The sequence below is a fragment of the Phaseolus vulgaris genome, chromosome 1 (assembly GCF_051622355.1).
Source record: "Phaseolus vulgaris cultivar YP4 chromosome 1, ASM5162235v1, whole genome shotgun sequence".
Classification (NCBI taxonomy): Eukaryota; Viridiplantae; Streptophyta; class Magnoliopsida; order Fabales; family Fabaceae; genus Phaseolus; species Phaseolus vulgaris.
The window spans coordinates 22,771,052-22,843,140 of NC_143498.1; the positions used below are offsets into that span (position 1 = coordinate 22,771,052).

Consider the following 72,089-nt stretch of genomic DNA (forward strand, 5'->3'; position numbering starts at 1 on the left):
ATTTAATACAACTCACTCAATCTAAAATAAAATAATAACCTACATGCATAAACAACATATAATAAACTATATGAATTGTATTAAGCAATATTCAAAATACATTAATTTATAAAATCTTATATAATTGGTGAGTAATTTCTCTTTGAACGTACCCTTTTGGGTGCTGCCTCAAGAGCAATTCTTGTCCTTGTTATGACTCCTAATTATCCTAATTAAGATCACCAACCCCAAATTCAGCCAGGTGCCTAGAAGTGTTGGAATTTTCTACTCGGAATGTGAGACCAAAGGTACCTGTATAAGTACCCAAAACAGTCAAGAATGTTGGTTTTCCAAAGAAGTCCTGATTCACAAAATGATTCAGATTAGTGCAAAAGTACAATAATCGCCTTACAACTATCCAGTAGCATTCTCTATAGGCAAAGACACGATAGAAGTGTTTTTGTTATAACCACAAAAACACTAATAGGAAAAGACACGATAGAAGTGTAGGCACTCTTACTGTTCCTTGTTTAGTTTACAACACATTCCTCAAAATATCTTCGTCTACGTTAAATCCCAAACAACATGCTGCAGAAAATATTTCTCAAGCTATGGAGTATTTGCAGAGAATACCAACAGAGAATTATACCTTGGAATTTTAAGTTGCTCTATTTGATCACTTGCTTCAATTGCTCTCCCCTGCCTCTGTGATAACTTGCTTCAATTGCTCTTTAGCTACCTAGTAAAAAGATGCGGATACACAAATAGAACCACATAACAAATCCTAAACATCAAACAAAGCATGAAACATTCAAAAAAAATCTACGAAGCAAGCACATCCAAAAAATCAATGAAGCCGATGGTCGGCATTGATAAGAGAACGCGCGAGTATTTAATTACCTTCAAATCGGGCCTCTTCACATCGGAGGCATAATTTGAACTTCTGAAGGCGATAGGGTTGGTCACTGACAGCTGATTGTGTTGAATCCTTGCAAGGAGGTGGCGATAGCGGACGCGAGAGTAGGGTTTCGTGACAATAAACGTGTGGAGGCAGAGAGCGCTAGGGTTCGTGTGGAGGTAGAGAACGCTAGGGTTTGTGAGGAGACAGAGAGCGCTAGGGTTTGTGTGGATGTAGAGAGTGCTAGGGTTCTCCACAGAGCGACGAGAATCTTCGTGTGGAGGCAGAGGGACGAGAGTGTTCCTGTGGAGGCCAAGGGACGAGAGTGTTCCTGTGGAGGCAGAGGGACGAGAGTGAAGAGCGTTAGGTTTTCGCAACTGAAATTCAAAAAAAAAAATTCTTAAGTTTTCAAAAAAAAATTCAATTTTCAATTTTTAAAATTCAATTCAATTAGTTTTCGTGAAAGTAAGTTTTTAAAAAAAAGGAATAAAGTAAGTTTTAAAAAAAATCTATTTTCAAGTGAAAGCAAGTTTTCAATTCTGAAGGAAAGTTGTGACAGTTAAAAATGACATAATTTAAAAGATAATTGTGACGGTTAATGAAATGACGTATTATACTGAAATTTGTGGCGGTTATTAATAACCGTCATATTAAAACTGCCACTTTTTACACAATTTTTTGTAGTGACTTTGTATTTTCATCAAACTCTTTCAAAAGATTGGAAACATCAAATCAAATCTTCAAGTTTAAAAATAATCCCCTATTTGATGGTGATAACCACTTTGGTGCCTTCGGAGGAAGCTCAAAACCTGAAACGAAAACTATAACACCTTTCCCCCCTTTTGCATTATCAAAAAATAGTTGGTGAAGATAAGGAATGAGTGTATTAAAATAGTCATTGATAGTAGAAAATTTTGTTAATGACAAAAAATGTTCATTGATAGTTCACAATACATAACATCAAACAATACATAAAAAACAAAACAAAGTAGTAGTGATAAAAGAAATATAATTAGAGAAGCATTACAAACAACCACACAATAAAATGAAAGTGAAATCCTATATTAAGAACAATGAACGAATAAATCATTTTTCTTAATCCTCTTCTTCATCTTCATATCTATAAGACATTTGCATCTCAACAAACTACTCATATAACTCTTCAACACTGTTGTCATGTTGATTAAACCTCTTTACACAATATATTTGATGCATCTCCTAGTTAGATGAGATACCATCTAATCTTTGTATAACCATACATTCTAATTGAAAAATTGGAGCCTCTATCCTTATGTGGGACATATGGTATAACATCTTCTTAAATTACCACATTTGTTGATGGATTAGTAAATGCACTAGGTTCTCAATATTTGTGTAGAACATGGAAGCTTTGATGATCCAAATTTGTGTTGAAGGGTTGATGCTTTGTTGTTTTGGTCGGGGCTTAGTTTTAGGGTGTTTAGAATTCTTGTAAAGATCATTCTTAGTCCTATGCACAAGCTAGATCAAACTGTTTTAAAAGAAAAAATATATTTTTTAACCGGTTGAAATCACGATATAATCGGTTGTTTTACACTTAGCTTATTTGAAGGTTTTCAAAACTATTTTTGACTTAGTTGACTAACTGTCATAAGTGAGATTGAAAAGAAGTTTTAACCACTACACCAGACAAATTCTTTTGTCATATTATGATTTTTATTATACTTATTATTATTATTATTAATATTAATATTATTCATAATAATACTATGATTAATATTATTAATATCATTTATATTATTCAAATTATTATGTGTATTCATATCTTTTAAATATCAAATATTATTAAGTAAAAATAAGATAGAAACATTTTTTCTCATCATGTATGAGTTTCAACCTACTATTTTAATAATTAAGTTGCAGTAAAAATTATATTAAAAAATATAAATTTATAACACAAGAAACATAACCAATTTTGATTTGTTGTTACTAACATAAAACTAAAAAAGAGAAATATAATAATGAAAAGAAAAAAGAAGAAAAATAAGATGAGAAACTCCGTAACAAACCTTAAGAAAATATTTATTTTCTAATTCCTTTCATCCTCTTCGCAAGAATATCATATTCAAAACGCATTCATACTCTCCGTAGATGCTCACATCAATAATGATGTCAAGATAACTCTGTACCTTAAAACAATTACGTCATCATTTTTGTGAATCACTAATTTTGATTTGTTGTTACTAACATAAAACTAAAAACAAAGAAATATAATAATGAAAAAAAATAATAAGATAAGAAACTCTGTAACAAACCTTAAGAAAATATTTATTTTTCAATCCCTTTCCTCTTCTCCAAAAGAATGTTCAGAATGCATTCATCCTCCTCATCGATGCCCACATCAACAATGATGTCAAGTTAACTTTGTACCTTAAAGAAATTATGTCATCATTCTTGTGAATCACTAATTTTGATTTGTTGTTACTAACATAAAACTAAAAAAAAGAAATATAATAATGAAAAGAAAAAAAAAATAAGATGAGAAACTTCATAACAAACCTTAAAAGAAAATATTTATTTTCTAACCCTTTTCCTCTCTCCGCAAGAATGTCATATTCATAATGCATTAATTCATCCTCCCCGTCGATGCCCACATCAACAATGGTGTCAAGATAACTATGTACCTATGCCATCTTAATGCTCTGTATTCTGCCTTCGGTGTACGAAAATGAAAATCAGAGTAAAAAAAAATAAAAATGATAAAAATGAGTAACATTATCAATTAAACAACCAAGAAAAGAAAACTCATTTATAGAGACTAACGTGGGATGCGTGCTCTTCTTCTTAATCTTATCTTGAAGAATGAATATTTTTATCTAATGGAAGTGATGAACAGAAGAGATAAAGTGAGAAAGAGGGAGGAAAGAAAAACGATAATAAAAATTCCAAATATAAATTCAAATTGAAAAGAAATTGTGAGTGAAAACTGAAGAAATAAAGATATATTTCCAAAAACTAAATTCAAAACTGTTTTACGTTCAAAAACTCCATTCTGATAACTGTTTTAATATTTACAAAATTAAAAAATAACTAAAAATAAAATTAACTTTTTTATATATATCAAAAACAGTTATGGAGGTATAGATATATATCAAAAACAGTTATGGGGGGAATCCCCATTATATATAGGTATAGATTATAAACATTATTAATATTATAAATATTATTAATTTTAATAGTATTATTAAATATTGTTAATATTATTAAGTATTATTAATATTAATAAAAATTATAATGTCAATATTATCATTAATATCAATATTATTATCATTACAATTATTAAAATTATTGTATGTAATACTTTATATACGAATACAATCCGTATGTAATTATCCCCGCTTCATACGCTTCATGCAGCACCTAATTTTATTTTTAGTTTTTTAATGAGCTGCAACACATATTTTTAGTTTGTTCATTGTTTTTAATTCCCGTCAAGAATTATACGAATCCAAATCCGTATGTAAAAATTCGTATGAAACGTGCACTTTACATATGGATTTGGATCCGTATGTAAAAATTGGTATGTAACACTTACTTTACATACGGATATGGATCTGTATGTAAAAATTCGTATGTAATGCTCACTTTACATACAAATTTGGATCTGTATGTAAAAATCGATATGTAACACTTACTTTACATACGGATCTAGATTCGTATATAAAAATCCGTTGTAATGCTTACTTTACATACGAACTTGGATATGTATGTAATGCTCATTTTACATACGAATCTAGATCCTATGTAATGTTCACTTTACATACGGATCTGGATCCGTATGTAAAAATCTGTATGTAATGCTCACTTTACATACGGATTTGGATCCGTATGTAACACTCACTTTACATACGGATCTAGATTCGTATGTAAAAATCTGTATGTAAATAGCAAATTTCTTGTAGTGCACTTGGTTAAGTTCGTGTCCAGTGGGAATCTTTTTTAGGTTTCTTACCATATTTTGCTTAAAACAAAAAACCATAAACAAAGTGTAATCCATAAAAATGTGCAATTCTAAAATCAACTTACATCAATATTAGTATATAATACCTTCATCCAATCAAGATAAATTTACCATTTAACTCAAGGAACTTTTGCACACCTTGATAGTCCAACATATTCTTAATTTCATCAAACCTTTCATTTGTAAGCCATTTGAAGTTGAATATTTTAGGAACATTTACCAATTTCCTACTATTGTGCTCGAGGAATTGAATTTTTTCAATTCTTCATCTCCATCAAACCAAATATATATATAACTATCTATAGGAGAAGGTGGGTTTGGTTGAGAGGTTTTTCCAAGAGGCCTTCCTCTAGAATCAACACTTTTGGTATGTTTTTTTGGGGTTACTAGAATAAGCCATGATTTTTGGATAAATGGAGAAAAAAAAGTTTACACACAAACAAATGATAAGAACCAACATATGTTCTTCCTCTTGCCCACCTAATGCGACTATTGGGATTATAGGTTTCTTGTACCACTAATTGGTGACTCCCTGATTTCATAGTACCAACTTAGAAAACAAATTGCCTCTAGCATTCTAATCTTTGGGTACATGTAATAGTTAAAACGAGAGGATTATTCAATGAGTCCCTTAAGGATAACCTTTGTGCTAGAATATATGGCTTGAAACAAGAGGGGTGAATTGTTTTCGTAAGATTTTCGTAAATATTGGTGTTAGATTGAAAACTTTGAACCAATTGATCAATCTGTTCAACTGGTTGTTATAAAAAGCTTACCAGGTATATAACCAAAAATTAAACCTATTGATTCGAGAAATCAATTGATTGTTTGACTCGCAAAAAACTAAAAAAAAATAGTTTATATCACAAATATCAGAGTAGGGAAGAGAGAGATCACACAAGAAAATTATACCGGTGCAGATGCAGTCCGTGGTGGACAGCGAGATCTTTGGTGCGGTAGTTAGGTGGAAAGGAGGTCCAAGAGGTGCTGGAGGCGTGCAGATGTCCTAACAGCACGTGGAGGTGTTGGCGGCGTGCGAAGGTGTTGCCGACGTGAAAGGTTGTTGACGTGAAGGGTAGTAGAGAAGCAACGAGGTGGCTCGAGTGAGACAACACGATGTCTACAATGATGATGAGGGGGGAGGGGAGGGGGGGGGGGGAGAGATCAGTGGTGCGAAGGAGAGGAGTGGAGCAGAGTGTCATGGAAGAAATGAGGCAACGGAGTGAATGGAGCGTTGTATGGAGAAGAAGAAGTGAGGGAAGGTGATACTTTAACACCCATGCCATGCAGTAAAACAAATTCACTTCACACCCCCAACAAATTATTATTTTAACCATATTTATTTAATTTTTAATTTAAAATATTATAATAATTATTATAATTATTTATCAAATGTATATTGTTTACTATTTGAATTTCAAAAGAAACTTTTTCATAAAATAAATGAGTTGAGGTGATATTTAAACATCGAGATTTTCCTAGCTAATTAATTAGTTTTGGGTTAATTAATTCTCCTATTATGTTCAATTAATTAGTTTTGGGTTAAATTCTCCTATTATGTTTCAGTCTTTTGAGTTCTTTGGTATTTAATTCCTAACCAATAATATAAAAAAAAAAATTATTTGTATATTTAAAGTATACATATGAACCCTAAAATGAAACAATAATTAATTTTCAAGGCCAATATGTATTCTTGTGAAGCAAAAGAACGGTGGATCAGCCACCATATCATCAGCAAATCACCACTTACAAGTAAAGTATCCTTATATTGAAATATACCGATCATCACTTATTACACCATTCGTATATATATAGTTAAACATATGTTGATGACCATATGAAGAGAAGAGATGGATCAGACTGAATTCAAGAACATGTAAAAGAGGGTCTCGAATTTTTGCATTTCCTTGGGAGGAAGAGCCACTATAATGTTTATCCCATCATCACCACCACCACCAAAGGGAGGAAACAACAGAATAATATCCTTCCGATGATGCACCACAGGGCAACAATACTTTGGCTTCCCCCACGGATACTCCACCTCTTCAAACCCTAATCTCCACCACGTAGACACCAAAACATCCCCACGTGGAAACCCATCATGCACCTCTCCACGGTCTATAATAGACCTCGCATACTCATCACTCATTCTCTCTGCCCCCTCCTTCACCATCTCCACCAACCTTGAGAACTCGCCCTTCTCCAACTCCTCGCACGTCGCCGCCGCATACGCCGTTAGCACCGCGTTACCAGCGAAGCCTTTCGGCAACGGAGGGATCAGTTTCGAACGTATGTCCACGGCGAAGAGTATGGTGGATGATCTATTAGGGTCATAGGGTGCTGATAGGGCCTTGCACCTCCATACATGGGCGGTGATAACGTTAAAGCCAGTGGCACGGGCATTGGTGCTTCCCTTTGCTTTCTCCTTCAGGCTCAGGATGTCTTCTGAGGTTAGTTTCAAAACCCTAAAGTCGAGTTCTTCATTGGAAGCATCAAAGACGGTGGACTCAATACCTGTGGGTAGGTAATCGAGCTGGATTAACTCGGGGTGCGGGAAGGTGACACGTGGCGGGGATCGTGCGGCCAAGAGGTGCCTGTCGTTGCAGGGTATGACTGCGAAGGGCTTATTAGCAGCCAGTGCGGCAAGGTTGTCCAAGAAGGTTTTGAAGCTAAGTCCGTCAAAGGCCATGTGGCTGGTTGAGAAGCCCATTGCAAAGCCACCACACTCGAAGGATGTCAGCTGTAAAGTTAAGGCAATATAATCTATTTATTATTTATTGTTTTAACGTTGTACTCATGCATCAAATTTAATGTTTAATGGTGATGTGATTATGATAATGTGATGCTTTACGCTTTATTTTTATTTTTTTTTATCGGCAATAAATAATAAATAAAATAAAATAGAACCACTTTAGGGATGGTTCAACCCTTATACATAAAACGCTAAACCAATTCCAGCTATCTTCTTCTAAAAACCAACCCAACACTTCTACCCCTTACTAAACCAAGCAAAAACCTCAAGAAACTAACCTCGTACACTCCAAAGGAGCCAAACACCAATCAGAATAAGAGAACGAAACTAACCGGGAATTTGTTGAGACCTAAGACCAAGCCTTGACCTGTGCCAATGCAAAGACCTCTTTCTCGTCTGCCACTCCATTATTAAAAATTATACGATTCCTGTGACTCCAAATCTCACTAATCACCCCTACCCAGATCGTGTTCCAAACAACCAGGCCCGTCTCCGAAGGTAAGCTCAATCTAAATTGATCAAAATTGCTCCTTGGATCAATATGAGTCACAAACAGGATTCCTAGCCACTTAAAACATAAACACCAAACTCGCCAAGCAAACGAACAACCAAAGAACAAATGGCTACTCGACTCCTCCTCCTTCCCGCACAACACACACCTCAAGCTTTCTAAAAGAACCCCTCTTCTACTAAGATTGACCCTGGTAGCAAGCTTGTTTTCCAACACCCTCCAAGCCAAAACCATTGCAGAAGGAATTGCCTTACTCCTCCACAACTTTCTAAGCTCCTGCGAGGAAACCGCCTCATTATCCTTCCTGAAAAGGTTGTAAGCTGAGCTAACCGTATATGACTGAGAACCCCCACCCTTCCAAACCCAACTATCAGTCTCTTCAAGAACAACCGCAACCCCAAGCAGGAGCTGACTCAATCGATCCGCCGCCGGCTTCTCCCATTCGAAAAAAGGCCTTCTCCAAACAAGTCCCCAAACCCATCTCCCATTAGACCAAGTCCCAAGTTCCGACAGTTTTGCATTTTTGTTAGAGCTAACTGAGAAAAGTCGTGGAAAAACATTCTTCAACGCCTCACCCATCAACCAACTATCCTTCCAGAAACAAATGTCCGTCCCATTCCCAACCTTCCACTCAAAACTATCTTCGAAACATCTCCCCCACCCCTTCGAATACCAAACTTCCTTAAAATCCTTCCACCAAAGAGAACAACTTTTACCATTACTTGCCTCTCCCAGATCTCTCCACCCACCGTACTTAGAAAAAATGATGTCCTTCCAAAGACCTACCTCAACCGAGCCCAACCTCCATATCCACTTTCCCAATAGAGCCAAATTAAACAATCTCAGATCTATTATTCCAAGCCCCCCAAACTCACGAGGTTTACAAACCAGGTTCCAGGAAGCCCAAGCGATCTTCCTCCCTTCTGCACCCCAGCCCCAAAGAAAATCCCTTTGTAACTTGATCAACTTCCTTGCCACCCCAGCAGGCAATCTGAACAAAGACATAAAAAATAACGGAATAAAAGAAAGCACAGACCTAATCAGACAAATCCTCCCAGCCATCGACAAACTTCTTCCCTTCCACCTGCTTAATCTAGCCTGCACTTTCTCAATCACCCCGTTCCAAAACGCACCGCGCTTGTGACTCCCTCCGACTGGCAGACCCAAGTAAATGAACGGAGGAACCATCGTATCGCAACAAAGAATCGCTGCAAATCTCCGATGTGTGACCTGATCCATCCCCGTCCCTCCAATCCTACTCTTCGCAAAATTAACCCTTAACCCAGAAGATAGCTCGAAACACTGCAGGATCGCCCTGATGTTGAAGACACTTTTGGTATTTGCTTCACAAAAGAACAAAGTGTCATCCGCATACTGTAACATATTTACCTTTACTTTATTCTTCCCAACCTCCAAACTATCAATCAACTTTTTTTCCTCTGCTACCCTTGTCACCCCAGCTAACCCCTCCGCCACAATAAGGAAGAGAAAAGGGGCAAGCGGGTCACCTTGACGAAGACCCTTTCTAGGAAAGAGCTCCCTAGTTGGGCTTCCGTTTACAAGGACTGACACCGAAGCTGACTCCAAGCATCCCTTAATCCAACGAATCCACCGAGCACAGAAACCCAACCTCCTTAGCATATAATATAAAAATTCCCATTTCATCGAATCGTATGCCTTCTCGTAGTCGACTTTAAAGAAGATACATTGTTTTCTCTTTCTCTTGTAATCCTCAAGAACCTCATTTGCAATAAGCACACTATCCAACAAACCTCTTCCTTCTATAAAAGCCGACTGTCTAATGTCAATGATTTTTCCAATCACCTTTTTCAGGCGCAAGGAGAGCGCCTTTGAGATGATCTTATACAGGCAACCTACTAATGAGATAGGTCTGAACTCCCCCAGCTGTTGAGGATTTTCAACTTTTGGAATCAAACAAAGAAACGATGCGTTTGATCCTCTTGGCCAACATCCAAAATCAGCAAAATCCTTTACTGCGTTCATCACATCCTTCTTCAAGATATCCCAACAAGATTTTATAAAACCAAAGTTAAACCCGTCGGGACCAGAACTTTTTGAACTATCGCACCCCCAAATCACATCTCTTACCTCTTCTTCCGAGAAAACGCTGACTAACATAGCGTTATCAGCTTCCGATATGGTATTGAACATGACATTATCCAAAGTGACCTGACAAACATCGTTCCGGGCAAACCTTTCTTCGAAGTACTTACTAACCTTATCCTTTACCTCCTCCTTATCATCACACCATTTATTATTGTCAAAAAAACCATGTAACTGGTTCCTTGCCCTCCTCCACTTAACCGCGGAATGAAAGAACTTTGTATTGTGATCCCCCTACTTTATCCAATTCTGCCTTGCTTTCTGGAATAAGATCGCCTCCTGTTTGGATTTGGACTCAGATAGTTGAGCAAAGAGAGACTTTCTTTCTTCCCTTTCTGACTCCATCAACCCGTCTTCGTCGTCACGAGAATCTAACTCGTCTAACCTTTTTTGGATTTCCTTACTAGCCTGATCCACATCTCCGAATACTTCCCTATTCCACACCTTGAGGTCTGCTTTTAACTTTTTCAGCTTCTCTTTAAACACAAAAATTCCCCCTCCTGTCACCTTGTAAGCAGACCAGCTCGAACTCACAAACTCCTTAAACCTACTATCCTTCAGCCAAACATTCAAAAACCTAAACGGCTTCGGACCCCAATCCACTGAAACTTCCTTCAGAATAACAACGCAATGGTCCGAGATTGATCTATTGAAGACAAATTGTTGGCTGTTTGGCCACAACTCCAACCACTCCTTGGATACCAGCACCCTGTCAATCCTGCTTTTCACCAAACCATTGGGTTTGAACCAAGTAAACTTCCTGCCCACCAGCGGAATATCAACCAACTCAGAGCTTTCAATGAAATCATTAAACCCCTTTATTTCTCTAGAGTAATCAGAGCACGACACCAAACTCTTCCTTTCCTCCTGCCTTCTTATACAATTAAAGTCTCCAATGATGCACCAAGCCTTCAATAGCTGACCCTGTCTGATACCACTGATCTCATTCCACATCTCCTTCTTTTCCCGAAAAGATCCTGAACAATAAATGTTCACAATGGTGACGTGGGTTCCAAAACCCCTCTTCCAAACCCCTTCTAACACTGAAAAGTTCCTACCATTCTTGAAACTGGACAGCTGAAAAACCTTATTGCTCCACATCGTAATCACCCCACCTGCGCTATTAACTGCTTTGTTTTCCACCCAATCCACTTCGTTGGTTCCCCAAATAAGATACACATTTTCTCTACTAAAATCCGAACACTTTGTCTCTTGTAAACATACCATGTCCACCTGCTCCCTACTAATCATATCCCTGACATAATTCTTTTTTACCGCCCCGCCTATCCCTCTGATATTCAGACTAAGAATCTTCATTAACAAACTTGCTCCTCTCTTTCCACATTCTCCTCGTAGTCACCCCGCCTTGGTTAGATAACGAATAAATACCATCTAAAACTATCTCTTCTCGATCAGCGAGCGAAAACCCAGCTTCTTTCCCTACTCCCCAGACACTTGCAACCAAATTCTTATCTGTCTTCACCCAAAAAATCCTGTTACAATTCTCAATTGCACTATCAGAAGTGAATAGCGAATTCGACGAGCTGCCTGTTTGGTGAACCAAAAACACTTGATCCACTGAGGACTGTCTTCCCACGACTTCTCCATCCAAACCCGACACCCTGCCCTCCATATCACCGTTGTTGCCCCCACCTTCCACTTCGTCTTCCAAACCCGCCCCTAAAACCTCTGATTGTCCTCCTGGAGAGGAGGCGCACCCACCGTCTCTCGGCTTTGACGTCTCTGATCTCCTTGCCTCCTCTGCATCATCTGGCTTTTCAGGGTCAGCCGAGCCACTATCAGTCAAACCTTGGACTACTGGAGACTTTGGGATGTCCATTACGACTAACGAACTCCCGACAACTCCATCTCTAATCACACTGGTCCCAGACTGTTCCAAATCGTGCAAAGAAGGTCTTATCCCTATCGAGTCAGCGACCGAGTCAGCGACCTTACTCACCAAACTCGTCTGTCTTGAAACAGTCCCAACTTCAACTTCTTCTTCTTCGTGACAGCCATTCTGGGCGCTCAAAATAATGTTGCACGGCTTCATAAGTGCACTTTGACACTTTAAATCCCCCACCACTCCTTTCACACTTAAAACTCCATTTTCCACGCACCTAATCATAGGGGAACACACCTTTAAAGAAGCGGGCCCACCATCATTAACTTCCTGCACTCCTACTTCTAGAAAAGGCTCTTGAGGTGGCGCTTGAAAAGACGCTCCTGCCCTCACAGAACCACTCAACGTGCACCTACTCACTCCTACACCACCATTACTCCTTGCCTTTTTATCTGCTGACTTGGACTCCTTGGAACTAGCCACCTCCACGTAGGAATCCACTTTCTCTTTCTTTGAAAAGCTAAGAGAACCGTGCCCACCCACTAAAGCCACTCTCTCTCTCAAGGAATTACCGTGCACATTCAATGGCCCTCTTAAATGATCTTGAACCCTTCCCTCACGCCCCTTACCAAGACAACCCGGGCCCACCTTGCCCTGCACCGTCTCTTCCATCACCATTCCTCCTTCCCCGACGGCGTCCACACCTCCATCTCCGGCCATCCCAAGCTCCGACCCCACTGAATCACACAAACTAGCCGCTACGCTTCCGTCATCAGAGCTAGCTTTGGTGTCTACCTCTGAAGCTCCGCCATTCCACTTGCCAAGACTCCGCTCCGGGACGCACAACTCTTCAACAAAGGCGACCTTACACAACCTGCCATTGATACACAACTCCTTCTCCATATTGACGGCTGATCTGCCCGTTGTTTTAACTCTAAACCGAGCAAACTCCACTGTTTCTCTTCTCTCAGTTGCTTCATCAACCTCCATCACCTCTCCCACCACGGCCCCTATTTTGGAAAAGCTGTGATTGCACCAGAGCTGTAACGGGATTCCACTGCATCGTATCCATGCAAAACGTTCTTTTAGTTTGAAAGAACCATCCCAGGGGGTAACCGCCGAGAACACTTCGTCGAACCATGACCTGTTGTCTGCTATGATCTTCTGCAGACTCCCTCCAACATCGCATGAAAGCAGAACGAACCTACCACCAAGATATCTTACTTTGACTTGGCTGAAACCTCCCAGCACAAAGCTCTCCTGAATCACTTGCATGCTTGGAAGCTCTTTCAGATTACCAACGTAGCTTCCTTCTAACCAATCATCATGTTCTACCTCCACTGTAACCTGAAAATCGACTTCACCCCCCAAAGAGCTACCCGCATTCTCGCCTGTTCCGAGCTTGCCTGCCCCCCCTGAGACAACTTGAGCGAACGAAACCTGCTCCGTTTGCTTCCCCTTCCCTAAACTGGACCCTTCATTCCTTTGCTTCCTTGGTCCATCCTTCCTCTGATATTTGGGAAGGTTCACCTGCATCTTCCAAGTGCCAATCCAGATTGCACTCAACTCTCTTTCCAGAGAAAGAACATCCTTCACACCCTGGAACCTTACGAAACCAAATTTCATGTTCCTTGCATTGAGCTTTCTTGAAACAAAGACATCCATAACCCTTCCCCACCTTTGAAAAACCTTCCAAAGATCTCTCTCCATGAAATGTTCGGGGAAGTTAGTAAAGAAAAACGAAGTGTCCGCCATTGACGAGAGATAACAAAACCGTAAGAGCCTTTACGTATCCGACCACCATGTTCCTCCGATTGCTCAGGATTTGGTCAACCCATCCACCCTAAAGGTTCCGGCTCTTCAACATACTTTACGCTTTACTTTTTCTTGTGCAATTATAGTTTATGTAATTTAATCTTTAATTTTTATTCATATACCTAAATAACAAGTATGGTTGAACATAATATAATTAATCTCTTCTCTTAATTACTTTTTAATTGTGAAATTTTTAAAATTTATTTATTTATTTACTGTGCTTAAAATTCAAAATATATGTAGTTACATGTAAAAATAAAAAAAATATTCCATAAGTAGTTTATTATGATAAATATTACTATATTTCTTATTTTATATAAAAAAAAATTAAAAGACATAAAAATGATAGAGAGAGTAGTTTATTTCTCAACTTCTTGATAAAAGGGTTCAGAAAAATCAGTGAAGAATGTTCGCTTACATGATTTTGGATAGCTAGAGAAATAATGAAAAATATTACAAAATATTATTAAAAATATTTCATGTGAGATTCATAGTACTAGTGACATCAATTCTCAAAATTATTCCTTTTTTAAAAGTATTTAGTTCCTCAAGCTTAAGAATGGATGTTAATACGACTTTTATATGCGTAAAATCAATCCTAAGAGTGTAAATTGTTTATACTTTGTGTAAGTGGTTATATATTTATCAAAATAAATATGATTTGATATTTCCCTCTGTTAACAATTCCAGAAAAAAACAAACAGAGAAGGAAGCAATTGTAATTTATTGCTATACATTTCTACTATTAAATTTGTTTTTCTCTGGTTGATTATAAACTGGTGGAAATTGTTAATAATATAACTTTTACTAAATTATAGGCAGCTAGTATGAGTTAATGATAATTAAGTAGAACGCATAAGAAGTGTATTTATTCAAATGATGTTGCATTTTGGGCAGCCCAGGCAAGATAAAGTGCAGCTGATGCAACATATTGAACAACCAGATGCAATAAATTGGAGTTACCAAACGCAGATTTGCAAAAATGGAAGCATTTTACCTGTAGTGTGCATAGTGGAAGATCGGTTGGTTTAAGGAAATCCTCAGTCTTGTGAACCAAATGTGCAAAAGCTGGATTGGGATAAGCGAGATCTCCAATCTCAGTTAACATGTGGTGAGTGGAAGCCACCACAAACACAGCACCCTTTGCGTTGCAATCTATCTCTAATCGTTTTGTTTCGGGGTTCAGACTCAATCTTCCGGCTAAGAAGTCATAGCACACAAGAGCATCCTCTAGGGCCTTCTTCAACTTCTGAGCCACCTTTTGGGGTGAAAAATCTTTGTTTGCTGAGAAGAAGTGAACCGTGTCCACGTCAAAGTTCACTACCTTGTCGATGTTTGATAGGAACAAGGTCTTCTTCTCCGTTTCTTTGGATGGGAAAATCGTTGAAGTTTCGTGGATGGTCACCTTCAGATCTTGAACAAGTGATGGAGATTCTATGCAAGAGGTTCCCATGTTTGACAAACTCAACTAAAGTGTGTAATGTTATGTTATACACTGCGTGTGTTATGCTTTTTGGCCTTCACCTATATATATACACTGGATATCATCTTTGCGGAAGCATGCAACATGCACACCATGCACCATGTACCATAACGTGCTTTTATGAGCTTTAAATTCACCGGAGGTTCAGATTGTCACACGATGTCACGCAGAAATTAAGGCACAAAATCAATGGATTCAGTAGCTTGTTTGGAATTTGTTGGTACGTACAAAGGCAAAAAGTAGAAGCAGAAAAGGTGGGTAAGTTTAAAAGAAACTAGAATAGAATAAAAATTAAAGTTACTAAATTGAAAAGAATTAAAACAAAATAATTCTTTTAAAAAAAATTATTATTATTATTCATTTTATTATTAATAGACTATTCTTCTTCTTCTTATTATTATTATTATTATTATATTATTAAGCAGTACATTGCCAAAACATAAAATTTTGAAGACAGTCTCATCATAATATTACGAGAAGAGTTTTTATTCGAAAATCATTATTATATTATGGTCTATTTAAAATCAATGTCCATTCTTTTTCTATGTAGTGAAACATAATTAGTTATGAATCTGAACCATCTTTTAATATTTGTTTACACTTTTAAATAGACCATGTCTAAGATTTTGGCCATGTCTAATTTTAAATAGACCATCATGTCCTTAACAGGGGTTGGGAGATGATAGGAGCTACTGATAAACTCTCCTGGCCTTAAACAGGGGTTGTATTTTTTATTTTTTATTTTTCTTCTGTTGGTGTATATTTGTTTGGTTAGGTACTCTGGTAATGGCTACAGGTCTGAAGACTTCATATCAGATTGGAGTTTCGGGTGTCCTATTCAAAGTATGAGAAGTTAAGCAGGTTTCCTAGCCGTATTCACTGTGTTTTGGATGAGCAGCTGCGTGGTTGGTGTGCAGTAGCTACAGGGGATTGTTAAGTGTCGAGCCTGCTGTGGAGAACGGGTGCTACTCAACACCGTCAGCTTAGCGTATCTTTTACTGGCGTGGAAAGTCTGGTGGTTTTGTAGAGTGCTGATATGATGGTGTGCTATGGAGGTTTTCGTGGAATTTTTTAGGGGTTAAGTTTGTTTTCTGTCTTAGGTAGTGGGTAAGGATCTTTTGTGATGTTTTTATCCGTTGGGGTAAATGGGTAAACCTTAAGTGTTTAGGTTGGCTCTTTTATGTCCAGCAGAACCTTATTAGCTTATGCGTAGAAGGGTTTTTTTTATATGGGTTGGAATACTTCCTGGAGTGTCTTTTTTAAATTTTATTAATTTGTTGCGGATAAAAAAAATGTCTAAGATTTTCTAAGACCGTCGCCTCTAAAATCACTAACTATGTCTAAGATTTTCTATCTAAGATTTTCTATCTAAGATTTTCTATGTAATGAAACATAATTAATTACGAATCTCATCCATCTTTTAATATTTGTTTACACTTTTTTCTATTGTTTTTCGCAGGGAAATTGTATAAAAAATATGTGTAAGATAAATATAAAAATTGATATTGTACATGCAAAAATTCTTAATTTTAACATGCGTTTGTTAACAGAAGTTAGAATAACTTCCAGTAAGACACTTACGTATTGTACTGGGTATTTTTCTAATCCCTGATAAGTGTTGACAGGTTTTTAATAAATCATAGTAAAGTTTTTATTTTTTAAGAAACTTCGGCACGTAAGACTGTTTTTCCTAAAAATATTTATAGACACTTCATCACGTTCAAGGTAGGATTTCGTTTTAGAGGAAAATCTTTGTTGCTCACGTAAGGAGTTTTCCCTCTAAATCATTTCCAACTCGTCTAATCTCTTCACTTCTCAACTCATATTCTCTTTACTTGTATCCTATTTGCTATTTATTTCAAAATTGATTTTCACTTTCTCCATTTCTCATATCTTATATTACTTTTGTGGTTAACTCTAAATGTGTTCTTTATTTTTGTGAACAAATTATTCTAAAGTGGTGTATTTTCATTTCAGAATTGTGGTGTGTTTTTGTTCTGGGAACTACAGTGAAATTTTTGGATTCGATGACTCAAATCTTTGTCATTCGTCTCTCATTTTTCTCTCGTCTATTTATGAATCTTTTAAGTGCTTTCTTTGAAATACATATATATGATCGTCCAACAAATGAAAATAAAGATACTTGATTTTTTTTACTGTAAATTTACGTATGTTAATTTTCATTGGATCTTATTCACTTTTTATTTTATTTCTTAGAACTCGACAAATTATCTAATGGATCAATTTTATCTGTAAATTTTTAAGAATTTTATGTGGTGACATGGGGTTTAGAAGTTAAGAGTTATATTGTTTAAACAAGAAATGTTATAGTTAGATTTCGAAAGAAAATGAAGGTTTTTTATTTCCAATAAATGTTTTTAATTTGACAATTTTTTTAAGGCTCAAAGATGATAAATTAGTATAAACTTAATATGTAAACAATGAAAACTAAAGCTCATTCCCCTCTCTTTCTTTCTCTTTTCATTTGAGTAACTTTATATTTATGTTTTCCTTTTATTTTTTGATGATTTGTTCCTTATAGTTTAGGATAACAATGTATCATCTTCTTTTATGTTGTTATATTTCATTATTACTCAGTTTGTGATTTTAGAGGCGTCTAGTAAACACTTAGACATTGTTTTTGGAATGGTCATTTATGGAACTAGCTGGTCAGAATTTCCATAGAAGTAGAAGGGACCTAGAAATCTTCAAATACTTTTGAGACTACATCCATATGTGTACTTAGAAACAGTAAGTTTATTTTATAAAATTATGAATAATGGTGTGATGCCAAACAAAATCGTGGATTTACATATTATATCACTATTAGATTCCTTTAATTTTGTTTACTTGTGTTTTTAGTACTTTTATTGGTTTATTGTTTTCCGATAAGAGTATCATATAACTAATGTTGTGAAAATTGTGAGTATAATTGCATACTCGTTCGATTAAACAATTTTAGAGAAGAAAGCAAGGAGATTCGCATGGGAGATTGTGAATCGTGCGGATTAGAACGAGTACGCGTGTCGCTTGCTAGATCAAAGGATCGTTCAGTCATCACTGATGGCAGAGAACATATCCCTAGGACAATGACCAGAAGAATCTAGGAAAAGTGAGACTCGGCAGAGACTAACAAAGACTCTCTCTTACATGACCTAGTTGTACAAATTAGAATAGAATTTCTGATGGAGATCCATCTCAGACAAAGCCAGCCACCACAACTTAAGACTAAGAGTAGAGATAGTAGAATATATTTTTTTCAAGCCTTGTATAAAATGTAAAAAGTAGAAATAGGAAATTTCCTTTCTGACCCTGTATTTTGGGTCAAGAGTAGAATAGAAATCAAACTCTAAACCTAAGGATGAGAGGAAGTGAACAACAACCTCTACAAATCCTAACTTCCCATGCAAGCTAGGGTTAGTAGATGAGAAAGGCAACTCCTACAAACCCTAAACCTAACTTGCCATGCAAACCAAGGTTAGGGAAGTTACCCTTCATGAAAACAGCTAGAGTTCTTATTGATATTAATAAGGGAAAGCTGAAAGTCAGAGCTCAAAATGATGAAGTAACTTTTAATATTTTTGGTTTGAAAATTTCCAATACAGGGGAAGATTGCTTACAAAAAGATACAACAAGCCTTTCCTGAAACTAAAGAGCAATTAGACCTCTCAATTTTATTTGAGAAATTTATACATCATCACATTTCAAACGACGAGGACAAGAAGAATAAACTTGTTCCAGAAGTTATAGAAAAGCAACACACCCTAATACATCAGGGACAAAAGAGGAAGACAAAGCCCAACAAAAGGTAACTATAGTGAAGGATGAATTTAGACCAAGGCAACCAATAATGCTTAGAAGTGCTAAAATAAAATTTCAACCTAGAGGGTTGAAAAAAAGGGTCAAGATTATGGGTTATTAAAGAAATTAGGACAGATGAAACTATTGAACTTGAAAGTCCATATTCTAGAAGAACTAAAGTTGTCACCAGGAAATTGTTGCAACAAAGTGGTCGTCCACCTTAGAGAAGTAGGCATGAAGCTATATGATGTTAAACAAGTGCTTTCTGGGAGGCAACCCAATTTTTCTTGCCAGTTGACCCGCTCGCCGGTTGACTCTAGTGACAAGCTCTGGCTCCGTCTATCTCTGCTGGAATCTGCTATTCCTTTTGTTGTGTTGGAACACGGCTCCGTTGAGATCTCAAGTCCCTTTTATATTTTTACCTCTTGTAATAACTTTCTATCACGAGAATATAATCTCAAGAAAAAACATACTCAACAGAGAAATATTCCGCTCAAAGGCACACCCTCAAGGTGTCGCAACAAAACGTAATCTTCCCTTCCTGGAGTGCATAAAATCGTAACAGAATAACCACCAGGGTACCAACTCATGTACCAACATCAGGGGTTCAATTTATTTAAGTAGCCACCCTCAGGCTGGTGATACGTTATCTTTTGAACATATGCAACCTAACCTCCACGTGCCCTAGCACACATGGGCTTAGGTTTTAAAGGAAACGTTTACTTAAGCTAGACCCCTTGTGTACTAAGTACACCCCAAGGTCCAAAACTACCATTCGCTAACCGCCTATGCCTTATGCACAAGGAGTTATATGAAAAAGGAACCAACACATACATCTAGGGCCCAATCTCATGGCCCACCAACTTAGCCCAAAAGCCGAGCTTACTTGCCTACGATAAATACTGAGGTCCGACCTCCGAGCGCTGAGCTATGAGCGCTTTGGTCCAGTACACAAGCCCCCCAGGCTCGAGCTGAGCTTGCTTCAGCGAAGAGGCTATTTGCTCGCCCTTGGTGGCTTACGTGTCTTGTGAGTAGTGGCGCGTGTGGCGCGATGCACGAAGCATTTCTGAGTGGACATCTCACCATACTCCATCGTGAGCGTACACATGGCCCTCATCAACGACTGAAAAGCATTGTAGCTTACCTTTCCCAACACTGTGCCTTTTAACGTTTGAAAAACTTCAACATTTGGCACTGTTTCATTTCTCCTTCACAAAGCTTTCACGCCTCTCTTAAACTTTCTTCACCTCCTTCCTCAACCTGGGAAACCTCCTCGCCTCGACTTACTCCCTGAACACAGGTACCTCTTCCTACCCAAATCATCATTATTTGTTAGACATTATTGTGATCATATCACCTGTGTTGGGACTGTTCCGTATTCACCCTTTTTTAGGTTACACTTACTGCCATTTTCTGCTAGTTTCGTTGTTTTACTTGAATTTGAAATGTGCGTTTGCTTTCTTTGCCTGAATGTGTGCTTGCTTTTGCTTGTTGTTTTCTGTTCTAGATATTCTATTACGACGGATTACCGAAACATGTACTCCTGGGCTCCTGCAAACCCTCTAGAGGAAACCTCTTTATATACTACATGTGACCAAATAGTAGCCCTTAGGAAAGAAAAATGTCAGCTTAAATATCATTTTGGTAGGGAGAGCAATATAGACTTTAGAATAATCCCTTGTAGAGAGGACGAGCCCATCTAATGCGATGAGTCCTCGGACCTTGATGGTCCATTATGCTATTTTTACACCATGTCTTCAAAAGAGTTCTCCTTTGTTTACCCTTGTTCAATTTTGAAAAAGAGCTCCTCACTGAAATCAATGTCGCCCCAGTCCAGCTACATTCAAATAATTGGGCATTTGTTCGGGCTTTTTCCATCCTCTGCACCCATTTCGACAATCTTCCATCTGTAGAGGTCTTTTTATATTTCTTTGAGGCCAAACGCTTGGGCCGCCAATTGTGGGTTTCCTTCAACGGGGTGGTTGGGAGAGCATTGCTTTCATTCTTCCAGCAATCATATAATGGGTTATAAAGACAAGTTTTTGAAAATTCGTTGCAACAAGAGGGACCCAACTCTTCTTGATAGGTTCCCTTTGTACTGGATCCAGAACCCCAACTTCCAAGGTGCTCGATGCCTGAAGGACATGCCACACCGGGATTAAGAAGTGTGCCTCTTCTTCTCCAGCTTGAAGGTGGTTTTTGATACAACCACCCTTATAAGTAAAGAGTTATCCCTAGTGGGACTAAAAGCTTACATAGGTATCCTTCGTTCTCTTGCTCTTACAGATGTTAACTTGTGTATTTTCTTGCTGATCTACCTCTATTTCTCTTGCAGACAACATGTTGGGTAGACTAAAAAAAAGGACTTGGCAGCCAGGGCCAAGAAGATGAAGGAAGTTGCCCAAGCTCGCCCTGTTGAGGACCTGAAGCTTAAAGTCATTGCTAAGGCCACCCCTGCTCCTACTGATGATGAGGAGACCTACTCCGGGCCGGTCTTCAAAAGGAGGCGCAAGGCTTCCACCAAGCCCTCTGAGCATTTTGTCTATTGTTTTTGCATTTTTCAAAATGAGTGATCATTTACATGTATCAAGTGTACAAGGGAGTAATAGAAAACAAAAAGATGCCTATAGGTGGAGAGAGGAAAATAGAATTTTGAGAAAAGATAAAGATAGAAAATGGGATAAGATAAAAGAAATGTTTGGCAAAATGGTTCTCAACCAAAATAAGGACAAAAGGTTTGAAGAAGAAAGACCTATTCATAGAAGAAAGATTTATAACTCCCATTATCAAAGAAAGGAAGGGGTGTGTTTTGAGCCTAGAAGTTTATATTATTCTACATAGCCTGAAGTATACATTGCCTACTTTGATGGAAAAAAAATGTTGAAGAATATTTAGAATGGGAGACAAAGTTTGATCAAACTTTTAAGAAATACAAAGTGGATGAACATACTAAATTTTTCTTGGCTACCCTATGTTTTCAAGAATATGCTAGGTCTTGGTGGCAACAAAGGCAACTTGATGTTAGAATTGGTACAACATCAAATGTATAGTATTGGAGTGATTTAAAGGCATGTATGAGAAGAATATTTGTTCCATCTTCATATGATAGAAAAAGAAAGCTTAAAGAAGAAATGAAAAAGCTTGTTAAAATAGGAAGAAAATTTGTAGACAGAGAAAAAAAATATGCTAGAGGAGAAAAATAGTTTAAAGAAAAATTACAAGTTATTGTTAGAAAGAAAGAAGAGAAAGAAAAAAAGAGAAAGAGAGGAGAAAGAAAGGAAAGTTAGAGAGGAGAAAGAAAAAAGAGAAAGAATGATGACAGAAAAGGAAAGTACAAAAAAGTCTTTTTCTGGAGCTGAACCAGATATAGAAATAAACTCTTCCTGCACAGAAAAGACATATGCAGGTTTGATTGATAAGGAAGAAGAAGAGGAAACCAACAAAGAAGAAGAGTCTTTTATGACACCCCTGCAAGCATAGCTGAGAAAGAATCCTTAAAGGGGGATTGCAATACTTTGAACTCTTCTTTTCAATTATATAATGCTAATTTTCTTCACAAAAATCTCAAAACCAACACTTTGTGATGTTGTTGCCTAGCTTGGGCAATAAACAACACAAAGTGAACAAAAATATTTTTGAAAAAGGCTTTATGTTTTTCTTTCAAACATTTTATAAAAATAAAAGGCCTTATTTTTGTTTTATTTTATTTTATTTTCTTTTAATAAAGAAAATGATCTCATATTTGTTTTATGTCTATTGTAGATTGACATTTGATCCAGGAGGAAAATAAAAAATAAATAGAGGCTGCTATCATTAAACATCAATCAGGATATGAGGATAGATCCTTCTCAATAGGGAGAGAATGATGAAAACCCATCCAGCCTCAAAACATTTGGCTAAGGAGATTGGAAGCAGAAAATGGATCTTAGAAGACTCACATCTTAAGGAGAATTAATGTTGTTTGCTCTTCCATTTTTATGTAGTTTTATAAACATTATACAGAGTCATATATGCTTTATTTTGGGCTTGTATTTGGGTCATTTTCTTCGGCCATGTTTTGGGCCAATTAGAGTAGGGTGTAAATAGAAAAAAGAAATTGTCTAGCTAGAGTTACATTTGATGCAATCCTAAACCCTAAACCTTAAACCTAGGTAAACTTGTCATGAAAGGTGAGCTTGACACAAGCCTAATTTATGCTAAGTACACCTCCAATTTATGCTAATTGAACCCTATTCTAGCTTATTCTTCTATTTAGACCCCCAAAGTGAGCCCAATTTATTTACATAAACTTGTCTTGTGAAAAGACTAAAAGAAAGAACATTTGATATTCTGGTTTATGTCTAGCTCTTCTTTTACTAAGGCTCTCTTGAGGTTTGGTGGGGCCTGGTTTTGTGTTGAGATGACTGACCTAATTGTGAAGTGTATGTTGTGTCCTTAGTCATTTGCTTATTAAGGTGGTTTGTATCACTATGTCCATTTCTTCTTCTGTTGAGGTCTTTCTGATGTTTGGTAGGGCCTTGCCTTGGATGTTGAAATGATTGACCTAATTGTTAAGTGTCCATGGTGTCCTTAGTCATCTTCTTGTTGAGTTGGGTTGTATCAATATGTCTCGACCTTCAATTCTTTTTCTTTTTCAAATTAAGAGGCCAAATTTTTCTTTTTACACATTCATTTTTATGAAAACAACTCTAAAAATGTAGTCAAATTCACTCCTAATCAACTAACAATTGCATGAATTATGTTCAATCAAGTTTCAAACTAGAAGTTTAGGAAAAATTTTAAAAGTTCTTGACACACATGTAGAACTTAAGGAAAAAATGATTTAGAATTTTCTAATGCACTAATAACAAACGAGGAATTCAAACAGGAAAAGAATTAGACAACAAGATGGTTCAACTAACATGTTTTTAAGCAAGAAAAATAATGTAAAAATTTAGCCCTACTTCTAAAGAGTTTATGACATGTTAAAGGACTAAACAAAAACATAGAAGATTCAAAAATTAAAAGCTAAGTAACACTTGTGAGTAAAGAATTCAACAAAGACACAAAATTAGACAATCACACATAATAGAATTCCTAAACATGGCACTGATTCAAGATAATTGGAACTAAAATTTGAATCAACTAAAAATAAACATGGATTGAACATGAAATTTAAAAACTAAGACACAAACATGCATATAAAAGACAAAATCAAGCAAGGAAGAATGAGTGTCTCTTGAAGCTTCCTTACCTGGCTCATGATGCCAAATGATGGAAGACACTACAAGCAACAAAAGAACTTAATTTTTTTTTTTAACTTTTCCCAAGTTTCTAGTGAGCAAAAACAACATTAAAAGCCCTTACTTCCAAGGAAGATTCCTTGGTGGTGAGCCTAGTAGAATACTCTCATTTTAGATGACTTCAAACGAACAAGAAAACAAACAAAATGCTTTAGTAAATTCAAGTTCAATTTCAAAGTGAGGAATACAAGAGGCAAGATCTAAAGAATGTGAGACTAATTACACAAGAAGAGAGAATTTCAAATTCGGCACCTCAAGCTAGTCTTCAAGTCTCACATTACCCAAAATAAGATGTTTTCATGTGTTTACAAGCACTCCATGTAATTGTCTTGGTGTATGGTCGTGTGAGGCTATGTGATGGTTGTGTGTTGTTCTTGTTGGCCTCCTTAATTAGGGTTTTTGACTTCCCTAATGAAGAGGGTTGAAGTTTGACTCTCACACAAAGTAGGGTGTTGACCTCTCACTCACACACTAATTATGGTCCAAATGTAGCCTACTTATGCTTCTACTTTTTACACAAGAAAATTACTACTCTTATACAAAATATTTCGCTCTTGTTTACATTTTTACAAGAATAAGAAAAAAAGGAAAAGAAGTTTTAATAGTTCATACTCCATAGAAAGAGAGTTTTCTAAGGTTCTTCTTCCTCTTCCAATCTCATATAGCCATGCCCTGATCAAAGGTCCAATGTGTGATCTTTCAGATGGTCTTCCATCAGTTAGGTTAAGTGAAGCACTATAAAGCAAATTTTCACTGTCTTTCTATTTCATGTTTATATTACTTATTTCATTTATCCTTTCACATGATTTTGAAAGTGATTGAGAAAAAAAATTATAAACTAATAAAAGCTAATCATTAGATTGTCTACTTATACATACTTTCTAACTAGCTTTGTGAAATATTTTACAAGTTTTGTTCAACTCTTTTTATAAAACTATAACTTTTTTTTTCCATATGTGACTTAAAAGGAAACTATGAGATTTAGTTAGAAAATTACATAAATGACATGAAATAACTTTAAACTAATTTGAGTTTGGCTCATTCCGTGAAATCATGGTTATATATTTTCAGCTTATTAATTTTTGTGACCTTTAAATTATGTTATTGAAAAAATTATGAAAAACAACTTTTAAAAAAATTAAAAAATAAAGCCTTGAAATATTCTTCTTTAACATATCATAATGTCACCTAAACAATTAACATACATACTGCACTTTGGTAATATATCGTATCAAAATGAGTCGCGTGCTAAAGTAATAAAATTATAGGACGAAGTAGAATTATAATGCTTACAATAAGTAGATATACATTATTGTTTAGATAAGTCTACATTATTTTCAGATTCTAAATTATTGTTATCTTGAAAATCTTTTGCCTCTTGTTGTTATCTTGAAAATCTTTTGCCTCTTGTTGTTATGTTGAAAAATCTTTTGTCTCTAGTCTCGTCCACAGTTGCCAGATGCTCCAATTCATGTTTTTTTGATTCTTTTCACTTTGTCTTGATGATAGACAATGTCTTGACACATTACGGTTAATGAATTCTTCAATAATACATGTATTCATGGCAGAGAAAGATTAGAATGTGATGACCGTTTGATGTTCAAATTTCCATAATAATAATAATAATTTTATCATATTCATATTCATATTTTTCAAAGAAAAAATAAAAAACTAAATAATAAGACGGGATAACAGCTAAACCAAATAATGAGAAGGGATAAAAAATTATAATTTTTAAGAGAGATAAATATATAAAGAAAAATTGCTTCACATGCCACTTCTAATAATAAACTGTTCCACAATTAATACACTATTTTGTTCCACGTTATTTAAAAAAAATAATAACTGCTTCTTACAAAATGACACTATATTAATATTAAAAATAAAATAATTTTTTTTCAATTAATTATAAAAACATTTAATTATTTAATAATATTTAGAAAATAGAAAATGATTAAAATATTTAAAATAAAATAATAAAATAAAATATTAATAAAAATAAAATAAAATAAAATTTGTGTATAAAAAATATTTATAATAAGAAATCTCCTTTGTATAGGTATAAATTAATTAATAATTATTGTTATTATTATTGTTGTTAATAATAATGTTGGATTTAACATAAGATGGGAGAGGGAGGGTAGTGGAAGTTGGATGCGAGTGGGGAATGAGGAAAAGAATCTATAAAATAGAGGAGTTGGCGTATGGTGGGATGCAGAGGAGCAGAGCCAAACCCTCAACCGTCTCTCACTGCTCTGTCACTCCCTCATAGCCCGTAGCCGTCCGATGAAAGGGTAACAACGGTTAACTGAATCCGTTGCAGTTGTCCCAGGCGTCGCATCCTCATCATCACCCTGCTTCTCTTCCCTCTGATTCTCTTTTTTCCCAATTTCCTTTTTCTAATTTTCTAAATTCATTTTCTCTTTCCTAATTCCCTCAATTTTCTAAGCAAACAAAAATTAAAAGGCGAAGGACGTCATGGAACTGGCAATGAAGGTGGCGGAGGCCGTCCATGTGCTCAACCACGATACCCAATCCTGCAACCGCGTCGCAGCCAATCAGTGGCTCGTTCAGTTCCAGCAGACCCACGCCGCCTGGGACGTCGCCACTGCCATCCTCACCGCCGATCGCCACCTCCCCCTCGCCTCCAATTTCGAGGTCGAGTTCTTCGCAGCGCAGATTCTCAAACGCAAGGTCCTCTCTCCTCTCTCTGTCTCTCTCTCTCTCTCTCTAAAACCTGTTTCTCTCTTTCTCTCTCCAAAGCCTCCAATTTGTTTAATGTTTATGGATTTAGTAATTGAGGTTTCGCCTTTACTTAATTATTGCTATGTTGTGTGTTTATTGTGCATTATGAACTGGAGTGATTCACTTAGGTGATCGAAGAGATGATGAGGACATGTTAATATGCTAAGCATTCTTTCGTGTCGCAGTTGCAGTGTTATATTGAATCGATTTTCTTAACTTTAGTCGGTGTCGTAAAAATATGTGAGGCTTTATTTGTTCTCAGTGCTCTACAGTGCAGGTCAAACTTGGAGAAGGATTGAAGTTCGGGACTTTTTTTTTATCGTTGTTGTTTCTTGGCTTTCTTTACCCTTTTATGGTGTTTTGTTTTTAACTTCAAGCCTAGCTGTAGTTTTCTACTTAGTATTAAGTTCTTTTCTGTGAGTCATTGTGAGCAGTGCAGTGGTAACTTGCTGCCAATAACTAATGTCTGAAGGTTGATTTTGATTTCTTCCAGCTCTGGACATTTTTTTTAGTCTATGAAGAGCCAATTCCCGAGAGAAAAATAGAAATAAAAAGAGCTTCATGACTGATGCTTTAAGATTAGTTGGTGATGAATGTTACATGGTTCAAATTACAGATTCAAAATGAAGGTTATCTACTGCAATTAGGAGTTAAAGATGCTTTGTTAAATGCCCTTCTTCTTGCTGTCAAAAGATTCAGTACTGGTCCACCTCAGGTGCATTGTTTTTCCTTTCTGTTTTTTATAATGCTGATACTCTTTTCATGGAGGTGCTGTATAGACATTTTTAGCTGTCTTCTTGATGGTTCTTGTTAAGAATAATTTGATTTCAACTTGTTCTTTGTTATTATCATGACAGCTTTTGACACAGATCTGTCTTGCACTCTCTGCACTTGTACTTCAAGTTGCTGCATATGGAAACCCAATTGAACAGCTCTTTTACAGTCTACAGAATCTGCAAAGCCAAGATGATGGCAATATTGCTGTCCTTGAGATGCTCACTGTTCTGCCAGAGGAAGTTGTTGACAACCAGCGAATCGATTCTAAAATTAGTTCATTACACAAAAGCCACTATACCCAAGAGGTTTAGAAACTTTTGCTTCGATACATTCATATATATATGCCATGTTTTTCTGTGTGCATCCTCTCTTTTACTCTGACTTCTGCACTCTTTTATGTCTGTTTTACAGCTTCTCTCCCATACACCTATGGTTCTTGAGTTCTTGCTGCAGCAGTCTGAAATAAATTTTGATGGTTCTGTGCAACAACATGAAAGAAACAGGAAAATTCTACGCTGCTTATTGAGTTGGGTGCGCCATTATACTGATGACTCATTCGGTTTTTACATTTTTGCTAACTTTTATGTTGCACTGCTTTAAGCATGGTTATATCGACAAGACATCTTTTGCTTTGATTCTCCCCTCTTTTGTCTTATTTGAACTTAAATATTCATCTTTCCTGAGCTTCATAAAAAACTTTCTATTGTCTCGAGTTTATTCTAACATGGTCTTCATGTTTTCAGGTTAAAGCAGGTTGCTTCTCTGAGATATCTCCTGGAACATTGCCGGCACACCCTCTTCTAAATTTTGTGTTCAACTCATTGCAGGTATTCCAGTTCTCATATTGTTAAGATGATCATTCATGACTACGCAGAATAATTTGTATCGCATTCTGTGTAGGTTTCATTATCATTTGATCTAGCCATTGAAGTTCTTGTTGAACTTGTGACTAAACACGAGGTAAGATTGCCCAATTTGTTGGAACATCTTTCATACTCATTAGTATTATCTGTTTGGCTTAAGTTTACATGTCTGTAATTATTTTAAAGATGTCATTGTACTACTAGTCTTCTAAAATGTTCTTGATTTATTTTTTCATTCTCTTAGAATTTATAATATGTTCTAGACTTCAAGTTTTCTACTAGATTTGAGAGTTGTTAGGTTCTTAAAATGAGACACATAACTATACTGACTATCGTTTAGTTTAAAGCGATGCTCTCATACTATCTATATTCCAGGATGGATGTGTGATTGGCCTATAATAGTCAAATAGAATACTCAAACACCTGAATTGTTTCTTGTTTAGGATTTAGAGGTCCAACATAACAGTTAATTTGATGGTGTTATTTGCAGAGGTTTCTTATGCTAGGGCAGTTTAGCAAGCTATTATTGATCATTAAGGGTCAGTTATACAGTTTTTTGGGTGCTATGAATTGTATAATAGAAGTTGGGTTATGAAGCTTCTTACAGCAGATTTCTTCAAGACTCTTAGAAAGTGAGGTTTAAGCCTTATTCAACCTCAGAAAACCGACTTGTATGGTGAGGTTTGTATCCATCTATATACTATAATTCAACTATATTTCTAGTCAATGTGAGATCTTTAACAAAGATGAATTATTAAATGAGTGTAACGAGAACAAGTTTAGGAATGCTTTAAATTGAGGAAAACATGTTAGAAGGCAAAAATCCTTTATGAAAAAATATTTGAAAGTTCTTGACTTAAAATAACAACAAAATATAAGATAAATGTTCTAAATTCTAATTATGTGTTGGATGTTCTTGAACTGCCTTGTTCAGTTGCTATTGGGGTTGGTGGAAAATAGGTGATTAAATGTTTATAATATCTAGAGAATGATTATTGAGTGGAAAAGAAAAACAAAGGAATTTAGGGAAGCTGGGTTGCACTGACCAAAGATGAAGTAGAAGAAAAAAGAAAGGAAAAGAGGACTTGCAGTGGAACTAGAGGTGGCTGCAGCAGTGGTGGGACAGTGATAGAGTGCTTGGTCGGTCAGCAGTGCCACAGCACTGGAAGCAGAGGAGGTGTGGGTGGGTGGTGCTTAACACTGAGATAGGAGTGTGTTAGGCTTGTTTTCTAACGTAGTTGTTTGCGTTTGGGTCGATTTGTATGGCCCAACCCCTTGTTTTAAAAAGAAACATTTTAGGCTGACCAAATATGCATTAGCCTTAAAATAGAAATAGAAGAGAAAAAATTTAAGGTTTTAAGTGGTTCGGTCGGGTTGCATCATGCTGATATGAGGCTTCTTCTTCCTTAAGCATAGTGCCCCGCAGTCTAAAATTTCCGCCATGGCTACTCTGCTACTCTGCGACACCCAACATGGCTGCTATGAGCCGTCATGTGAAACCTGATTCGCCACTGCCATGTTGCGGTGGCAAGCAGAGAGTCTGCCACCAAATCTGCCATGGCACCACCATAGCCTTTTGTAGATAACACTGTATACCTTGTGATGCTTAGTTGCGTAAGCATGAGTGATGCAATATCAATATTATGGTCTAAAATTCAAAAGCTGGTGATTACCTATAAAATAATCAATGTAGTATACGTAGAGTTTAAAATTGGATTTGACTAATTATGGCACATAGTGACACATTTTAGAGGCTTGGTTTATATAAAATTACTATATAATTTATTTTCTTGAATTATCTTTTTGGGATTTTGGGTCATAGTCTCATTTTTGCTCCCTCTATCATTCCCTCTTTATGTGCCTGTCATAAATGGGAAACTAATGGAGTCCTACTTCTTTGCCTTTTCTTTCTTTATTGAGTTGAACTTAAAGGAAATCACATAACATATATAAGGGAGGCAGTTGGACTATAGACCCTTTTTATTTGTGTATTTAACTGTTATTTTAGCTTACAGCTGAAAACACAGTAGGAGCAAAAAACTTTACTTTGAGCAGCCAGTTGGTTTTTCTTTTACAAAGCTAATACCTCTGGTTGAGAGAGTTTCTTTTTTTCATCCTTTTCTGAATCACTCTTCCCATCCTCTCGTCACCTTTTAGTGTTGCTAGTTGTATATTCAAAATTATGTTCCCACTATGCTTTCTTTGTGGCATTGGTGATAAAGACTGACAGAAACAATGACTTTATTACTACTATTATTATTGCATGAGGCTAGAACTTGTCTGGATTTATTTGTGTAATTTTTTCTAGATAAATTTGGTTGAATTTGGACAATTTACTAAGTTAAACTAGTCTTCTTTTCTCATCTTGTATTGCCATGCATAGTGTTTCTATATGGGCGATGTATTGATTTTGATTTGGGTTTTCTTTAGGGAGTACCCCAAATTTTATTATGCAGGGTACAGTATCTGAAGGAAGTACTTCTTTTTCCAGCCCTTACTAGGGGAGACATGAAAGTAATTGGTGGCCTCGCGTGCTTGTTGTCAGAAATTGGGCAGGCTGTAAGTATGAGTTCTCTAGGATTTCCAAAATCCTTGCTGTGACATTTTTCTATGTGCTGTCTACTTGTCTGTTGGAATGGCTTTGTTAACAAACTCATACTAATGATGACTATCGTTTCTTTAATTTTACATGTTTGATATATAGGAGTAACTCAATCACATATGGTTACTAACTTATTATCATTCATTGAATTTTTCTTGTTATGTGCAAACCAAATAATTCATGTACCATTTACCTAGACAAGTTGTTAAATGTATGCTAGGCTCCATCTCTAATTGTTGAAGCAAGTGCAGAAGCTCTAGCCCTTACAGATGCCCTCTTGAGGTAATCTCAACAATCTGCTTAGAATTTTTACTTGCTTAAGGCATTTGCTCGTTTTTGGTTTTGAAGAGATCAAGGATTTTAGGGTTTATTACTTATGTCCTATTCAACAGAATCATTGTATTTGAACTCTTAGTGCAGTGTAGTTAGTGGATCTAAGATCATCTCTTTAAATATAACAATATACAGGATACAAATGTTTAGTAATAACTAAAACTAAGATTTAAAGTTTGGGATCTTGTATTAACATACTTGAAAAAATGCTCTCTTAGATGTTATAGTTTTTGCATATATCTAATCAGCTTGTTTGTATATTATTATAGATTTGGTTGATGTTGATATTAAACTGTTTGATATGCTAACAGCTGCGTGGCATTTCCAAGTGAAGATTGGGAGATTGCAGACTCAACACTGCAGTTTTGGTAATGCAATTTTAGTAAGGCTTTACAACTTATTTATTGGGAAAAGTATGTTAGGTAGGTATACTTGAGGTTTTCTTATGATGCACCCCCCTCAAGTTTGTAGAACACTCACTACCCTTGTGTATGGATTAGGTTACGCCTGATATCCCTTGAGAACATGTCCATTAATTGGAGTTGCTCACCTTGCCATGATCTCACCATTATACCCTCATATCCCTTTCTACACCATTTCTTTTCTCCTTCACTGTGATTCTCTATAAGTAAAATTGAGAAGACATAGAAAGGCTTAAGGAGCTTCTTTCTGAGTAGTTGAGAACTTTCACCAATGATATGGTGTTGTATATACAAGTATCAAAATGATCATGTTCCACTTGGTAGGTGCTGTTAGCAGTGGCTTTGTTTGCCCTGCAAAATTTGTAAATAAAAGTGCAGTCCTGTGCTTTAGTGATTGCAAAATCAAAGAAGCTACAAATGAGGATAAAACAGAAGATAAGCTTGAAGGAATTCAATCCCTAGTTTGGTTAATGGGTCTAATGATTTCCAGAACACTACCATATTTGGATGACTGGTGTGATGCATGTGGTTTATAGTTTGTCCAAATTTTCTTAGTCTAAAATGAACATTTTTTCTTTGATTGCTACTTAGTTCTTTTTGAGAAATCACTACCATGTGTCTACCTTTGTTGCGTTGTGTTGGAGATCCGACATTGACTAGAGAGATAAGAACATTTTATAGTATATAAGTGAGTGAAAACCTCACCTTATGAGCTACTTTTTAAAGGTTGAGTTAGGTTTAAAGTCCACTTCTTAAGATGGTATCAAAACCATATAGAGTCTATCTTAGCGAGAATTTGTTGGGCTTATCAAGCCACCTGCTATTGGACCGTTATCGGATCACTCATTATATAGTCCCACACACGAGTTGACATGTCTCGGCATGAGGGGTGTGTTGGAGATTCCACATTGACTAGAGATAAAGACATTTCATAGTATATAAGTGATGCAAACCTCACTTTATGAGTTGGTTTTGTAAGGTTGAGTTATGTTTAAAAGTCCACTTCTTAATACCTTGGATCCGTTGGCTGTTAATATCCATGCCTAAACAGTAAATTTTTTCTAGGTGGGAGATCCCTTGTGATTCAGACTCTCTGGCCACCACTATCTTTGTTTCTTTATTTTCACAAATACTGGTTTGAAACGGATCATATTTTGATGAATTTATACACGACCAACACTAGTTAGTTTAATGAAACATATTGACATGTGTCATTTTGAAAAAATACACCAGCTCATTTCCACTTAATTAGTTTGTACCATCCTGTCCCCTTTCTTTGAAGTCTCAATTAGGCTGCTCGTGAATGACCTGATTTGAAATCAATTGACTGTTCATTGTTTGGCTTGAAACAAGGGAGAACAAGTGAATGAGAAATGCAAAAAAGAGAGAAGAAAGGGATTGACTTACATTTTCTAAGTTGAGACATGAGGAAGAAGTTTGTGTGTTTTTAATTTGAGGACATGTTTCAGATTTGGTTTTCTATTCCAATTGATGCTGAATGCTGCATTCTATGGGGTAGGTTTGTGTCTGTTGTAAATTTGAGTTTGTGTTTGCAATATAAGAAAACCTCACAGGTATTAAGGGCAACTTCCCCTTGCTTATCTAGACTTATTTAGTTTAACATATTCTGATGAATTTATACACGGCCAACACTAGTTAGTTTAATGAATCATATTGACATGCGTCATATTTTGGTAAAATACACCAGCTCATTTACACTTAATTAGTTTGTACCATCCTGTCCCCTTTCTTCTTTGAAGTCTCAATTAGGCTGCTCGTGAATGACCTGATTTGAAATCAATTGACTGTTCATTGCTTGGCTTGAAACAAGGGAGAACAAGTGAATGAGGAATGCAAAAAAGAGAGAAGAAAGGGATTGACTTACATTTTCTAAGTTGAGACATGAGGAAGAAGTTTGTGTGTTTTTAATTTGAGGACATGTTTCAGATTTGGTTTTCTATTCCAATGGATGCTGAATGCTGCCTTCTATTGGGTAGGTTTGTGTCTGTTGTAAATTTGAGTTTGTGTGTGCAATATAAGAAAACCTCATAAGTATCAAGTGCAACTATCTTTGTGCTCTTTTTTTAACCTTGTGGCATAGTTTTTTGTATACATTTATCCTTCTAAGCATGTGAATATTTGTTTGTTCATGTTGCTAATTGATTACTAAGATATGATATAACATTTTTTTTTGGGAATGTGCATGTAAGAATATCTTGTATATTCAAGATGTGGTACCATGAATTAGAAGAGATCTTATTAACTAATTGTTGTAAATAGCAGATTGTTAGGATAAAAGATATTCTCAATATCTCCCTAGTATTTAGGAAAAAATATCTTTAGAATCTTCTTATTTATTGAACATATTTTTTTTTTTAAAGGTTTTGGTTATTACAAATAGAGATGAAGAAAATGTAATTAGTTTGATTGATATCAATAAAATAATTCTTTATTTTCTTACATAGTTCAAGTTGGTATCAAAGATGATTTGTCTATATGACTAACTTAGGTAAGTACAATATAAGAGTGGTCCCTATATCAAGAGTCTTCGGAGGTTTCAGGCAAGCATGTTCATCATGATGAAGGGCAGTACAAGGTAAGGATCACCATTGAGGTAATCATGGTTAGAAATGCTTCCGTTGGAAAGGGAGTGTACCAATGTGAGACTAAGACTCAGACTTGTAGTCCTAACAATCACTCACTCAAGTGTGACTCCCTTTCACATTGGGTACATATGAGAAAACTGAGCAACATTTAAGGAACAAGGCCCACAAATTCATTGCTTGAAGGTTTTGAGTTGAAAGTGGTATCAATCTCTTATATGATGGGTTTGGTTCATGTCTGTTAGGACACAAAATAAGGATAAGACTTGGAAGGTATATTATAAGAAAAATAAAAAATAAAGGGCGGTTAGTAGTGGTTAGTAGTAGTTAATAGCGGTTAGTGCGGTTAGTGGTCTTTAAATATTCTTGAATATCCATTCTGGATTACATTTATGCAAATTAGAATACATTTTGGAATGACCATTTCAGCAAATTAATAATAGACAGGCACTTGTTTCCGGAGTGATTTCTCCAGAATAAAAAAACTATATATTAGAATGGCCTATAAAGAAAAAGCAAAATACATTTTTGAATGTAAAGAATATGTACTGAATTTTAGAAAAGGTTATTCCAGAATATCCATGCTAGAATATAAATATGTACCTAATTGTGGAATATCAAAAAATACATTCTGCAATGTTCTAAACATGAGGTGCATCAATGGATTAGTTAATCCCAAAGCAGTTATATATTATTCCAGAACATATTTTCTGGAATAACAAAGTTGAAAAAAAATTACAAGAATGAAGAAAAGGATAATGTAGGGAAGAATCACTTCAGTTATGGTGTAGGAAGAAAATTATGGGTGCAGGAAGAAAGAGCTTGTGAAATGACATGTAAAATGGAGGGGATAAATCTGTTAAATACTAGACTAACATAACAAACAGGACAGGAGGCAGCAGGAGAGTGGGAAAGGAGACGGTATCATTAATAATATGAGAGGGATGAAGGATAGAAGGAAAGATAGGCAAACATTTGCGTAGTTTGTGGGTTTCTGTTGCTAACTCACCGCAAAGCAGAGAAGGTCTTCTTCTCTTGCAATTTCTTGAGCTGTTTTCTGTCTTTGAAGTTCCTGGACTATTTTATTGTAATCAGAGAATTATTTTCTGGATTTGCCTATTATTTCTATACCAAATTCCAGTACCTATCTGATTTACTACAAGTGTTTCTATTACGTTTTTGTAGATATACTTTCATTAAGCATAATGAGAATTTTGCAATGTTTAGGATTTATGTGACTGTTCTTAGTGATTATTTCTGCTAAAAACTAGTGGTATTATGTTATGTGCTGATATGCAGAGACTAGAAGCCTTTCTGTAGCCGTTAGCTTCTCAACGTAATTATTTTTTGTTCTGTCTTTGCTGACAACTTATCACGAGAACAACATATCTTGTCACAGGTCTACTCTTGCGAGCTATATACTTGGCATTGAAGATGGTGCAAAAAGTAGAAAACATATGGAAGACAGTTTTTCTCCTGTCTTCTCAGCATTACTTGATTCACTGTTATTGCGTTCTCAGGTTTATTCCTGGCTATTTGCTTGTTCAGTATGGGCATGGATACGTTGCTCTCTTTTCTGTTCTTGTTTTGTGGCTTGGGGGGGTAAGGGTGGACTCTATTTGCATTTCCCAGCGTGGGATTTTCTACTTAAAAAAATTATCTTTGTCTCTTTTTTTTTTCTTTTAATTAAGAGTGAATGAAATTTGCCTAACCATTGGTTGTGTTCTAATCTAAGTCTATATCTTATGAATGTTGGATATATTATTTGCCCTATTTAAAAGATCAATGTACCACTATGGAAAAAAGTCTTTACTACCTTGTTTGCGAGCATAACCTTTATTCAAGAGCATTAAAAATTGATATTGATCTCTTCTTTGTTCGCTTCCTTATATTGATTTCTTTTAGTAAATTGCATTTTCTTCCGTTCTGGGTGCTTAACAGGTGGATGATTGTACATACAATGATGAGGGAAGAGTAGTTGATTTGCCTGATGGGCTTATCCATTTCAGGATGAACCTAGTGGAACTTTTGGTGGATATATGTCACCTGTTAGGATCTGCTACGTTTATGCAAAAGGTGCTTTGCAAAGTATGATTTCTTTTTATTTGGACTTGGTTTTATGTCATAGACTTTTTTTGGTATCAATTTTCCGAATACCTGATTACAATTATAATCACTAATTTTGATTTTGTATGCTCCTATTGGATTATTATGAATGCATACTACTTATAATGATAGATACAAATCATACAAAATAAGATTTCATTCAAACTTTTGGTGTTTTTAAATTTGAAATTTAATATCATGAATGGATACTATTAATGGTGACAAATTAAAGTGAAGATTTCATTTTAAAGAGTTTCTTTGTCGTTGTGAATTGTGTGTTTAATCATACTTGTTAACCCTTTATTTATAGTCATTTAAAGTATGATATAGAGAAAGTTAGTAATGACTAATATTGGAGATATCCCTAACTATACTTATTTCCCTAATTGCTAAGACCAAATAATGTCTTTTACTCTTCCCCTCAAGTTGGAAGTTGGAGCGTATATGTCATGAGTCAAGCTTGTCACAAATGTGTTCAATATGAGGTCTTCAGGTATTTACTGAACATGTCTGCAAGTTGGTCATTACAGTTGACAATGTTAGTGATGATTTCTCCATAGAGCACTTTGTCTCATAAAATGAAAATAAATTTATGTGTTTGGTCCCCTCATGGAAGATTGGGCTTGATGCAATGTGAATGGTAGCTTCATTGTCACATTTTACTTGAGTATCTTGTCTATATCCAAATTTTAACTGATGGAGAAGTAGCTCAAGCCATGGATCTTGAATGCAACTTTTGCGATAGCTTGGTACTCAACTTCAACACTTAGCAATTGTATTTTGCTTCTTGCTCCTCCAAGAAATCAAGGTCCCACCAATTAGACGACAATACCTGAAGTAGATCTCCTATCTGATGATGATCCTACCCAATCTACATTAGATTGGCAAACAATTTTGGAATTGCCTTTATCTGCATATATTAAACTGTGACTTGGTGCATTCTTTATGTATTGAATGATGCATACCACAACATTGCAATTACTATTACACGAACCTTTAGAAATTGGTTAACCGTAGTATTTGTCTATATATAAATACTAAATACTAGAACTTAAAGAGAGTCTTGAACAAGCTCTCTAAAATATATTTTCTCTTCTATTTTTCTTAAGTTGGTATCAAAGTATGTTGATCCCGCTCTGCTTGTGCTTGTGCTGTCCAACAAAGAAAAAGTTGTCTAGCCAACTATCTGTCGCCTTCCATTGTCGTCCATCACACTTTTCTTTGGTGACAACCGAATCAGAAGTGTCCATCCAAGTGACTACCAACCCCGCCAGTCTTGTAGGTAGAAACTATCTCACGCTCCAACCACTTTGTCTCACCTCTCCAGTGTGTGTTGCCCACTTGTTGCCTTCATGTTGCAAGAGTGATGTCGTGCCACCACTGCTGGGTTTGTCGTCCTCTCAAAAGAAATATGTTACTTCATATCCTAAAAAAGACAGGTATGATTGATTGTAAACCAATCAGTTGTCTTATGGATCCAAATAAGAAAATAATGGCAAAATGGAGAGATGGAAATTCACTCTCATTCATTCTATCTGAAATCTCCAATGTCATTATAAATATGAGATCCTAAGAGGGAAATTAACTCTCAAATTCATTATGTATTCTTTTGTATTTTTCTCAAGTAGCTTAATGGAAAAAATTGTCTTTGGCAACATCTATGCAACTTTTGTTTCTTTGCCAAGGGTTTCGTGATCACTTGGAAAATGATGTTAGTGAGATCTTATTAGAAAACATTGCTCAATGCAAAAGTTAAGATTGTCAACACTGAGCTCTATTATGTGAATCTATGGTACCTATATATTGGGATCCCTTGAAAATTTCAAAACATGACAACCTTTTGGAGGAAGGCCCAAAGTATTTTTGCAAAGGACATTCATTGGTTCTATGATTCTTCCCACAAGCCGACATCTCTCAAACAGGGAAATCATGATAAAATATTTTTTATCACCATAAACACTATGGGGATAGTTGATGTTGCAATAACAGACGCTATTGAGATTGTAGATGTTATGGATGTAGACGCCGTAGAGTTAGACTCTATTGAGTTAGATGTTACAGAAGTAGACACTATGAAAGTAGACACAATGGGGTTAGACAGTCCATTTAAGTCAGCTTTTGCACCTACCTTAGTAGAAATAACACATATATTAGCAAAATCCTCCTTAGCTTGAACAATAATATGACCTTTAAGAGTGTCTTCAGTTTTGGTAAAAGCATGAACAAGATCAATAATAGCATTAGGTATCAACAAAATCATCAGCATTAGTCAAGTTGATCCATAATTGTTGTAATAACCTTCTGTGGAAGAAAGTCTTCCACCTTCAAGTGGCATAGAAGCTAAATGCATAACAAAATTAATTTCAGCACATTTAGCACGCACATTAGAATCACAAGTGCATCGTGTATTGGTTTCTGAAAGTTGTGTTAAATCAAAATCTAAGTCTATATCGTTTTCACACTATTTTCACTTGTTCTTCCTCCTCTTCTTGGAACTCATGCTCTCTTTCATCCTCTTCAGTTAATACAATCTCTTCAACCTTTTCATTGCACTAGATGACTTAACACTTACATTATTTAGAGAATCAACAAAATTATACATACAACTAGCCAATTGTTCAATGTGATTCCGAAATATAATTCGGCTAGCCTCCATATTTTGTTGGAATTTCAGGTTCGTTTCACTCATTTGCTTCACCATCTCTTCTAAAGTTGGCTCTTCAAAAGTAGGAACAGTTACCCCTATATCAGTTTGTACAAATTCTTCATTTGGTGGTATTGAATATTCCTTAAAATCCGGTTGAACATGCTGTTAAAAAATGTGACTGTAAGGGTTACTCATAATATTGCTCAAAATGTGGTACACGAGGCTGCAAGGTATGCTCAAAATATGGCTCACAATGCTCCAAAGGATGCTCATAAAACTGTGAAGGTTGCTGTAAATATGACTCAAAATGATTGTTGAAAATATGACTCACAATGCATCTCATAGTTGTATTGTTGATCATGATGAACTGAAAAATAATTCTCATAGGAAACTAATTGTTTACAGAAACTAAATCCATATCTAGTGCCAAACGAATGAAACAGAAAATTGAAATAATAGAAAATAGAAAACAAAAATAACTACTAGGCTTGACTAGACTGGACTAGGTGGTCTGCAGAGAGACTCAAGATAAATAGACGGTTTATGGATAAGACTATTTATGACAGACCATCTAATCAAGACCTTATGCTAAGACCATCTAGTGAACAAAAAAAAAAAATCTTAAGGAAAAAGAAAAGAAATAAGAAAAAAAATCAACATGGAATAATAACATGACGTCTCGACAACGGTGCCATTTTGATAAAACTCTCTAGTCGCATCAAGTTTTTCCAACAAAAACTAAGTTTTTCCTAATGTAATATAGAGGATAACCTAATACTCTATGAAACAATGTAATATAATCATTCATAGTATAAATATAAGGAAACCTAATAATGGCTATTAATATAGAGTATCCCTGCTATACATGTTTCCCTAAATCAAATCATATCTTTTACACTTTCAAACTTTTGGTGTGTTTGAAATAGAACTTTTATATAAGCTTGCTTAGTATGGGAAACTGATTCAAAAGGTGTTGTTAAATATCCTGATCTTTCCTACAAGAATATATTTGCATTTTTTTTTTATTTTGGATAAAAGAACACTATAGCAGGAAAGAAAATACAAAAGGGGAAGGTTTCCTTAGATTAAACAAACATGAAAAACAAAAGGCTGAAGTACCGGTAAATTAAAAATAGACTTGGATTGGAATGAGTAAAAATAAATATTAATTTTTGATGATTCAAAAGGTACAACAAAGATCACTGTTATACGGCATTGATCATAAAGCTATTCTATGATTATAGAACATCAAATTAGACCTGATTACTGCAGACAAGGAAGCCGTGGCCAATCAATCCTAATGAAGGAATGAATCTAATTAAATATATAGAAAAAGAAAAAATCCACTTGCTTCATATTTTACCCATGTTACAGCACTCTCCCTCAAGCTGGGTGATAGATTTCTATCATTCCTGACTTGCTAATTCATGGATATTCCTTCGTTTGCTTCTACTTTCCACCTTTTATTTGGGTGTCTGTCTAATATTAGAGCATAACTCGGCTGCTATTTTCTGACTCATCCATATTTTAATTTTTATGCTTCCAAGTTAGTACTTATTGGAGATCCCACATTAATTAGAGCTATGACCAAATTATAGAATATACTTTCTAAGAGTAGTGTTAAACTTTAATCATTGTCTGTGCACTTAGGTGGACAAATTTGCAAATTACTGGAGAGTTGTTCATCCAAGTTTTCAAATGGAAGATAATTTGTTACCTAGTTTCAGGCTATATTGTTGTTAATGTATCTCAAACAACTATTGGTCATGGTTATTATTATTCATGTCAATTTATTTAGTCATTAAACTCTCAATTCTCAATCTGAATATCTTTTTTATTTACAGTTCTTTATTGGTGGGTGGGCATCTCAGAATCTATCCATCCCCTGGAAGGAAGTGGAAAGCAAACTATTTGCTCTTAATGCTGTGCGTAGCACTTGCTGCATGCTTTTACCTGTGTTTCTTTATTGACCTGTTAATTATATCATTCAGACTCGTGATTTGGCATGAAACAATGTCATAAGGCATCAAATCTGGGTCTCATTGTTGACACTTTTCTTTACTGAAAAATAACGCTTTTGTGGTCATATATTGTTCTATACCCATGTTATTTAAGGCAACACTTCCTTTACTCCAGGTGGCTGATGTAATCATACAGGATGGCCAAAGTTATGATTTCTCTGTAGTTATGCAGTTGGTGACCATGTTGTCCATTAAACCTTCTGATGGCTTAAAGGGTTTCATTTGCATTGTGGGTTAATATGAACTCTTCCATTCTCTCGTTTTGCAGCATTTATTTTTAAGCAGTATTCTTCTCTTTTCATGTTCGTTCAAAGCTGTACTTCAATTTTTAGGTATACAGATCTCTGGCAGATGCTGTTGGTTCATATTCTAAGTGGATCTCTGCTTTTAAGGAAAATTTTAGATCCTTGCTGTGAGTACACCACAAAACTCCATTTTTCCATGGTATTCATAATTAATGGGTTAAGTTTTTTTGTGTCAAACTTGATAACTAATTGCTGATGGAAAATTTTCTGTATTCAGTATTCACATATTCATGTGCTACAAACCTTTCTACTTTCAGATTATTTCTTGCTGTTGGGATCTCAGAACCTCTATCCTCAAATGCTTGTGCATCTGCCTTGCGAAAAGTTTGTGAAGATGCTTCTGTAGTAATTTATGAGCCTTCAAATTTGGAAATTTTAATGTGGATAGGAGAGGTAGGTTACTCTGTACTTGCAGAGGGAGTAAATATCTGGATGATGATTTCATGTATTAAGTTCAATGATGCATATTTTGCGTGAGTTTCTGTCAATTTCTTTTTTCTCTACATTTTTTACATTGTGTTACCATCTATGTATAATATATGTGGCTAAAGATTCTCAGCATCTTGTTGTACATAGAAGTTAATGCATTTAGTTTTATACTATTTCTCTTACTTTCAAGATCTGTGTATAAAATCCTTTTCGTACATGGTTTATGATATCTTTCTCAAATACATTCTGAACTATGGATTCAACTTAGACATTCAAGTTATCTTGCTGCTGTAGGGTTTAGAGAAGTGGAATTTATCTTTGGAAGATGAGGAAGAAGTTATGCATGCAATAAGTCTGGTCCTTGGTTCTGTGTCCAATCGGGAACTAAAGAACAACTTATTGGCTAGATTGCTTTCATCTAGCTACGAAGCTATTGGCAAACTTGTGAGCCTTCTTTATCCCATCTTGTCTGCATTATTGATTTTATTGTGTGATACCTACTTTGGCCAGCACTATTGCTAATTGTTTTCCGAAAAACATAATTATAAAGAAATAACTTTATTTTTTGTTCCGCTCCTACTTTTGCTTTCGAAGACAACCATGAATTTATTGCTTCTCTTTAACTACAGATTATCTGTTTTTTCTATCACAGAAAACCAATTATACTTTGGCCATTAAGTTTGATAAAACAGAAGAAATTTAAAAAGTAGCCTTTTATTGATATCACAGTATTGGAGAGAAAATGTTCGTGTATTATAGATTGAATAGTACAAATTATGAAGATTGGACACGTCTCTTAAATGGTATGTCTGTGTTCGACATGTATCAGATATTGACATGTCTGCGACATCGACACGTAACAGTTTATAAAAAGGATAAAAGTAATTTTCTAAAAATTCAAACTTATTGTATAAGTTTCTATTATGATTATAATAAGAAACAAATCCTATATATAATTAGGAATATTTAGATTATATATGTATTATTGGGAATGTTTTTATTTAATCTCTTGTCATATCTTCATAATTTTGAATTTTTTTGAAGTTCTTAATTTGTCTTTAAATGAATTTAAACTGAAGTGTCTTTTTCAATGATGATGATCAAGAAAGTGATGAAATGCCTTAAATAAATTAGATTATATTCTCTTTTCACTTTTTGGATTTTAGATAGATGAATTAGATTAATTTTAGTTATATTTGACTAACATTGATCATATAAATCTTGATTGTTAATTTATATAGTTCCTAATGATATAATAGATAAATTCGTGTCCCCGTGTCCTATATTTTGGAAATTACACTTGTCGATCTGTCCGTGTCTGTATCCGTACTACATAGAGTACAAGTGATTGAACTAACCAAGTCGGGTACAGGTAACTGATATCACCCTACTATAGTTACTGGAAGAGTTTTTATTTGATACAAAGGAGTTATACACTTACACACCAAAGCCAAACAGGAGCATTATGATACTTTCTGCAGTTGAACATTTAAATTGTCCATATAATATGTAGATGTAAATAAAACAAGGATGTTAGTTAGTTAGCTAACTTTTGTTAATTGGGAGCTGTCTATAGATAAGGTAGGTTGTTTCTATTCTAGGGAGTGGAATGAAAACTGAATGTAAGATTGAAATGATAATTAAGTGCTGTGTAGTTTCTTTGACCTCCTGTTTGTCTCTTGTTCTCTCTATTCTATTCTTACCCTCTTTTGGCACGTCCTTCTGTTTCTTTGTCTTTCCCTACTAATTTTTTTATCACCATAGTATGTGTTCACAAGTTGAAGAAATTGCAGCTATTACAGTTCAGGGAAAGAAACTCTTATGATCTGCTGTAACTTCTTTTTCCATTATAAAATTTCTTGATGCATTTGTTTGAGAGGATTTTCAGTGTAATGTGATCTTTGAATTGGTGGATCTCATTCTGCATTTCAGGTTGATCCCGAGATCAGCCTGTCTCTTAAACAAAGCCCTGCTTCTTATACACAAGTTTTAAATGCTTCCTCCAGAGGGTTGCACAGGTATGCCGTTGAATAGTATGTTTGGAATTGTTAAAATCTTGAACAAGTTAAATTAATTTTACTAGATTACAGGTTATTCATGTTTTCTTACTCATGTTTTTGGAATAAAACTTTTATTTGGACTTGTAAGCAAGTGTCTGATGTGGAATTTGTATATCAAATCTTGTTTTATATCAGTCTTTATTCTTTTTAAATTTTTGACTATGTTGTTTATGTTGTATATCCCTCCTTAGCCCCCCTGTATTTTTTTTATTGTTTGGTCTACGTGATTAACTCAGTCCCTCAGCCTCTGGTTGTGCCATGATGGTTTTCAACCTGCCAATAGAAACACTTCCAATTCTATGTTTCCAAATAACTAGCTTCAGCAAAAGCAAAAGAAGAAACATTATTTTCATTGACATCTTTTGTCTAGAGACTATCAATATCTCAATGTTACAAGTCTTGCTTACGCTCCACATTTTGCTAACTGAAGAGATTTTTGCTTGTGAGATTGAGTTTCTTTAATTTTTTCCCCATAACTTCTAATACCTGTTCCTTTGTCGCTAGTATTGTGTCTTTGTATTTGACACTATAGAAATGTTGTGTTTGTTCCTTCTCTCATATATAATCTTTTTAATTCAGAATTGGAACTGTATTCAGTCATCTTTCGGTATCTGTGGCAATTGAACCTGCTGCAGATGACTCAATACTTTCACTGCTAAGGGTTTTCTGGCCCATCTTGGAGAAAATTTTTGGCTCTGAGCATATGGAGAATGGCAATTTATCTGTAGCAGCTTGCCGAGCTCTTTCACTAGCTGTTCAATCTTCAGGTTTACCTACTTTGACAGATATTTCGAAAGTTAATGATTTCCTCTTGTGATAATATATTTATTCTTTTTAATGTGCAGGTCAACATTTTGTGACATTACTGCCTAAGGTGATGGACTGGCTTTCGACAAATTTTGTTTTGTTCCAAAGTCATGAATGTTATATAAGAACTGGTACGGATTTTTTATGATATCTCTTTTTCCTTTAGTAACGTATTATGCACGGACCAATATACTTTGTCATTTTCTACTGGTTGAAGCTTTTGTTAAATCTTTGATGACTTTGGCAGAGTATTGGTACATGAGTAATTTGGGAAAATAATTTTTTATTTTATTTTAGCTGGTATTTACATTAAAGGTTTACATCTATGTGATTATCAATCAAGAAAGCATGGTTGGATGCTGTAAGCCTGTAACAATCTTATTTATTTGTGTCTGTTTCTGTTGGAGCCCAACAAGTTTATGGGCCCAAGGAGCCATTGGTCCAATGGGGCATGGGACACCTAAGGTATGGAAGGTGTATGTGTGCAAAAGAAAGAGGTTGTTAGATGTGGGAGAATATTTTTATTACTTAGTCTCGTGAGGCAGAGGGGGAGGGGATTCGGTTGGAGCTATGCTCTGGGCAATTGGAGGTTTCCTCCTTTTGAAGTTTCCTTTTAATGGCAAATAACACAATTCTCCAGTTCCTTAATATTTGCTGCTTCTCTTTTTACCACTATAATATCGTCTGTAACAGTTTCCATGTTCTGATAATGTTGTTGGGCACCTTCTGGGTTGTTGCAGTGAGCATTTACTAATATCCTTATGCAAACAATCTTTTCAGCCTCCATTGTCATCGAAGAATTTGGTCACCTAGAGGAGTATGGACCTTTATTTGTTACTTTGTTTGAAAGATTTACTCGTGCAGCTTCTGTAATGGCCCTAACTTCCTCCTACATATGTGATCAAGAACCTGATTTAGTGGAGGCCTACACCAATTTTGCATCAACATTTGTCCGATCCTGTAACAAGGTCTTCTTTATTCTGTTTACCCTTTTTTTTGTGGATGTAGGGTCCAGAGTCTTCAGTGAGGTTGAAGAAACTGCTTTAAATTGTTTTACTAATATTTAGGTTAGATTTAATTGCTGTTGTAAAAATGAACTCTGCATGTCCTTACATGGTAGGATGATGTATCACAGGATGCCCTATCAGCTTGTGCTTCACTTCTTGAAGTTTCTATCCAAAAGGCAGCTATATGTTGCACAGCCATGCACCGTGGTGCAGCACTTGCTGCAATGTCATATTTATCCTGTAAGAAAAGTTTATATTACATTTTTGTTCTCATCTTATTTCTTTTAAATGTAAAACCATTTGTAGAGGAAATGGTAGTAAATTGAAGTATAAAAATATAAGAAACTGAAGAATATCATAAACCATCTATGAAAATCGTGTAGCCAAACCAACTTCAGGAATAAATTGCAACATTTTAGTAAATTCTAGAACAGTGATGTTGATATTTATTTGACTTTATAGTTGCCTTCTGTTTGTTTATATGTAAATTTATTTTTGGCATGTTTTTTTTTTGTTTTGTTTTATGAAGCTTGGTGTAATATTGACTACATTTATTTTTTAGTGTATTTTTTACTCAATACTTTGTAGTTGATTGATTATGATTATCCTTTCTCTTCAGGTTTTTTAGATGTGGCCCTTGTCTCTTTGTTAGAATGTATGAATTCTATTACTGAGGGATCATTCAACATCACAGCCATTCACGTCATATCTCACAGTGGTGAGGGGCTTGTATCTAATGTGGTGTATGCTTTACTTGGTGTGTCTGCAATGTCTCGGGTAAATTTTTGGACTATCCTTGTATGTGAATTTCTTTCATATTCTCAGACGAAATAAATGGATGCTATGGCTATATGCGATGAAGTAGAAGCAAAAGAACATATGGTAAACTATGGAGAAATTGATGCTGCTAGGATGAAGTTTGGTTACTTTATTATCCTCTCATCATTTTGCAAAGAATCGAATCTTTGTTGCCTGCCAGGATTATTCTATTTTACATTTTCTGTGCAGGACCCTTAGTCAACTATTTCTTATAGTTCTTCTACGATTCACAAAAGCAGTAATAAGTCTAATCAAAGCAGTTTACATTTGAAAAATAGGTTTTCAGACCCCTATTAGTCGATTTAATCAGGTTTTTATCCTGCAGGTTCATCCCTTGAAAATTGAAAGTATAACTGACTTTTCCCTAGCCGTATTGGTGTTTTGGAATGTTCATAAATAATCTAAAAGTATCTAAATGTTTTCTTATATTATTTTCTCCTTTTTCCCTCTTCCTGGCTTCATTTGTTTGTTCCATCCCTAATTGTTCTTTTAGCCTAATTTATGAAGGCTCATAGTTTGGATTGATACATGGCTAAAAGAATTGTTTTTTACATATAGGTTCATAAGTGCGCTACAATTTTGCAACAATTAGCAGCAATTTGCACACTATCTGAAAGAACGAGATGGAAGGCTATACTTTGCTGGCAAACACTTCATGGCTGGCTGCAGTTTGCGGTCTCTCTCTCTTCCATTCCTTTATTTTGTGTGTTTAATTATCATGTCACCTTTAAGATTTGTTAATTTGTTCGTTTTGCCTTATTTAAAGAAACCAGCAGTTAAGGTTTGATTTTATTTTTAAGTTTCCTCTTTTCATGAGCCTTATATTATAAAACCTTAACTTGATCATTGATTTCTTTTTCTCCCTACATCATTTATAACATTTTAAATTTTGACTATGAATGGTTGGATTGGATGGAACATCTTGTCAATTTAAATTCTTGTTGGCTTCTTTTGATTGAGTTGAATTGGCTGTGAAATTCTCCGTGGCATATGGTCAAGATAGCCCTGTGCCTCATCCGAACTCTAGTTCATCAAACAAACTGTAATAGAGCCTAGTAATCTTAAATTACGAGTTTAAGCAAATTCTGCTTTTTAAATGTATAAGCTAAAAGGTAAGGATGAAGTTTGAATTTTGAAGAATGGGAGAATGGTCAAGCTCAATTAGTTAACATGTTGGACTATTGAACAATCTGTAGAACTATGTGGTTAAGTGTTGTTTTGGCATTAAAGATTAATGTGATTTGATGTGGGATTAATTAGACTAGTATATGGTACCAGTTATTGCTTAAGTGGTTTTGTTAGGTTACACATAGAGGAGTTAGTTAGAATTAGTGTTGCATAATTAGGAGAATTATGTTATAATTAAGTGCAGATTCCAGTTTATATTTATTAGGACAGATTTGTTAGTGATTTGATTTTATTTGATTTGTACAGCTTTAAACACTCATTATTTCTGGCTTTCATTGCCTATTATTTCTTTCTTTAATTAGGTTGTAAAACAGTCTATAAATAGAGACCGTAATCACATTTGTAAGAGATCTCAGAAATATATTTCATCTATTTCTTTCCACTTGGTATCAGAGCTCTGATCTAGGAGACTCTGCTTCCGCAATTTTTTTAGCCTTCATTGCTGTAATCATTTTCCTTGACAGCCGTCATTGCTGTAATCATTTTCCTTGACAGCCTTTATTGCTGCAATTATTTTTTTTTTTTTTTGGACAGCCTTCATTGCTGCAACTTTCTATTTTCCTTATCCTTTCTCCATTGACCACCACCACCACCTTGCACCATTGACCGTTACTGCCACCGCCATTGACCACCGCCGACCACCACCACCGACCACCATTGCCGTCGCTCGCCGGCCGCCGGAAAATTTTTCCGGCGGATTTTTTGTGTGTGCGTGAACAGGATCAAATTTTGCCAATCTGAAAAAAGTTGGTTTTGAACTCTCATGGACTCCCTTAGTAAGCCATCTAGCTATTGTTCCTTTACTATGAGTGGTAAGAGTTCTAGTTTTTTATCCTTTAATGCTTCTAGTACTGAAAATATCTGGATTATAGACTCTGGTGCTACTGACCATATGACACCTCATTCCTCTTTTTTTTTCATCCTACACTACTTTATCCGGTAAGCCATATATTACTGTTGCTAATGGTTCCACTACCCCCATTAATGGTCGTGGTAACATTCACCTTCAACCTTCATTTCCTTTAAAAAATGTGCTTCATGTTCCCAAACTATCCAATAACCTCTTGTCTATTCAAAAGATTACCCAAGATTTAAATTGTGCAGTGGTATTTTTCCCTTCCCATTGTGTTTTTCAGGATCTTGCCACGGGGAAGACTATTGGAATTGCTAAAGAGCAGGGCGGGTTATATTATTTACAGCATGAAGAAAGTAAAAAGGATGCTAGACTACAGGCACACACTTCTAATCTTCAGCAAGGTCGTGAATCTTGGTCATCCTCTCAGATATGGCTTCAACACAGACGTCTTGGTCATCCTCCATTTAGTACCCTAAAGTCCTTATTTCCTGTTTTATTTACAAAAGTGTCTGCTGAGTCATTTCATTGTGATGTTTGTCAGTTTGCTAAACACCATCGGACAACTTTTCCTCCCAATGGTAATAAAAGTTCTAAACCTTTTGATCTTATTCATTCAGATGTATGGGGACCTTCATCTATTCCTAATATCTCGGGTGCAAAATGGTTTGTTTCATTTATTGATGATTGTACTCGGGTTACTTGGATATTCCTCATGAAAGATAAGTCTGAAGTTTTTCACTTGTTTGTAAAGTTTTACAGAATGATTCAAACACAATTTGAAAGTCCAATTAAGAGATTGCGTTCTGATAATGGAAGAGAATATGTGAACCAAAACCTTTCCAAGTTCCTTGAGGAAAATGGAGTTGTTCATGAATTAACCTGTGTGGACACTCCTCAACAAAATGGGGTTGCTGAAAGGAAAAATCGTCATCTCCTTGAGGTTACTCGAGCTTTACTTTTCCAAACATCTGTTCCTAGATCTTACTGGGGGGAAGCAGTCCTGACTGCCACTTATTTGATTAATAGATTACCCTCTCGGGTTCTAGAGGGTGTTACTCCTATTCAGGTTATGACCACATTCTATCCTTCTATTCCCATGTTGAATAGTCTTCAGAATCGTGTCTTTGGTTGTCCTGCTTTTGTCCATGTTCATAGTCCTTATCGAGGTAAGTTAGATTCTCGTGCCATCAAATGTGTCTTCATAGGTTATGCCCCCAACAAAAAGGGATACAAATGTTATCATCCTCAAAGTCGTAAAGTGTATATTTCCAAAGATGTCACCTTCCATGAAACAGAGTCTTTCTTTCCTAGTTCTCAGCTTCAGGGGGAGAGTATTCAAGAAGCTGAGGACCTTGAGTTGCCACCTTTTCCTTTGTTGCAGGATTTCATTCTTAGGGAGGATGACAAAGACCCTGCACCAACATCATTACCAGAGAAGAATAATGAAGACAAATATTTTGGAAAACAATATCAGCGAAGGCAACAAGAACCCGTCCTGGTCGAACAGCAACTTCAATTGTCTGAACCGGAGGTAAGAACTCATACCAGTGAGACTCTTGAGGACACCTTAAATACTGCTTTTGAACCTAACCTAAATGATTTACCTATTGCCTTGAGAAAAGAAAAAAGATCTTGTGCCAAATATCCTATATCCCAATTTGTGTCTACAGAAAAACTTTCTATGCAGCACCAGAGTTTTCTTTCAGCTATTGATTCTATCAAAATCCCTTCATCGGTACAAGAAGCCTTAAAAGATGAGAACTGGATTCGAGCCATGAATGAAGAAATGAGCGCGTTAGAAAGGAATGAGACTTGGGAGATTGTAGAGAGACCAAAAGATAAGAAAGCAGTGGGTTGTAGGTGGATATACACAGTTAAGTATAAGTCTGATGGCACACTGGATCGGTATAAAGCAAGGTTGGTTGCAAAAGGGTACACTCAAACCTATGGGATCGATTATGAGGAGACTTTTGCTCCAGTGGCAAAAATGAATACCGTCAGGATTATTCTCTCCCTGGCAGCACACTTTGGTTGGGCAATGCATCAATTTGATGTTAAAAATGCCTTCTTGCATGGAAGCTTGGAGGAAGAAGTATACATGGAGATTCCACCTGGTTATGGTATTGTTAATGAAGGGAATAAGGCGTGCAGACTTAAGAAGGCCCTATATGGTCTTAAACAATCACCTCGTGCTTGGTTTGGAAGGTTTACTCAAGCTATGGTATCTTTGGGGTACCGACAAAGCCAAGGTGACCATACTCTGTTTATAAAACATTCTCAGAATGGTAAACTCACTCTACTTTTGGTCTATGTAGATGATATGATTATTACAGGCGATGATGAGATTGAAAAACAAAATTTGAGGGAGAGACTAGCTGCTCAATTTGAAATGAAGGATCTTGGGAAGCTGAAGTACTTCCTTGGGATAGAGGTTGCTTACTCGAGACAGGGCATCTTTATTTCTCAAAGGAAATACATCCTTGATCTTCTCAAAGAGATTGGTAAGTTGGGTTGTAAGCCCACTGGAGTGCCAATAGAGCAAAATCATAGGATTGGGAATGATGAGGAAAACCCAAAAGTGGAGAAGACACAATATCAAAGACTTGTGGGAAAACTCATTTATCTTTCACACACTAGGCCAGATATAGCCTATGCAGTTAGTGTGGTTAGTCAATTTATGCATGATCCAAGAGAAAGACACTTGCAGGCAGTAGATAAAATTATTCAGTACTTAAAAGCCTCTCCAGGAAAAGGATTGCTATTCAAAAAGGGGGAAAACTTATCCATGAAAGTATATACTGATGCTGACTATGCAGGATCGATTGTTGATAGGAGATCCACCACAGGCTACTGCATGTTCTTGGGGTGGAAATCTGGTGACATGGAGGAGCAAGAAGCAAAATGTAGTTGCAAGATCAAGTGCAGAGGCAGAATTTAGAGCCATGGCTCAAGGGGTGTGTGAACTCTTATGGATGAAGATCATACTTGATGACCTAAAAATAAAATATGAAGCTCCTATGGGTTTGGCATGTGATAATAAGTCCGCTATCAGTATTGCACACAATCTGGTTCAACATGATCGAACAAAGCACGTAGAGATAGACCGACACTTTATTAAAGAGAAGTTGGATGATGGTCTTATAGCCTCTGAGTACATCCCTTCAAGACTCCAATTGACAGATATGTTTACTAAGGGACTTCCCATAAAACAATTCGAAGATCTTACTTGCAAGTTGGGAATGATAGATATACATTCACCAACTTGAGGGGGAGTGTTGCATAATTAGGAGAATTATGTTATAATTAAGTGCAGATTCCAGTTTATATTTATTAGGACAGATTTGTTAGTGATTTGATTTTATTTGATTTGTACAGCTTTAAACACTCATTATTTCTGGCTTTCATTGCCTATTATTTCTTTCTTTAATTAGGTTGTAAAACAGTCTATAAATAGAGACTGTAATCACATTTGTAAGAGATCTCAGAAATATATTTCATCTATTTCTTTCCACTATTAGAATAGTCATGAGTTAGTTATTTGATTTGCTATTTAGATATAAATAAGAAAGAGGGAGAGGGGGAGGGGCAGTGTGTAATATTTTTGTAGATTGAGCTTCAGGTCTTTGTGAAGGGGAAGCCCTTGAAGGAGAGAGTGCTCTCTTATTTCTTGTTCTTTTCTTTCTATTCAATAAAAACCTTTCTTTTCTTCTCTTTATAATTCTTGGTTCCGAACAGGTTTAATGTGGTATAGACCAACCTGTTGCTGATATCTTCCAACCCTAACTTCGGTATTTTCCCTCGATATGTTGTCAACCTTGACCTAGAATATGAGCCAGCTTGAAAAATAGGATCTAAATGATATATTTGTCATACACATCCATACATTGTTTATTGTGAGGTTTAACATGCACTAGAATTCTGGGTTTACTAAATTTGCTTCCTGTGGGCTTAATATACAAAAGCCTAGCTAAAGCTGGGTTCCTTAAAATGAGGCAATAATTATAAAATAACTAGTAATGTATACACTGAAAAGAATCTATGGAATCTCGTCTAGCACGAGAAAAGTTTTGTTCTGGTGGAACGATATTTATCGACTTTTTATTTGTTAAATACATAAAGGAAAGGAAACTGGGGATCAACATGGTTTATAATTGATGAACAATGTGGGTTGGTTGGTGTGTACCTCCATTGTGGACTTTACTGTCTGTTTAGGGTTTAGGGTTGGTCTTTTTAGTTTGTGGCTCTAATTTCTTTTCAACAATTGTTCCCACCGTTCTCAGCATGATTGACAGTTTATGATTTCAGGTTCAGGCTCTTCCTGCTGAATACCTAAACCATGGAGAAGCGGAGGCAATAGTGCCACTTTGGTCCAAGGCACTTGCTCATGCAGCCTCTGATTATCTTGAGAGCAAGAACTCTGATGGATTAAAGAGCGATTTCGGGCATATGCAAGGGAAGGGTGGCAGAGTGCTGAAGCGGCTGGTTCGGGAATTTGCTGATGCTCACAGAAATATTCCAAATTTAACTTAAGCACTGGTTGATAATTTTTCTTTCGTATTTATCTGATGCGTTTCAGCATGCAGGCTCAAGAGTTGATGAGGCACCTTTGGTCTTCCCAAACGGTAAGGGTACCTGTATTATTTGTTGTAAATTGATGAGATATGTATAGATGCGCGTATGGTCAACTATGGTGCCCTACCATCTAAAGTGCCTTACCATTTTCCATTATTATTTATCTGTATTTTTGTCCACTGTACAGTATATGCCCACAATTTTGGCCCTAAAAAATCAGGTTAGGATAGATGCCCCCTTCTCAAATTGTACAGGATATCCATGAAGGATCATCCTCATATGGAATTGCAGATTTTGGAAGGAAAAAAAAATTATTGACATTTATATTCTACTGTCATCTTCGTTGTAACCCCGTGAAACACACATATGGGACACTTAAGTGGAAAACACTTCTTCATAGATACTTTTTAGAAGAAAAAAATAAAATGAACTTTGCTATAAGCTACGATTAGTTTATATATAAATTAATTTATAAAGGATTGTCATGTAGTTTCTTCAAGTTTTTTTTAACATATGTATAAATTAATTTTAGTTTATAGAGGAATTTATTTTATTTCTCCTAAAAATATTTATGAAGAAATTTGTATAAGCATGCTTTGCAAGAGATTATTATATACTTTAGTAAATTACACTTTACGTTTATTTTAAGATAAATATAATTTTCACTCTTAAATCATTTTTCAGAAGAAAAGAGGCAATACAGGGTGAAGTTCAGTTAAATTGCACATAATACTAATACATGAAAGTGTAAAATGGTGACTGACACGTGTTGAAAAATTTATTTGAAATGTCCAATTATTTTATAAAAATCCATTTCTTTTAATCAAACGCTTCATTTTAAGACGATAAAGAAAGGGTCTTTCAAACTCAAATTTGTTTGTAAGTTAAGTTATTCTCGGTTAAAATAACAAAAAAGGGTGTGTTTCGTGGGTTTTTTTACCAAGTTAGTGTAATTTTACAGTAATACTATTTAACAATTTAAATTTAAATAAATAGACAAGTACCATTTTGAAAGGAAAAAGGGGTGTTTTATTTTGCATCTCTATATTTTTCTTTTCTACACCTCTACATTATTGTGAATTCAAAAAAATTAACCTTGGGATTTTTTATAAATCTTAGGTTAGTGGAGACGTCCCTCCTTCTTTGTGATTTTTCTTGATACTATGGAGAGCAAACGACAGTGCAAATCGATCCCATCATTGATGATTTTGGTGCCTTGTCAGTGGATGTAGTAAAACCTTGACACTTTCCAGTGACATTGTGGTGATTAGGGGTGGTTTTGGAAGTATGGTTCCTTGAAAAAGAAAATAATTTTCATTTGCTTGGCTTCTGGAAATGATAATCTAAAATATTTGTGGAATTGTGAATCCGAAATGATCCCGAAATCGGTAATCTGGAATTGTTTTCGGAAGAGGTTGTCTGGAATAAGAGCAATGTAAGCCATGACTAAGTTCCTATCTGCTGTGGGTGAACAAGTTTGAATGGAAGTTGCATATCATGCAATGTCCAGAAGTAAAAATCAACAAGAAAATGGGGGGATTGTGGTTGCCACGTGCTTGTTTTAAATTCTATTTTGCTACATTAAGTTTGCGGCCTATAGTCAGTCTTGGAAGCTTTCGTGATCTCTACATACTCGCTATTTGGAAGTTCGAACATGAGCAAACAAAGCAGGACAAATACAATTACATCTTCTTCTTATATTCTAACCTTCCGTAATGTAACTATACAAATGTTTTCTCCTACAATAAAGAGATTGATTACCAAGGAAAGAGCGAATACATAGTAAAGTTAAATATTAATAAAAAAATGCATTGATTCACCAATCCATAAGTAAAAAAATATATTTTGCATTCATTAATTCATAAATCAACAATTTTTTAAAATCGGGCTTTTGCTTCTTGCATCCCACGTTTTTAAACCTGCACTCCTCACAATAACAAAATAACATAAATACTTTTAAAGGTTTATAATTAAAAAGTAGGTTTATTTCTTTTCTCCTCTTCCTATCTTTTTGTTGTTGCAGTACTCTCTTGTTGTTATAGTTGTGGATTTTCTTATGTTTTACTTTGCTTTGGTTACCCATTGGAGATTTTCATTCTTTTTTGGCCTGGTTTCGGGTTCATTAACACCACTATTATATGAAGAATGTCGTTGAAGAGATATAGGTTCAACTTTTTTTTTCTTTCCAAAAGGGTAATATGAAAGAATATTGAAATTTGAATTCCAAAATAGGTAGAAGTGTACAATATTTGATAAGTTTCAAAATAAACTTTTTTTTGGATTATGTTTTTAGAACAATCTTTTCTATCACAATTGGTAGTCAAGGTCACGAGTTTGATTTCTAGTGGAACATTTTATGGGGAGGAGATTTTTGTAGGTTGCATCAATTGTTCGGTGGCACTAGCTAGGTGGGACAAGTCACAATCGAATAGTGTGATTCTATAGGATAAGTGTTAAAGGGAGATTGTTGTAGGGTGCATCAATTGTCTCGTGGCATAGACCAAGTCGGCCAAGTCACAATCAAATCATGTTGCTTGGGTTATCACGATAAAGATATATGGTCTTAAGAATTTCATGATACAATTTAAATATTATAAATTTTCATTTTACATTGCATAGGATGTTCATTCTAATCGTTCTTATAAAAGGATCTCACCAAGATTTGCCTACATTAGAAAAATGTGTTAAAGCTTTCCCACACAATAATCTTTTTGAAAGGACTGGATGTCAACATCCCATAGGCCATCAATCTTGCCTTATACTACAAGTTGGATAAAAGATACCATAAAATTTTTCAAAAAACTTAGAATGAAACTTTATTAGCCATGGTAATTTTAGGATTCAGTTTCTTTGAGAAAAAAAAAATAGAACTAAGAACACATAAGAACAAGGTTGCTTCACAAAAACATCAATAAAAGAAGAAGAAATGCACAAAGATTTATAATGGTTCACTCTTTTTTAGAGATACATCCAATTGTCTAGCCACACCAACTAACCTCACACCATGACAATGTTATTAGAAACACTTGTCCAATACAAACAACACAAGAAATCAACTCTTGAACCCTACAAAAGTGAATTTCCAACCCAATAACACCCTATTATTGCACTGTGACTTGAAACCCTATCCAAAAACAAACAAAAAAACCCCATAAAATTTGAAAGTACACTGGAATGAATTCACCTAAAGGCAACAAACATAATAATATAAGAAAATATAGGTGAAACTTTACACATGTTAAATCATGAATAAGTAAAAAGAAAATGAGGAAAATTGTGAAGTTAAAGAAAATGGTGATTAGATAACATATATGTGTTGTAATTGGATTGTAGATATGTTATTCTTCTTTAAAATGTACATTTTGTTATCTGAAAAACCAATACTTTTTGGAAGTCCAACCTCATTAGAACACTGTAAAAGACCTTAAGATTCATGTTCTAATATGTTTGTGATATTAAGATGAAATGAAAAGTAACCGTGATTTATTATGATTCAGTGAAAATAAAGAGAAACACTTACATGTGAGCATATGAGAAAAAATTCCTTGATGAATTGTAGTTTTATTGTTTTAGTTTGATCCTGGAAGTTGATTGTATCTATATTTTGCTATATTTGAATTTGGAAGCAACATAAGTTTTTCACTTGATCTGTTGTTTAGTCAATAAAGTTGTTTTGATATTTAAAAAGTATGATTTAGTTATATTCATTTACTTTGCTTGAGGTCAAACAAGATTCTAAGTTGTGTGAGTTGATAAGTATCATATTTTAGTAATATTTCATATTAAAATACAGGCTTTTGTGGATATTTATTGATAAAAATAACTATAATATAACTCCTAATTTATGAATTTAAACCTTTTTTTTACATATTTTGTGATTATAATATGAATAAAAATGATTTATTCCTAAATTTGTGTTAATTTCAGGATTCTAGGGATAAATATAGATGAAAGGGCAAAAGGATAATATACAAAGATAAAAAGGGAAATCCACGCCAGGTGAGATCACTTTAGAGACGTTGGGCCTATTTTCGTCCAACTTGCCCAGGCAAGCCCAATCATGCCTAGGAGAGAAGTCACTTAGCCCAAGCCCAACTAGGTAAACCCTAGACATTCATTGGGGGAATAGGAGGTGATAGAAAACCCTAGAGGAAACAACCGCTAGAGAGAAACATCTTGGATCTTCTTTTCTTGCTTTCCATGCTTGAAATGGCCAACATGAGTGAATAATTCTACCCTTTAGGATTGAGAGTAATATGTTCAAACTCTTACGTATTGAGATGATATTTAAATATAATATTTTGTTCTTGATTGATGATTACTATTCTCATTTTATTTGTAATGCTCGTTTTACCATGATTTTGATCCTTCGATCTGACTAAAAAGTGCTTATAAGTTTCTGACCTAAATGATAATGCTTAACATATTAAAATGCTAGGAATGGATTTGAAATGTTAATTGCTATCAACATCTAATCGTAATGATAATTTTTTTTATAAATATGCGAGGAATCAATATTTAAGAGACTCTCTTAATAATTTTATATGTGAGAAATCGATATAAATCAATTTTATATGGGCATCAATATCAATCAAATGATAGAATATTACTATGTTTTTCAAAATACAAAATAGTAAGAAGGATGAACCTCAATCTCAATTTTCTCAATGAATCAACAACTCTTTACTTTACTTTTATTTAATTTTCATTTAAAGACTAGTGCAAAAAGGAAAAACAACGACGACTAATTTATATTTAAGACAATGACTATATAACCGCAATTGATGTACACGTAGTCTTAAATCGAAGAGATAAGAAGGTGGTTATTTGGCAACATTCGTAAGTTCCATTTATAAATGTGGCTATGGTAAATAGTCGCATTTGTATAAGCTTCTGAATGATTTTAATTGGGAAGAGTAATGCATTTACGAATGCGGCTATTACCATAACCGCGTTTATAAATGAAATTTACAAATGAGGCTATTACTATAACTGCATTTATAAATCGCATTTACGAATGCAGCTATGGCAAAAAGCCACATTTATAAATCTTGCGTTGGATTTATAAATGCGGCTATGGTAAATAGCCACCATTTTATATGGTTGTTTTTTTTAGTACAATTTGTTTAATGCTAATTCTCATATAAATTAACCTATTCAATTATAACACAGCCAGAAAAATACATAAATTCATACATAAATTCAGAGAATCAAATTTTATATATTCATAAAAATGTATCACAAACACTAATACTATATATATATATATAATTCCTACACTATTCATCAGTTATCTTAGAGTTATAAAAATTTAGGAAATATGTTGACGAAGAATGTCTCACATATGCTATTGCTTTCGAAGATTGGTTGCTCATCCATGAAGAACTGCATTACAAAATATGGTTAACATAAAATAGTTTTAAGATACATATATATTAAAGAATTATAAAGATAATGTACCATCATGTTACCTCATGCCAATCACTTTTAAGGCCTAGTCTTACAATGGTAACCATCCATTGCATAATGTAATAGCCACATTCATAGCTTCTTGATTGTTTATTACACTATAATTCAATAAAAAGTAAAAGTTAATATTGATAAACAATGAAAAGAGAAAGAAAAAAAATGACAAACCTTTAGTTTTATCCAATTCAGATTTTGAAAATTTGAACTGGATCGACCTTTTAGGATGTTATATCCACGCCATGAACAGATTAATACAAAAAACCGCGTTAGTAGATGCTTAATTAGTAACATACAGAAGTTTATAGTGTACTTACCTTTCAATGATATTCTTAAGACTTGTGGATGGCTTCTTGTGTAGGGAACAAAACCACACAACAGTCTTATATACCATTAATAAGAAAAGTAACCGCCAATGACCCCTATATCATCCATGAAAAGAGTTAGTAAATATTTAAAACATGAAATGGTAATAATTGACGACATATAATTCAACTTACTCATTATTATAAGGGCATAAATAAATTTCTTTTTCCTCTTTTTCCAAGATGTTAGTGATGCATGATTAGGTTTCATTTGCCTTTGTTCCAATGAGATTAGTATAAGCGGGATCTAAGAATTCATACACATTTTCCTTCCCCTTACTGATAGAGACACCATTCAAAAACCTACAAGTTATTAGTTAAAGCATAATCAATGCTAATTTAACATAAAGTAAATTAAAATATAGGTAAAGATACTTACATCATAAAAAATGAATTATATTTATATTGAGCTCCTGATCCCCAGCTACAAATTCTAACAAATCTGACATGTATATGTACAGTGGCAACCCAGTGTTTATTTCAAAAAATATATCATCCCATGGAACTTCCAGAGGGTCTCAACCAATCTGTTTAGCAACTACAACTAATGAAGCTATAGGATCGTCAATTAGAACATCATGCTTCCTTTTCGGACTTGGTTTCCGACTAGGATTCTACAAAATAAAGAACATTTGTATTAAATTAGATGTAATATATAAATATAAATTAATATAATGAAATGAAATTATTATCAAAGGTTCTGGCATAATTCGATTGAGGTGTCTAGGATAGGTTACGAATGTCTGAAATGCATCAGCCACAGTGGTTACCTCATCAGAAGGTAGTGGAACACGAGCATCGGGTACTCGTACTCTTTTAACTGTTATCTTCGCTACATTAGGGGAGAAAGAAACATTATGTAAGGTGGTGGCCTTTTGATAGACTTTTCCAATGACCACCACCTGAGGAAGCATGCCGCTCTCTACCAGTAGCTCACATTGGCTCGTCTGGCCAATGACATCCTCCCCTGATGTTGCAGGAGTCACACAACTCTCCTTTGTGCTCTTGGGAGCGGGACTAAAAAGCACCTGAACCGCTAGCTCGGCACAAAATTGTTGTGATAGAAACTCATGTCGCAAGGCACATTCGATTAGCCTCCTTTCTCATCTCCTCAAGATAGCCTTGTGAGCTAGCATTACCTTTTTGACCTCTTTAGAGGAGATGACAAGACTTTTCTTAACACTCTTTTTTTCATTTTTCTCATTTTTTTTTTTCATTTTCTCTATTCTCTTTCATTTTAACTTGGTCTTCATTTACCTCCTTTGGAGAGAGAGATTTCAATATGATCTTATGCCTTTTGAAGGTAAAAGAAATTTTATTAGGAAGGCCATCATGTAAAACTTTTTTATCAAATTGCCTTGGCCTTCCTAATAGAATGTGGGTGGCTTCCATTGGCACAACATCACCCAAGATCTCATCTTTATATTTTCCAATTAAGAAGGCTATGAGGACTTGTTTATTAATAATTATTTTTCCCTCTTTACTAAGCCATTCAAAAGGGCTTTGCATGAGAGATGGTGGGTAATTCAAGTTTTTCCACTACTCTTGTACTTGCCACATTGGTGCAACTACCCCCATCTACAATTAAGGAACTTAATTTGTCATTAATAAGGCACCTTGTATGAAAAATATTTTTCCTTTGACATTCATCAAAAGGTTTTTGAATGTGGCCAAGCATGCGCTTTACTACTAACAAATCACCTTCTTAAGGCAACTCATATTCATCCTCACTTTGGCTTCTTGAAGAGGTAGGGGAACTAGACCTTGAGGTTTGGGAACTATGGTCACTCACAACAACCCCCCCTTTTACCATCATGGTTCTTTTAGATGGAAAATTTGCAACTATGTGCCCAAAACCTAGACATTTAAAACATTTTATGTTTAAGGTTTTGGTGGGTGACTTAGGGGTAGAGGTGGAAGGGTTAAACAATCTATGGTTAGAAGTGGTTTCTTTTGAAAAATTGGAAGGAAAGGTTTTTGTACAAATTTTGTTTTTATCCTTACATGAAGATTTGTAGAAGTCACCATTATGAGTATTTTTGAAATTGGTTTTCTTCAAAAGTTGTGATTCTACCTTGATGGCTAGGTGAACCAATCTTTCCAAAGAACAGTACTCATATGATTCTACAATATCTTGGATTTCTCTCTTTAAACCACTCACAAACCTAGCTATCTTTGTCAATCTTGGTCAAAGTAGTGTCTAAGTCTTTGTAATATTCATCTACACTCCTAGTTCCTTGTTGAAGTCGTTGAAGCTTCAACAAGAGTTCCTTCCTATAATGAAGAGGAACAAACTGTGCGCGCATGCATTCCTTTAAATCATACCAAGAGACCAAGCCTGGACTCTTGTTCAAACCAATGCCCATTATAGTTTGATGCCACCACTGCATGGCATAATCTAAAAATTCTAGGGAAGCTAACTTAACCTTTTAGTCCTCTTGGACCTCATACACATTGAAAATTTGTTCTACTTTATCTTCCCATCCTAAATACATATTGGGATCACTTTCCCCATTAAAAACAGGCAATTTAAGAGAAGGGAAAGACGACTTTGATGGTGAGTGTTGATGGCACCTTTCTTCAAAGAATTGCACTCTCCATTCTTGGTTTTCTTTTTGGCTCCCATAGTGTGTGTAGCTTCTAGAGGCTCTTCTTTGTTCCCATCTCCTTCCTCTAGGTTGTCTCTTTTGAGTCGCTTCTAGTCTTTGCCACCTTTCCACCAATTGCCTCATCTCCGATTCCTTTTGAGCCAATGTCCTCTAGGTTTCCGCAAGTTCTCCCAAAAGAAAAGCCTTTCGAGGAAATTGTGGCTTTGAAGATTTTCCTGAAGAAAAATGATCCATAATTTACACAAAAAAGAAACAATCAATTGGTTAAAAAGATTAACAATTTTATCCTCTCCTCACTTGTATCACTCGCTTGTGTAGAAAGGGGGGGTGGGGGTGGGGGAATAATGCACTCAAGAAAGATTTTCTCTTTAAACACAAAGGTCTACACTTGGTAGCAAGCACTTCAAGGGGAAGATGACAAAGCCTTACACTTGCTCACTAAAGATTCCCACAACAAAACTTAAGAAAGTTTGAAGGACAAGCAAGAAAAGCTTAAATGCAAGAAAGTTAAACCAAATTGAAAATAAGATAATGACAAAACTTTGAGAAGACAAGCACCTAAAAAAAAGACACAAAGAAACTTACTTAAACTTTAATTATGAAGGTTTGCATGATTTTAGAAATTGTGAAAGCAAGAAGGATTAAATTCCACAAGTATGAACACAATTTGTCATATACTTAGAATCCTCTTTAGTAATTTGCAAAGTGAAAGTTGAAATGTGAATGCTTCTCAAAACTTTTTTTTTGTCTTTGTTTTTATGGATTCAAAAGTTCCATATTGTGTTTTTTTTTGCATGCATATTTTTTTTTGTCATTCCACTTTTCACTTTTCCGAAAAAGATGTTGGTTTTGGATTCAAATCATATGAACACTTGTATTCTATGTTTGGAATTAAATCAACCACTACTCAAACAACTTCTAATTTGTTTTTAACACTTCACAATTAAAATCAAAATAAGTAGAAAGGAAATAAGACTCCTTAACACAAAGAACATAAGACTCAAGCAAAAGATGTGAGGAAAAAAATTAACACAAAATAAAATTCAAAAGCAGAATTTAAAGTGCTTAATGAATAAAAAGCGGAATTGTAAATGACAAGGAAATTAAAGGTGGAACTGAAATTGCTTGAAGGTAAAAGCAAGAATTTAAATGTGCTAGAATTTAAAGGGTCGAAATCAACTCAAAGCAAATAAGCACAAAATAACTATGCTCTGAATACCACATGATGTGAGTTGATTTTAGGATTGCACATTTTAATTGGTTGCTCTTGTTTATGATTTTGAGATTAACAATTCAAGGTGAGAACCCTAAGAAGATTCCCACTAGACGTGAACTTAACCAAGTGGTTAAGTAAGTGTGAAGGTTCACTTCAGAAGGGCAAAGAGAAAAACACAAGAATAAGGCGATTATGATGCAAGGGGAGAAAATTAAGAACAATGGAAGAAAAGGATGAATGAAGATGACCAAAATAAAATGACACAAATAAGAACATAAACAAGTAACATAAATGTAAGACTTACTTAGTTACAAGAAAATTTGGAATTACATACAACTCAAATCCGAATGTAAGACACTATCCGTATGTAAAACATAGTTACATACGTATTACATACAGACAAAAATCTGTATGTAAAACTGTCGTAGGTAACTATTACATACGAATTTGAGATGCGTATGTAATTACATACAGATAAATTCGTATGTAAATACATACGGATAAATTTGTATGTAATTACATAGGGACATACCCCTATGTAATTACATACGGATATATCCCTATCTAACTTACAAATTTTTTTTAAAAAAATTGAATTGTTTTGAGTGAACTTTGATGGACGGTTATATGGTTAAATTTTTTTGGAAAACCTTATTATCAATTTAAAAACCTGGTAGAAGCAAAAATAGAGAATGCAATAGTCATTTTCAATTGAGTTCAAGTTCAAATATACAAATATATTAATTTTTCTATTATCAAAATCCAAATTCCAGAATAAATTATTTTTTTTCATTTAAGATCAAAATCTAAATGTATTATAATAGTAATCTTAAATCTTTCTATAATCAACATGTAGAATATAGAATGCAAAAATATATTTCCCAATTCAAAATAAGCAGACATGTATCATGGCTAAGCTCCATGAGGGTATTTGTGGGAGTCACATCGATGGTCGAGTTCTCTCATCAAAGGTTGTTCGAGCAGGATACTATTGGCCGACCATGAGGGAGGACTGCACGAGGTATGCGCAGCAGTGCAAACAATGCCAACAACACGCAATCATGCGCCCTTAGAGGAGTTGCGGTCGATCTACAGCCCATCGCCTTTTCACACACAGGGAATTGACATCCTAGGTCCGTTTCCCCTAGCAGTTCGTCAAATGAAGTACCTGGTGGTAGCCATCGAGTACTTCACCAAGTGGATAGAAGTCGAACTTGTTGCACAGATCACAGCCCACAAGCTTCAACACTTTATGTGGGAGAACATAGTTTGCCGTTTTGGAATCCCAAAGCATTTAGTGTCTGACAATGGCACCCAGATTGCAAGTCAGCAGCTAGGCAAACTATGCACAGAGCTCGGCATCAAGCTGGTGTTCGCCTCGGTAGAACACCCCAAGACGAATGAGCAGGTCAAATATGCTAACTGAGTCCTGCTCAGAGGCCTAAAGAGGAGACTGAAGAAAGCCAAGGGAACTTGGGCAAACGAGGTTCCTAGAATTGTGTGGTCTTACCATACCACTCCTTAATCCACCACTAAGGAGAAACCTTTTAGCCTGGTGTATGGATCAGATCCCATGATTCTCATCAAGATCCAGGAAAGTTCACCTCGATTCCAGAACTTCGTGGCCGAGGATTCTAACGAGGAAAGGAGGGTAAACTTAGATCTGCTCGACAAAGTCAGGGAGGAAGCGCACATCAAGGCCGAAGCCTTGAAGAGAAGGGTGGAGTATAAGCAGAAGTCCAAGTTGAAACCTCGGTAAATCCAGGTTGCCGACTTGGTAATGCGAAAGGCTCACCCTATAAGTTGGAGAACAAGTTGTCTCCCAAGTGGATTGGCCCATTCTGCGTGATAGAGGTGCTCAGGAACGGAGCGTATAGACTCGAGACCTTGGAATTCAGGATTATTCCCCGAACATGGAATGAGGCCAATCTTAAATTTTATTTCAATTAATTACGTTATTTTATGCAGTTCGAACTTTTAAGGGGACACTATTTTTCCCTTATCAGGGTTTTTTTAATGAGATCAACCAATAAAAAGTTATTTGAAAAATATGCTTGCAATATATCGTGCTAACAGTGAAATATCCCCTTGGTAAGATTCCAAGAGTGGGAACAGTAGGGTTCATAGCGAACCTCCCCTTGGCAAGATTCCAAGAGTGGGAACAGTAGGGTTCATAACGATTCTCCCCTTGGCAAGATTCCAAGAGTGGGAACAGTAGGATTCATAGCGAATCTCCCCTTGGTAAGATTCCAAGGGTGGGACACAGTAGGGTTCATAGCGAACCTCCCCTTGGGAAGATTCCAAGAGTGGGAACAGTAGGGTTCATAGTGAACCTCCCCTTGGTGAGATTCCAAGAGTCGGAACGAAGTTTCCCCTTGGTAAGATTCCAGGAATGGGAACGAAGTCTCCCCTTGGTAAGATTCCAAGAGCGGGAGCGAAATCTCCCTTGTAGGGAGCAGTAAGACTCATAGTTATTCATGAAATACCTCTTGCTCAGAGAGCTCGGGTAACCCTAGTCGCCATTGGCACGAACCACAGTGAATCCTCCCTTTAGGGAGTACGTTCAGATAAAGCAAAGCAATTTGTAAAGGAGGAACTGTTGACCAACAAGGCTCTGAACTCAGGTACCCTAAAACATAAGTTTACCATTGATTAATCAGGAGGACCGTGCTACTTAGGTATAGGCGATCATTGACGTTCGATTAGTTGTTAAAATCGTGTCAAGACATACACTATTATCAAGCTAGCCGAAGTTAGAAAAGGAAACATTCATACACACACACATATATATATACACCAGAATGATAAGTTGTTCATTGGATTACAAAAGGAAGGCAATAGCGGGGAGTTCCCCACAGCTATTCCTCATCTACTAGTTGTCCATCTATAACAACTTTACCTAACCCTGTATGGGAGAGGTCCAGCTCAGGATGCACACAAATGACTTAGGCCCTGGAATCCTCGAAGTCTACCGTGTAGGAGTCAGCGGCATCGCTCATCAGCTCGTCCTTGGTCTTCTGTAGGAGCTCGTCCTTCTGTACCAGCTCCTCTTTCGCATGTCCACTTCCTCATCCCTCCCAGCCAACTCTCCCTTCAGCTTCTCCACTTCAGTGTGGAGGTCGTTGTTCCTAGCATATAGCCCCAAGGCCTCATGGGACTTTCCAAATAAGAGAGCCTTGGTCTCTTGATGAGTTCTTGAAAGCTCATCCACTTCCAGTGTGAGTCCGTTGATTTGTCGTTTGAGCCCTGCAGCTTGGAGGACTTCTTTGTTGGCCAGTTCCTTCGCTTTCCGCATGTTGGAAAGGAGAAGACAATTCGCAACTAGGGCTTCCCCAGTTGCCTTGTCATGTGCTCCATCAATGGATCCTCCTCCAGGTTTTCCAGTCTCCCTTTAACTTTGGTGGAGAGAAGCATCTTTTGTAGGAAGGAAGTTGGGTTTGAGAAGGAATCCCATTGGTCTCCCTTTGAGGCACTTTCTCCTCTGTTCTCCTGCACTGCAATGTCTCGAGGAGGGGAAGTGCTGGTGGAAAGTCCCGATATGAGAGAGCTCGACCATTCAAGTTAGAAGGAACAGAGATGGCAGCAACAACTGTTCACTTCCTCTTGAAGACTTGTCCAGAGCAAGTTTCTTCGTCCTCAGAGGGGGTAGCTTCAGCCACCGCTTTCAGTTTTTGGCCCTTGGTAAAAGGGGCTGGGGAAACCTTCTTCTTCTTGGCCAAAGCAGCTAAGTTCTTTCTCTTTTGAGAGTCCAAAATATTGCCTGCATGAGAAAGAAAACAAAGAAGAGTTCGGAAAACACATACATGCAAGATATTGCTAGTAGGAGTAAAGGGAAGGGGGATACCAATATATGCCTTAAGGCCTGTAGGGCTGTACTCGTTCTTTATCAAATCAGCAGTGCTAAACACTACCTTGAGGTTGGAGAGGAAGTCACACACCTCTCGTTCTCGCTAGGGTAGGTCTTCAAGGCATCTAGGTTTTTTTTTTTAATTGGGTTCCTTAGTCCAGTACAGGGGGAACCCGTCCAGAAGGCTTGGATCATTATCATTGCAACGGATTTTGAAGAATTTACCCTTGAAGCCTTTGTATGATTGTTGAAAGAGGGTCAGCAAAACTCTCTCAGCAACCTCGTTGATGCTCACCCACAGCTTATGACCAGATCACTTGGCTTCAAAGTAATACAGGAACACATCCACTGATGACAGATGGCCAAAGTAGTGGCACAAGATGGAGAAACCTCGAACAAATGCCCAACTATTTGGATGTAGCTGGGTAGGGACGACGTTGATTTCGGTAAGAAAGGCTCTCTCAAAACTAAGAAAGGGAAGGCGAAGAAGAAGTCTTTTAAAAACTATAGAGTAGATGAAGAAAACATGTTCATCTTCCCTACAAGGAACAACCTTAATGAACCTGTCGTGCTCTTTGCCAAAAACACAGTTCTTTTTAGGGTGCTCATTATTCCTATACGACACTATCTTCGCATGGGTGGTGAATTCAGATGTTTCCTCTAAAATGTTACTAGGAGCCCAGGGGTATAGGGTTTCGTAATCCATCTTACAGGGAATCTAAAACAAAGAAAGAAAACAAATGCAATACTCAGAGGAAGAAACGCATGTGTTTTGAAGAAAGAAGCAAGGAAGCAGAAAACAAAGATATTTACGATCATAGATACGAGAAATATAAACAATCTCAGCGCAGTTATGAGAAGATTAAAGGAATTGAAATGACAGACCAAAGGCAGTCACAAGATAAAAAATGTACCTTGAGATGATTAATGAAGGGAGGCGAGGAGTCTTGTTTAGAGAGGAGAAAGCAGGGTGTTCAAAGTAGAGTGTTCGAAGGAAATCGCGAATGTGGAATGAAACAGTGAAGGGAGCGTAAAAATCGAAGGGTTAATGTATAGGGGAAGCACAAACGACAATGCATTCTAGCTGTTGATGTAGCCACGTGTACGCTCGCGAGGGAGTATGGTGAGACGTCACCACAAGGCACTGTGCACGTCGCATCACCCATAGGACTGTAGGTCGCCGTAGGCGAGCGGTTAGCCTTTCCACTAGAACAAGTTCCAGCTCGAGCCTGAGGGGCTTGTGTACTGGACCAGAGCATTGGGCTCAATGCTCAGGTGATCAGACATCGGCACCTGTGTGGAGCAGGTCGGCTCGGTGGCCTGGTCAGATTAATGGGCCACGTAAGTGGGCCCAAAAAATGCGTGTGTCGAAACCCGCATATATGTAAGGCCTAGTTAGCAAGCGAATGCATGTGGTGTGTATAGTGCATTTGGGTCTAGCACAAGTAAATATCCCCTCAAGACGCCTAAGCCCAAGAGCGCTAGGGTTTTCAGGGGTTAGCTGCATGCATGATACGTAAAGGCTAGAGTGCCTATAGTGACAGATAGGCCCCACGACGTTGGTACTTGAGTTGGTACCTTGACGACCATGCTGTTAAGATTATGCACTCCAAAGAGGAAGATTTTGTGCAGTTGTTGCACTAAGATTGTGTGGCATCGTAACAGAATGTCTTCCCGTCAAACCTACTTTAACTCGAGATAAGGTGATGTATTTCCACTAGCCATATAGAGAAAGGTTCTTGACCTTCTTAGGAATCACCTTGAGTTGGACATTATAGAGGCACTTTTCTTAGAGTTGGATCATTTGTTCTAAGACAAGAACTCACCAAAAACTAGTACCAAATCCCAAACTCATTTGGATGAACCAATTTTAGTCAAATTGAACCAAAAAAGAGGAGAAACTAAAAGGAACCGAACATAATTGAAATTAAAAGGCAAGAACAGAACATAGGTGCTGGAAAAACAGAAAAACAGAACCAAAAAACTCAAGAACACAAGACAACATGAACAATTGAAAGAGAAGAAAGGAAGGAGAAGAGAGTGCTCATGAAGATGGAAGAATGTTGGATGATCTCGCCACTAGAAGTGTGGAATGCTCCTAGATGAGAGTGATGCCGCCACTTGAGGACTCCAATGATCCATCAAGATAAGACTAGAGAAGAAGGCTCCAAAAGCTCTCCAAAGTTCACTCAAAATTTGAGTAGAGTTTTCTTAGATTAATTCCAATCTGAAAAATACAAAGAGAGCACCTCTATTTATAGCCTAAGGTGCTGAAATATAAGCTACACAAATTCAAAAACTCCCTCCCAAAAAGCTTCTAGAATTTGCGCCTAAAACAAAGCATGAGGAAGGTGTGACCTCTTCCTTCACTTTGGCACCTCCTTTTCTACTCCTACACCTATCTACTAACACACCCCCCTAAGACTCCTAACTAAAGACTAAAAGATGCTAAAACAAAAGAGGTTTCTAATGTTTCCCTCTAAGCACCTTCAACTAAAGAAATTACAAAAAGAGAAAATAAATGTCCTCTAGCTCCCAAAGCTTTGAACATGCTTCTTGTAATCCTTTGAGGTGGACTTTGACCTTCATGGGCGTCTTCTATTTGTGCCTCCACCTCCTCTTGATCTTGTTGATTGGCCTCCATTTCCTCTTGGGCTTGATCTCCATCATACTCCCCGAGTTGGAGAGAATTCGACCACGAATTCTGGAGACCTACAGAAAAAGGAGTTAGATCGCTGACATTAAAAGTATGACTACCTAAGAATGTATCAGGCATATCTAACTCATAAGCATTGTCATTAATCCTCTTGAGGACTTGGAAAGGTCCATCCCCTCGAGGTATTAGTTTGGACTTCCTTTGAGTAGGAAAACGATCCTTCCTCAAGTGAAGCCAAACCCAATCGCCCTCATCAAACAACAATGCTTTTCTCCTTTTATTGGCAAGTTCAACATACTTGCCAACCTTCTTCTCAATTCTCTTCTTGATATATTTATGCAAAGTTTTCACAAAAGAAGCTTTTTCATCTCCATCTTTGCACAAGACATCTCCAAGAAGGGGAATAGGAAGAAGATCAAGAGGTGTTAGGGGATTAAACCCATAGACCACCTCAAAAGGAGAATGGGAGGTGGTAGAATTTACTACACGATTATATGCAAACTCAACATGGGGTAGTAAATTCTCCCACACTCTAGGATTCCCCGAAATAAAACATCTCAATAGTTGTCCTAAAGTTCTATTCACCACCTCGGTTTGACCATCAGTTTGTGGGTGGCAAGTGGTAGAAAATAAAAGCTTAGTCCCAAGCTTGCCCCACAAGGTCTTCCAAAAGTGACTCAAGAATTTAGGATCTCTATCAGACACTATAGACCTAGGAATCCCATGTAAGCGAACCACTTCTTGGAAGAAGAGGTTTGCAATGTGGCATGCATCATCCACTTTGTGGCAAGGAATAAAGTGAGCCATCTTTGAAAAACGATCCACTACCACAAAAATGGAGTCCTTTCCCTTTGATGTCTTGGGTAAGCCTAAGATGAAATCCATAGATATATCTACCCAAGGCATTGAAGGGATAGGAAGAGGAGTATATAGACCATGGGGATGCATCTTAGACTTAGCTTTGCGGCAAGCTATGCATTTATCACACAAACTATGAACATGTTTATGCATATGAGGCCAAAAAAAATGTTCATGCAACACATCCAAAGTTTTAGCAACCCCAAAATGTCCCATTAAACCCCCCTCACGAGCTTCTCTAACAAGAGATAATCTAATAGAGCATTGGGGAACACAAAGACGTTTTCCCTTAAAAAGAAAGTCATCTTTAATAAAAAAGTATTTGTGTCCTCCCTTAAGACACTCTTGATAGAGGAGAGAAAAATCAAGGTCATCATGATAAAGTTCCTTAATGTGATCAAAACCAAGATATTGAGAGGTTAAAAGATTTAGCAAGGTGTATCTTCTAGAAAGAGCATCCGCCACAATATTTATTTTGCCTTGCTTGTGTTTGATCACATAAGGAAATTGCTCAATGAATTCCACCCACTTAGCATGCCTATTGTTAAGTTTGTTTTGGCTTTTCAAATATTTAAGAGATTCATGATCACTATGTATCACAAACTCTTTGGGAAAAAGATAGTGTTGCCAAGTAAACAAAGCCCTAACAAGTGCATATAATTCCTTATCATAGGTGGAATAGTTGAGATGACTTCCCTTCAATTTCTCACTAAAATAGGCTATGGGGTGGCCCTCTTGAAGGAGAACAGCCCCAATACCTATGCTTGAAGCATCACACTCAATCTCAAATGTCTTAGTGAAATTAGGAAGGGCCAAGATGGGAGCATTAGTCAATTTTTCTTTCAAAGTGGTGTCAAAAGCATTTTGTTGTGCTTCTCCCCAATGAAAGACCACATCCTTTTTCACTATGTCATTGAGTGGTGCGGCAATGGTACCAAAGTTTGGGACAAATCTTCTATAGAAAGAAGCAAGTCCATGAAAACTTCGGACCTCATTCAAAGATTTCGGTGTAGGTCAATTTTGAATGGCCACTACCTTTGTTTTGTCCACATGGACCCCTTTACAACTCACCACAAACCCTAGGAATTCTATATGATCAAGAGCAAGCATACATTTAGCAAGGTTAGCATACAAATGTTCCTTCCTAAGGGTTTCTAAAACTTGCCTAACATGCAACCTATGGTCATTCAAAGATAAGCTATAAATGAGAATGTCATCAAAGTAAACCACAACAAACTTACCAATGAAAGGTCTAAGAACATGATGCATGAGGCGCATGAAGGTACTTGGTGCATTAGTTAAACCAAAAGGCATAACTAACCACTCATATAAACCAAAGTTGGTCTTAAAAGCCGTCTTCCATTCATCACCCGGTTTGATACGGATTTGATTGTAGCCGCTTTTAAGATCAATCTTTGAAAA

At 36.0% G+C, this 72,089-nt stretch overlaps 2 protein-coding genes across 9 annotated transcripts; one reads left to right on the plus strand and one right to left on the minus strand.

Annotated features, from left to right (window-relative positions):
• Positions 1 to 6,581: 6,581 nt before the first annotated feature.
• LOC137815464 (acyltransferase GLAUCE) lies at positions 6,582 to 15,403 on the minus strand. Its single transcript, XM_068618584.2, has 2 exons — positions 14,920 to 15,403; positions 6,582 to 7,617 (listed from the first exon to the last, which is right to left on the minus strand). Exons 1-2 carry the CDS (start codon positions 15,373 to 15,375, stop codon positions 6,733 to 6,735), a joined length of 1,341 nt encoding a protein of 446 aa, XP_068474685.1. The 5' UTR covers positions 15,376 to 15,403; the 3' UTR covers positions 6,582 to 6,732.
• An 11,212-nt stretch (positions 15,404 to 26,615) lies between these two features.
• On the plus strand, positions 26,616 to 53,974 carry LOC137813730 (ARM repeat superfamily protein). 8 transcript variants are annotated; one of them, XM_068616141.2, is made up of 24 exons: positions 26,616 to 27,182; positions 27,850 to 27,948; positions 28,091 to 28,315; positions 28,422 to 28,541; positions 28,754 to 28,837; positions 28,911 to 28,970; positions 31,304 to 31,432; positions 31,696 to 31,757; positions 32,120 to 32,176; positions 36,233 to 36,353; positions 36,775 to 36,909; positions 41,431 to 41,511; positions 41,723 to 41,836; positions 41,940 to 42,019; positions 42,170 to 42,305; positions 42,636 to 42,785; positions 44,274 to 44,359; positions 44,981 to 45,168; positions 45,247 to 45,339; positions 45,989 to 46,176; positions 46,344 to 46,455; positions 46,835 to 46,992; positions 47,593 to 47,709; positions 53,384 to 53,974. In XM_068616141.2, the coding sequence occupies exons 1-24, from the start codon at positions 26,967 to 26,969 to the stop codon at positions 53,606 to 53,608; spliced, it is 3,036 nt and encodes a 1,011-aa protein (XP_068472242.1). In that variant the 5' UTR covers positions 26,616 to 26,966; the 3' UTR covers positions 53,609 to 53,974. The 8 variants fall into 8 exon arrangements, 6 of the variants coding, with proteins under 6 accessions (XP_068472242.1, XP_068472241.1, XP_090157177.1 ...); XR_016520295.1 differs by having other exon boundaries at positions 26,623 to 27,182; positions 36,775 to 36,921; positions 41,940 to 42,051; XR_016520296.1 differs by having other exon boundaries at positions 26,623 to 27,182; positions 41,940 to 42,051.
• Positions 53,975 to 72,089: the final 18,115 nt, after the last annotated feature.

Excerpts from the sequence above, each read along its gene's own strand:
- LOC137815464 (XM_068618584.2), bottom strand. The coding sequence starts at position 15,375 with ATGGGAACCTCTTGCATAGAATCTCCATCACTTGTTCAAGATCTGAAG. Across the intron at positions 7,618-14,919 it reads TTCCACTATGCACACTACAG|CTGACATCCTTCGAGTGTGG; the intron begins GTAAAATGCTTC and ends TTAACTTTACAG.
- LOC137813730 (XM_068616140.2), top strand. The coding sequence starts at position 26,967 with ATGGAACTGGCAATGAAGGTGGCGGAGGCCGTCCATGTGCTCAACCAC. Across the intron at positions 27,949-28,090 it reads TCAGTACTGGTCCACCTCAG|CTTTTGACACAGATCTGTCT; the intron begins GTGCATTGTTTT and ends TTATCATGACAG. Across the intron at positions 31,758-32,119 it reads CTTACAGATGCCCTCTTGAG|CTGCGTGGCATTTCCAAGTG; the intron begins GTAATCTCAACA and ends ATATGCTAACAG.